This window comes from Rhodamnia argentea, chromosome 3 (assembly GCF_020921035.1).
Source record: "Rhodamnia argentea isolate NSW1041297 chromosome 3, ASM2092103v1, whole genome shotgun sequence".
Lineage (NCBI taxonomy): Eukaryota > Viridiplantae > Streptophyta > Magnoliopsida > Myrtales > Myrtaceae > Rhodamnia > Rhodamnia argentea.
The window spans coordinates 12,195,653-12,267,258 of NC_063152.1; the positions used below are offsets into that span (position 1 = coordinate 12,195,653).

At 39.2% G+C, this 71,606-nt stretch overlaps 5 protein-coding genes across 8 annotated transcripts; 3 read left to right on the forward strand and 2 right to left on the reverse strand.

The window, feature by feature from the left end:
- The first annotated feature begins 5,728 nt into the window (after nt 1-5,728).
- LOC115753798 (probable WRKY transcription factor 65) lies at nt 5,729-7,396 on the forward strand. 2 transcript variants are annotated; one of them, XM_030692609.2, is made up of 3 exons: nt 5,729-6,016; nt 6,135-6,284; nt 6,718-7,396. In XM_030692609.2, exons 1-3 carry the CDS (start codon nt 5,865-5,867, stop codon nt 7,271-7,273), a joined length of 858 nt encoding a protein of 285 aa, XP_030548469.1. In that variant the 5' UTR covers nt 5,729-5,864; the 3' UTR covers nt 7,274-7,396. The 2 variants fall into 2 exon arrangements, with proteins under 2 accessions (XP_030548469.1, XP_030548470.1); XM_030692610.2 differs by having other exon boundaries at nt 6,138-6,284.
- A 16,571-nt stretch (nt 7,397-23,967) lies between these two features.
- LOC115753780 lies at nt 23,968-26,177 on the forward strand. 2 transcript variants are annotated; one of them, XM_030692589.2, is made up of 3 exons: nt 23,968-24,513; nt 25,487-25,491; nt 25,895-26,177. In XM_030692589.2, exons 1-3 carry the CDS (start codon nt 24,202-24,204, stop codon nt 25,914-25,916), a joined length of 339 nt encoding a protein of 112 aa, XP_030548449.1. In that variant the 5' UTR covers nt 23,968-24,201; the 3' UTR covers nt 25,917-26,177. The 2 variants fall into 2 exon arrangements, with proteins under 2 accessions (XP_030548449.1, XP_030548450.1); XM_030692590.2 differs by lacking the exons at nt 25,487-25,491; nt 25,895-26,177 and adding an exon at nt 24,626-24,775 and having other exon boundaries at nt 23,971-24,513.
- Nucleotides 26,178-26,913: 736 nt separating this feature from the next.
- Nucleotides 26,914-36,786, reverse strand: LOC115753772 (protein HIGH CHLOROPHYLL FLUORESCENCE PHENOTYPE 173, chloroplastic). Of its 2 annotated transcripts, XR_004016904.2 has the most exons (18): nt 36,622-36,786; nt 34,915-35,169; nt 34,651-34,812; nt 34,423-34,473; nt 33,322-33,456; nt 33,139-33,162; nt 32,914-33,025; nt 32,138-32,263; nt 31,966-32,015; nt 30,554-30,712; nt 30,380-30,475; nt 30,150-30,265; nt 29,658-29,781; nt 28,492-28,605; nt 28,238-28,318; nt 27,716-27,864; nt 27,311-27,358; nt 26,914-27,275 (listed from the first exon to the last, which is right to left on the reverse strand). XR_004016904.2 is itself a non-coding variant. In XM_048276345.1 (17 exons), the coding sequence occupies exons 1-16, from the start codon at nt 36,640-36,642 to the stop codon at nt 27,718-27,720; spliced, it is 1,773 nt and encodes a 590-aa protein (XP_048132302.1). In that variant the 5' UTR covers nt 36,643-36,786; the 3' UTR covers nt 27,308-27,358; nt 27,683-27,717. The 2 variants fall into 2 exon arrangements, 1 of the variants encoding a protein (XP_048132302.1); XM_048276345.1 differs by lacking the exon at nt 26,914-27,275 and having other exon boundaries at nt 27,308-27,358; nt 27,683-27,864.
- Nucleotides 36,787-51,950: 15,164 nt separating this feature from the next.
- LOC115753779 (precursor of CEP14) lies at nt 51,951-52,640 on the forward strand. The gene has a single exon (XM_030692588.2). The coding sequence runs from the start codon at nt 52,011-52,013 to the stop codon at nt 52,314-52,316; it is 306 nt and encodes a 101-aa protein (XP_030548448.1). The 5' UTR covers nt 51,951-52,010; the 3' UTR covers nt 52,317-52,640.
- Nucleotides 52,641-66,012: 13,372 nt separating this feature from the next.
- LOC115753790 (protein GRAVITROPIC IN THE LIGHT 1) lies at nt 66,013-67,723 on the reverse strand. The gene has a single exon (XM_030692601.2). It carries the CDS (start codon nt 67,488-67,490, stop codon nt 66,078-66,080), a length of 1,413 nt encoding a protein of 470 aa, XP_030548461.1. The 5' UTR covers nt 67,491-67,723; the 3' UTR covers nt 66,013-66,077.
- Between the last annotated feature and the right edge of the window lie 3,883 nt (nt 67,724-71,606).

Here is a 71,606-nt window from a genome sequence, read left to right on the forward strand (position 1 = left end):
TGGCAAAGCGGCTGAGATTTTGTGTTCTTCAACAGTATGTAGTCTTGATTTTGATTTTACGTTCAGCCCACATCAACGGTTAGTTTCCGTATTATGAATCGCCAAATAAGTCGCATTTAAATTGTCGACCAAAATAAGATAGTACATTAAGGCATATAAATTATGGGAAAAAATTGGGATGCATTTCAATGCTAATAGTTATGTGCTTTTGAAAATTCAATATGTTAAGTGTCACATAAAAGTATGATTCAAAGCGAGTCCTGATTAAACCGTTACAGTTTCGGACTATTATGTTATGCGCAAGTGCTTTGATCAATATGAGCAAAATAATGGTTTCTTTAAATAATCTGGGGTGATCGCAAAAATTATGATTCATACAACTTTGACGAACCATAGCAAAGGAAATGAAAGCTAGGTTCTATTTAAGTCAAGATGCCATCACAACCTAGATGCCATCAAATGGAACTCTTAAACAAAGGGGAAAAAAATCGATAAAGTTGCTATCTGCCTGATGCCTTCATCATTGAAAAATTCATACAGCTACTTAAACACGGACGAAAAATGCCCCTAAGAGGATCAGATGCAAGACTTACCTCTGTGTCATTTTCATTCCATGAAAAGGAAAAGAAAAAAACGTAGAATTTTTGAAACGAAGGAACCTCCATCGAATTTGGGAAGGTGGCTTTATTTCTAGGGATAATTACACAACTAGTCCATCAACTTTGGTTAAATGCGCAAGATCGTCTTTTTAAAGTATTAATTTGTCCTTTGTACTTAGTGAACTTTATCTTAATGTGCAATATCGGGATAATTACCAAACTAGTCTCAAACCTATTGAAATTGTGCCAATTCAAACTTAAACCTTCTGCATTGGTGCCAACTCAGTTCATTTAGTTGTCCTGCGCTAACATGATCAATTTTTAATAGTATTTCAATTTTATATTATTTCTTAGAATTTCTCAATTAATTTTACTTTACTTTTATATTTTTTCTACTTCCTTCTTTGCTTCTGTGTGGGGTCGGTGAGGGTTGCCGAAGTTCGTTGGCTTGTGGACAAGGGCCACAAACGAGATTCCCTCCTCCAAATCTGGGTAAGGGTAGCCTTGCCATTGCCTTGCCAACCGTGGGCCAAGGCAGCCCCGCCCGCAGCTACACTTCGCAAGGGTTTCGTGAGGTGCAACCTCATGTGGATTGACAGCCTCACCTCGCCCAAATCAAGGTGAGGCCGGCCTAAACGGGGCCTTGACAGCCTTGGGAGAAGGCCGCATGGCCTCGTCGGCCATGGTGAGGACCAAGAAGCCCGATCGGGGGCCACGAAGCCCTTGCTACCCATAGTAGCAGTAGGAAAGAAAAAATTAAAAAAGAAATATAAATAAATAAAAATATTCACATCGGTGTTACCGAAGCCACATCTGCGTCACCTAGCAAAGTGGATTGAAATGGCATAATTGCAAAAGGTTTAGGACTCAACTAGCAAAAAAAAAAAAAAATTAGGACTAAATTGGCATAATTGCAATAGGTTTAGAACTTTTTTTGGTAATTTTCTCGTGCAATATCATCCATAAACTTCTAATTTACTCAATGTGGTCGGTGAGCCTTTGTAAATGTTTAATCTAGTCCATGAATTATATGAAAGTATTCAATATTGCTTCTGAATTTGAATTAGTGGAAACACAACATCAAATATTTTTATATAGTTCAGGACTAGATTGAATATGTACCAAAACTTCAAAAATTGAAAGAATTTCGTTTAGCCATGGTCGAGGGCGGAGGTGATGGTGCGGAGATAAATGAGAGAGTAGGAAGACAGAGATGGAGATGAAAATGCGGATTCATATCTTACACGAATAAGGTGGAAGAGAAGTACGAGGGCCATGGTGACGTGATGACAAGTGCGGCGATTGTAGCATGTGAGGGCTTGGTTCGGCAAGGTTTGTCTCTATTCGTTTAGACCTAGTGTGAGAGCGAGAGAGAAAGGAGTGAGGAGAAAGAAAAACTGAGGTTTCTCAAATGGAATGAGAAGACCGTGCGGAGCATGTCATGGGGAATATTACCAAAATAGTCTTAAACCCATTGCGGTTGTGTCAATTCAGTCATAAACTTTTTTTTTTGCCAATTAAGTCTTTAATCTTTCGTATTTGTGTCAATTCATTCAATTTGACTAGTTGACACCGACATAACCATTTTTTCATCATATTTTAGTACTTTGTTAGTTAAAATTTTTTTATTTTTATTTCTTTGTTTGCTTTCTAGTTGTGGCCAACAAGGGCCGCGGCCCTCGTCCTTATCTAGGTGAGGGTAGCCTCACCATGGCCTCGCCAGCCACATGCAAAGGCAACCTCGATTGCCTCCCCCAAATCTAAAAGAGGCCAGGCGAGGGCCACAATCCTCGCCAACCACAAACAGAAGGCAAAGGAAGGAAGGAAAATAAATAAAAAATTAATGAAATTTTTCAAAAAAATAAAATATTAATTAAAAAATTATCATGTCGATGCCGGCTGGCTAAATGGATTGAATTGACGTAAATGCAAAAAGTTTAGGATTCATTTAACAAAAAAAAAATTATGATTGAATTGGCACAATTACAATGAGTTTAGGACTGTTTTTGTAATTTTCCCGTGTGTCATCCTTTAGAGGGCTGAGACAACACACAATTACAACATAAGGGAGCAATAACACCAGGAAAAATTACCGAAAAATTACCAAAAAATGCTTGAACTTATTATACGAATATCAATTCAATGCTAAACTTTTAAATTTGATTAATTTAGTCACAAACCATTTAACATTTGCCAAAGTGGGCATTTTAGTTATGTTTTTTTCCGAAAATAGTTAATGTGGACGCCGGTTATCTTACGTAGCATGGGCAGTGCTAATGTTAATAATTTTTTTTAAAAGAAAATATAAAATTCAGGTTCTTCTTTAAAAAAATTGCAAACATTGTCCATCTCAAGACTGGTCATGCTACATAAAATCTACGTCAACCCTTTCCGGCAAAAACTAGCCACAATGACTACATTAACAACGTGTCAAAAGGTTTAGGATCAAATCAACCAAATTGAAAAATTTAGGATTGAATTGGCATCCTTACAAAAGATTTATAATTTTTTTATAATTATTACTTAATCCCACCCCTGCACCTACCACCCACCACATTGTTGACACCGTTGTCATTATTAGAGGTGTCAAAATGGGTTGAAAACTCATTCATTAACATACGATGAGTTTGGTCATATATGAATTAGCTAAATTTTGCTGAATGGTTTGAGTAATAAAATTCAATACAATATGGCTCTTTAATAGTCTAAAGTCCAACCCATCTGCAGTCCATCTTTACATGTCTCAAGTTCAAGGTGAGGGCGTTTCTAGGTGTGACAACTTATTTTATAGTTTTATCTTCTACTTATGATCTTCTTCTTTTTTTAAATTGACAATGTGTATTTTATGATCTTTCAAGTTTTAGACAATCGTGAAAATTGGTATTAGATTTTACATGTTGACATATATCGCTTATTGATTTTAAGATATCTTGAATATTTCATTGTGAAACTTGAAAAAAATTTCAATTAAAAAAAAGTTGCAATCAAGTCTGAAAATCTTATTTGAAACCTTTTTTAACTACTAAAAATTTATTGCTTATGCACTACATGTGTGGCATAAAAATTCTTGTTTTTAAATATCTTTGTGTTTTTGTAATGGGAGTTGGGTCGAATATGGGTCGGGTATGAGTTATTGTGTTTGAATTACATATAAATGGATCAAAACGGCTTAATGGTTCGTTTTGGGTTAGACCATATTCGAGCCAACACAAACTTGACCCAATTTATCCATTTGACGGCCCTCATTATTATGTAATTGTGTTTTTTGTTGAAGTTTGTTTGCAAAACAAATAATAAGGTTTCTTTACTTAATCCCACTTGGGATGGAAGGGAAAGTGTCAAACACTTTATAAGTGAGAAGGTTACTATAGCCTTCTAAATAAAGAAAATAGGCAAATGGGCTAGATCTCACCATACTCATATACGGGTGCACGATTATTAGGCGCACTTAGCACGCTTACGCCGTAGCGATTCGAAATTGGCACTATTTAGCAATTATTTTTATTTCTAAATTAATATTAAATTAATTGTTAAGCCCTAGTGAAAGAGTGTGACTATTTACGTAGCAGTTGAAGTTAATTTTTTATTGTTATTTTTAATTTTGAATTTAATATTAATTCTTACGAATTTGAAGAGTTGTCTTAGACAATGAACAGCTGCAACTTTTCAAACATGAAAATTTAGAGCATGAAGAGTTATGTTCGTCCAAATTAGCAGTTTTCGAACATGAAGAGTCGCATCAGAATTTAACAGCTTCGTATACAAAAAGTTGCATTTTTGTCAAATGTGAAAAGGTATGACATTTTCGAAATAACATGTATGTTTGCAAAAGTTTTTCACTAGTACGTCTATGCTCTGATTCTGCTCATTGTTCAGAATACCAACTTCCAATTTCGTGTTTCTCGGAGAAAAAATAGCATTTTTCTTCAATTGTTTCCTTTAAGAGATCCTGGAGTATTATCAAAACTGCCATCTGCTACCCTCACATGAGATTTTGTTGTATCCTTGAGAATATTTGTCAAAAAAACATCATCAACGTTGTGGGACAAATAAATCTTTCAAAGTACGACAATCTTTTTACAACATTTTTAGTAAGTATGTTCTTCTCCATGGTGTTTCGCCCGTTTTATCCATGTCAAAATCTTAATTCTTTTAGCATTCATCCAACCTCCCATGGGGGAGGATCATTTGAATTCATAATGCCCGCTCTCCCTGCTTCTCTCTCTCTCTCTCTCTCTCTCTCTCTCTCTCTCTCTCTCTCTCTCTCTCGGGGTGATTAATGCAGGTTCTCAGTTTGCCTTCATTTGATTTTTTTTTTTTTTTTTGTACTTTTATAGTTAAGTTTCCATTTAGGTTCCATTTATGTATATATCACACAAATAAAGACCGGTAGGAAGGAAAGAACATTGTTTTTGGAGGTGTGGAGAGGGAAAGAGGACAAAATACATAAAAGGACAAAATAGATAAAATCAATAATAGGAGAGGTATGTTTTTATGATTCCAGCATGAAGACCCAACTAATAGGAGGCTTATGCAATACTATACAAGTTTCATGAACCGGTTAAATCTAAAACCTTAGTTTATGTGGGTGATCTTGATTTAGAGCAACTTGCACGCGGTTAGTGAAATAAGAACGGATGTCTTCTAATTCCTATGCTGAAAATCCCTCGATGCATTGATCAACCGCGTTAATCCTAACAGGTTTAGACGAATAAAGAGCCAGTGAAGGTCCTATATGGTTCCGACCCCAAGCCGTATGGTTGGCAAAATGAAAAATAATGATACGTAAACGATAATTAATGGAAATATCTCACTTTCCATTCGCTGGAAGTTGTCACCTACTACTCAGGCCAAAAAAAAAAAAAAAACTTCCTATGAATTTGATTCTTTTTTTTTTTTTTTTTGGTCCAACTATGAATTTGATTCGGTGGGCAGACATAAAACAAATAAAAAAAACATGTCTGAGAAAAACCTCTTCCCTGCAATTTTTCTAACCATGTAGTTATCTAAGACTTTGTCACATTTGCTCGCACGTCCTTCAAAAAAAACAAATACGTAAAAACCAATCTGTCAACGTGAAGGAAGCCCAATATAATTAAAAAGGACCTCCCCCATCAATCTCCTCCTATTTGTCTCCTTCCTTCATATTCTCTCTCTCCCGTACAAACTCCCCATAGTCCGGCACAACCCCAAGTTTTCAGAACGACCGGCCACCGCGTGCGGCAATTCTCACGGCCAAATTAGGTGCTCCCCACCCCCAACATCATGTATGGAAGTTTCAACAGTGGCTCATTCATGACCGAGCATGACGATAATGGAAGCTCGCCAGAGAACAGCATCGGTGAGTCGCCACCGCCATCTAGCAGGTTCGGCGACACGATGAAGACCGGCCGCGCGGCGCCGTCTCCTAAGAGGAGGTCTGTTGTGGAATAATCTTATGTTCATATATGAGTTGTGTGGTGATTGGCTGCATGAAGAAGTTATTAGGCATTTAGAGTGAAGAGTCTGAGAAGTTGGGGTTTTTGTTTGTTCCAGTAGGAGAGGTGTGCAGAAGAGAGTGGTTTCGATCCCGATCAAGGATACGGAAGGGTCTCGGCTCAAGGGCGAGGGCGCGCCACCGCCGTCCGACTCGTGGGCATGGAGGAAGTACGGCCAAAAGCCCATCAAGGGCTCTCCATATCCGAGGTGAGTTTTTTCCCTTGTGTCATGTTATTGTGGTCCCTAGTTCCCTTCAAAACTTTTTCTGGTTCAATGGCTTCGGCACAAACAGTTCTTGCGTTCGCTTTCCTCTCTTTAAACGTCACGCCACCGATGCTTACGAGACATGATCGTTTTTATTCCTGATAAAACCAATGAAAACTTGATATAATTGAAGCTATTTTGGTTAAATTAGGGAGCGTTTTTCTGTATGCATCAACTGCTCACACTGAATTGAAGTTGAAAATGATCCCCCTTCTTAGTAATCGACGAAACGCAACAATGAACATGAGATTTGATGTAATTCTTGATTAAATCTAATCCGATCTGTTCGAAGAGGCGAACAATCTCCATTAGGTTTATGGATAAAGAATGAGGAGGATTAATTATTGATCTGAGGATCTTGATCTCAATTATGCAGGGCATATTATAGGTGTAGTAGTTCAAAGGGATGCCCGGCCCGGAAACAGGTAGAGCGAAGCCGGGACGACCCCACCATGCTTCTCATCACCTACTCTTGCGACCACAACCACCCTTGGCCTGCACCCAAGAACAGCCACCACCATCACAATCACCAGAACTCAGCCGCCGCCGTGGCCAGCGCCGTCGAGGACAAGCCCGAAATGGCCGCCAATCTACCCGACCCAGAAGCCGAGCCCGAGCCCGAGCCCGAAGAAAAGTTCCCAGATATGAGCGAGGAATCGGTGCTCATGTCCGCCGCGGACGAGTTCAGCTGGTTCATGGACATGCCGACCACGTCGTCCACGATCCTGGAGAGCCCCATTTTTGCCGAGAGCGGCAACAACGGCCCCACCACCGGCAAGGGCGCCGCGAGGGACGCTGACGTGGCCATGTTTTTCCCAATGAGAGAAGAGGATGAGTCGCTTTTCGCCGATCTGGGCGAGCTGCCGGAGTGCTCAGTGGTCTTTAGGCACCGCCGGAGCGGTGGATTGAGCACCCAAGTTCAGATCTGCTGACTCTTCTTTTTCCCTAAATTAATCTTAATCCCACTTGTATTTGTATTTTCCACACACTCTTTTTTTTTTCTAATTTTTTTTCTCCTTCTTGCTTAATTTATTGCTTATGGATAAATGAGAAAAGAAAAAGTTGCTCAATTCAACCGTGGAAATTTCTATTTTTTCTAGAAGTCCCCTTTTTCATTTTCATTTTTATTTTATTTTTTTTGGTCAATTTTTTTTTCTTTTTCTTTAATTACGACTTTTTTGGGGGTGGGGGGGCCTTGATTTCAGTGCAATTTAAAAAACGGAACGACGTCACATTCGGGTTATGTCACGATGTTCTTGTTGTAAATAGAGCATCGTCTGCCGTCCATCCGCTCAAGGTGGGTCGCAATCAAACATGTCATGATAGAGATATTTGATTGGGACCCGCCAACCAAACTCGCAATCTAATGTTTACCTCAGTCGTCTGAACAGTTAATTCGGTGATCGGATAAGCCCAAAAAAATCAGACCAATAAAAAAAAAAAAGTTTTTTGGTTTTGCATTACCATCGATTTGAGTTTATATAGACGAGGATGTTACTCAATTCGAGAGCACATCAAAACCCGAAGTCTCTCGAGTTCGATTTCTTATGTTGATTTTACGATCCTTGAATTTTGTACAATCCTTCTCTGGTAGACCACATATATCGAGTTTGCACAGCTCGACGTAGTCATTATATCAACTTACATGCAAGAGGAGTTCATCGCTATATTCTCTTTTGGACTTAGACTTCCATGTAGATTCGGGGCTCCTAAGGAAGCGCGTGACAACACTTATGCTTCAAAAATTAACTTCTAGTCAGAAGTTAACGGTACACATGACAACACTTTTGCTTCAAAAGCATAAATTAATTTTTCTACTTCTACTTCAGAAGTTGATTTTCGATTAAAGAAAAACGTTTGATAACATGACAAAATTTATACGAAAAATTATTGATCCTAACTTAAAATGTATTTTATTCAAGAAAAGTTAAATGCAAATACTAACGGGTTTTCATACAAGTTGGAAGACTAATCCTACAAATCACATTCAATAAAATAAATGCGCAATCAAGTACACAGATAAAGAACATCAATACAAATCAAGGCTTCTCTAATATAACCCCAAGGGCTTAGAGAATGTGTGATTAGACTTCATGAGTAATTTGGAAAAAATTGGAGACAATTTGTCAAAAAGGGCAAAATCGTCACTTTGGAAAGATCGGGGGTGAAAAAATCCAAAATAGGTCTTGACCAGTTGATTGTGCCCATTTCTTATTTTTTGGAATTTTTTTGGAATTTTCAATATTTTCAGATTTTTTAATGAATTTTTATGAAATTTTTTATTTTATTATGATTTTTTAAGAGCGCATGAATTTTTTCTGATTTTTTTAATTAATTTTTGAATTTTTCTGAATTTTTTATACTTTTTAATGATTTTTTTTCGAATTTTCATTTTTTATTTTTATTTAAAAAATATTAAATAATTGAATTATTAAACTATTTTCCGGACTGGGTCAACCCGGCCCACACCTCTCAAGAGTGAGTGCACAACGAGAGAGAGAGAGAGAGAGAGAGAGAGAGAGTGTCCGTAAACAAAACAAAATATGAAGAGGGAGATGTGAAAAGGAAAAAACATAGTTTCTAATGGTGAGTAGTAAGTTTTTTTCACTTCTCAAAAGTGCTACAAAAATCACTTCTGAAGTAAAAAGTTGTTTCAGAAGTAGAAATTTAAAGTTATAACCAAACGAATTTCTACTTTAGAAGTTGCGTTACCAAACAGATTTCGCCTTCAGAAGTGTTATCATGCGCGCCCTGATTTTTCTACTTACGCTTCAAAAAAAAAGTTGATTTTTCTACTTTTACTTGTGAAGTTGATTGCGTTTGATAACAGGACAAAATACCTACTTCCGGAACTGAAATTCGTTTGATAACAATTGAAAATTTCTACTTCTAGAACATTATTAACACAAAATATTCTACAAAAAATTATTGATCCTAATATAAAGCGTATGTTATTCAAGAAAAATTAAATGCAAATACTGGCGCATTTTCATATAATTCGTCATTTTATTATTTATGTAAATGCGGACCAAATTATGGGAAAGTTGTATCAATGGATATAATGACCGAGTGGCATATAGCTTTTTTACTACTAACCGCGACATATAGCTTGAGAACTATTGAACCGCTAGCTAAATCAAGTAGCCGACTCGGTCTCCAAGGCCCATAGGCAAAATGCTTTATCTAGTAACTGGGTTGCGGACCCGCCAAAAAATTGATGGGGCCTTCTTTGTTTAGTCTTTTCTTTGCTCGTTTCCCCCAAAAAGGATGTCAAGTAATCTCCATATAACTATGAAGCTCAAAGAAAGAGAACAATTGCAAATGCTGGTGCTTGAATAACGTTTTCTTCCTAATAGTTACAGATATTGGACAGATAGAGAGCTAGAGGTGCATACAACAATACAGAGAGGGTTCAATCAATTCATTAACATTAAGGAACAGAATATCAAGGCAGGAAAAGTTCAAATATTAGGAAAGGCCAAGCCACACCAAAAACCCTCTTCTGTTTTAGTTATGAGTGAATCAAGGTTTACTGAGTAAGATTTCTACTTGGTGACTATTTTTCGTTTCTCTGAAGAAGAAGTAAGCAGTTAAATAACCTGATAATGGAATCAACAAACTCATCGCGAGTTACATATAGTACAACAAAATTTCCAAATACTGCTCCCATTTTCATTCCTTGTAAGATTGATTCACATGTTCTTCAAGCATGTGTGTTTACAGATACAAACAGATGGAGAAACTCTTAAAAGGGGGAGCCTTGGGAAGATGGTAAACTCAACTGAACTTCCTGGATTACGACTATCATGAAGCTAAGAGAAAACGCCCCTCCAATGTTAGTTTTAGTCAAAATCTGATGAACCTTTAGACCCCTTGTTCTGAGAAGCCATAGCTAGACAATTGGATATATCCTACTATCAAGACCATATATGCATCTCCATAGAGGATGGCAACTATCTCAGGCTCACAACGTCAGGCCCCTTGATTTTGAACTACTGATCACGCCGATGCAAAAGCTGATTGCTCATTGCGAAGCACTCTGTGCAGATGAAAAGCTTCGCCTTGATCTCCATTCAACGACCTTCTTTCCAAGCAACAGGCAGTCAGCTGCCTCAGTCACCTCATCCAACCTGGATGATGATATATACATCACACGAAAAGTATGTCGGAAAAACCAAATAATATTATCAAAAAGGCCATGAAGAAAAAGACTTGCAAGTGGACATGAATCGATATCACACAAATGTAAGACCACCTGAAGAACCTCGTGTTAAAATCCAGACTCGACATGATATGACTAACTTTGGGATGCTAATTCATGTTCACAGCTTCAATTACATTGTGCCAAGACAATGTAGGTCCATATATAGCCAACTTAATCAATAGATATCTCTAGTTTTAAGCTAATCACAAGCACCTCTAAAAGTAGGCAACAAGACAATCTATTTCACCTGCTCAACAAGTGGAAAGATGGATCGCCATAACAAGACAATCTATTTGTTTTTGAAATGGATTAAAGTCAGCATGGCAATTCCATCCTTTTCAATCAATATTCTTGAAGGTTATTTTCCTGGAGAAGGGGTTTAAGGCAAGGAGATCCCCTATCTCTAGGGGTGAGCGTGGTTCCGGGGTAGAACCAAGAACCTGGAATCGGAACCCGTAGGATCCGGTCCGGTTCCAGGTTCCAAGATATGTAGGGTAGGTTATAGGTTCCAAAAATTGAGGAACCTGTTCCAACGGGTAGGTTCCGGGTTCCACTACCTAAAACCTGGAACTTGGAACCTAGACCCTAAATCCTAAAATAATTTTTTATATTTTTCTTGGTATATGTTTTTGCACGATCCTATAATGTTTTATGGCGTCCGATGATGAATGTATAATCTGGAGCAAACAAATTTTTAGATTTCGGGTTCCAAAAAATGATAAACGTGTTCCAATGTATTAGTTTCGGGTTCTAAATATAATCTGTACGGAACCTAAAACCACTCACATCTACTTTCGCTTAGATATTGTAGCGTTCACTCTTATTTTGCTTAACTAAAAATGAAAAATAAAAGAAAATAAAAGAAATTAATAGGTTCTCGGGTACCCTGGAATCGACCTTAAAACCCGTAACAGAGTAGGTTCCGGGTTCCAAGATATGACGGGTAGGTTTCGGGTTCCAAAAAATGAATAACCTATTTCGACGGGTAGGTTCCGGGTTCTAGGTGGAACCCGTAAGGAACCTGGAGCCGCTCACCCCTACCTATCTCCATATCTCTTTGTGCTTGTTATGGAGGTACTTTCTAGCCTATTAAATGTTGCTGCCAGAATTGGGTTTGTCAAGTATCATCCTTCGTGCTCAAGAGTCCATCTTAATCATTTATGTTTTGCTGATGATTTTATGGTATTCTTTGAGGGTGATGCTGATTCTCTAAGGGAGATTATCACCATTATAAACTACTACAGGGATATTTCTTGTCTCAAAAGTGACTCTGCCAAGGCTAAGGTCTTTGTAGCAGATAATACAAAGAAGCAGGTGGCTAAGATGTTTACATTTTTGTGGTTTCGAGAGAGGAAAACTTCCTGCTAAGTATCTTGGGGTGCCCTTATCCCTGGAAGACTATCTGATTGAAATTGAACCTCTTATCGACAAGGTTACGGTTAGATTAAATATCTGGACATCTGAAAAACTCTCTTATGCTGGCAGGCATTAGTTGATCAAAGCTGTTACATGTAGCCTTATCAACTATTGGTGCCAATTAAACAAAGGAACATAAAAGTAAAATGCCAGGCAAGGGACGAATTCAAACTTGAAGACAATCAATTCAACACCACTCAAGCTCCACAAAACTCAACGTAATCAACAACCTCAAACCCAACCAATCCTACCCACGAAACTCCCCCACAAAAGAACCAAAGGAAAGTGAAAATACAAGCAAATCTGATGAAGGTCAGCGTTCGGCAACAAAAGAAGGGATCGACTTATGGAACCAGGTGAAAGCAGAGCAGGTGACGATCACAATCAAGTTGGTGCAGCGAAGAAGAAAAGGCGAAGGCGAAGGCGAAGGCAAAGAAGAAGAAGCAGCCTTAGAAAAAGTGAACGGGGGAGAGAATCAGCATCAATGCAATGGCTTGGCTGGATTACGAGGGCAATTTATCAGTGCGTGGTTGTAGAGGATGACTCATGAAAACACTAAAATCGAATTTAAGATAAATTCAACACTAACGCAATGGAGAAATAACCTCCAGCAGATCTGAGTTAGGGATTAGCGTGTGCTGAAGATTGAGGTCGAGCTTCGCGATTAGGAGATTCAGCTCGGGCTTGGCAGATAGCTTTGTAGTTGGGAGTTCACATCGAGGGTCGTGCTTTGTAGAGAGCTTCACGGTGGGGACAAACACATCGAAGAGCACACAATCCACCGTCCATGGAGATTGAAAATGGAGAAGAAGATCACGCCAGCAAAACCAGAGATCTGTGAGTGGGAGCTCTGAAAAATGGCGAAAAGCAGAGGGAGGAGCTTCAGGTTCTACCAGAGAGACACTGCACCGTCGCTACGTAGATCACCGTCCTCCTCATCGCCCTCTCTTTCTTCACATTGATCAACTTATCGCGGAATGGCTTCGACAACCGCCGGGAGCACGTCTCATTCGAGGAACATTAGTACAGAGCGAGCAAAGAGAGAGATGCTCCTGTAAACAAGAGGAAAATGTGAAGAGGGAGGACTAAAAAGAAAAAAATGACTTCTGATGATGAGAAGTAATTTTTTTTTTACTTCTCAAAAGTTCCCCAAATACAGAATTTGAAGGAAAAAGTTGTTTGAAAAGAAGAAATAGAAAATTGCGAACCAAATGGATTTCTGCTTCAGAAATTGAGTTACCAAACGGATTTCTGCTGCCGAAATTGAGTTATCAAACAGATTTCTATTCCGGAAGCACTTCTGAAGTAGAAATTCTACTTCAGAAGTGTTACTATGCGCACCCTAAGAGATTGTTTTGATGGTGTTCCTTTAAAATTGTTCCAAAGAGTCAATTTGGACCACAATAGGCTTTCATGATTATTAACCGTTTTCTTGTATAATATTTCTAAATATAAAATCTTCTAAATTCCTTGCAAATTGATGAAGGTAAAAAAACCAATTGGGTTCAAGTTTACAATTTCGAGCATAATCTTGTTAAGATATGGGGCACAATCACAACTAAATAAAGCGTACAAGCGAGAAAGATAAATCAAGACATAAGGTTTTATCCATTAACTCAAATTATACTTTCGGATACCAACTATATTTTAGTACAATTCCCTAACAAGCATGATATGTTGGATTAGTACTCTTTATATTTGATGAATGTCTAAATAGGAACTTAGATTGTGATAAAGTTCTTAATTTTCATAGCCCGATTACTTTTCCAGATCCATTTATTTCGCGAAAAATGAATGATTTAGAAAATATTTTCCAAAAACCAATCGCTTGTATCGCTTAAAATAATTATTGGATCAAAAACAATTTCATTATCAACAATAATTTATGTTTTAAACATTTTCACGGACGATGAAAATATTTTCGAATCTTTCATTTTTGTAAGGGATACAAGCGCTTATTTTCAAGAAATTATTTTCTAAATTGTTCATTTTTCGCGAAACAAACGCACCCTTATTATGCTGTAACGATAGATGTCTTGAAATGACATTTTCGACATATGTATGCATGGCAAGCTCTGATATCACATGTAGGAAAATCAATGATCAACGTACCTTCAATCCAGATTTTTCTCCTTCTAGTAGTAGCCGCCACCTCCAGATTTTTCGTAAGAAAAATCAGCCCAACTTGCTAAAAATTAAGGAGACTCCATGGACTTGCGAACTTGTCTCCACGAAGGGATTCCATCGGCTTAGACTGTGTTTATTTCACGAAAAATAAATAATTCTAAAAACATTATTCTAAGAGCAATCACTTTTATCACTTATGAAATAAATGAGTGAAAAATATTTTTTTCGTCTAAGAAAATGTTCCAACGTAAATTCTTGCTAATAACGAAAATGTTTTTCATTGGCCAATTTTTTCAAGCAATACAAACAATCATTTTTAAGAAAATATTTTTTTAATCATTCTTTTTTTTTTTTCGCAAAACATGTGGAGCCTTAGGAATAGGTACCTTCTTCTTGCCAATCGTGCGTGTAGAGAAACGTAGAGAGAAGATAGTAAACTAGAGAAAACATCTGAGAGATAGCGTGTCGATAAACCGTAGGAATATAAAATGTGAAAAGGAGAAGGGACCGTAGCCTATCGACAAATATGCAATTGTGTCCTAAACTTTCTTAAATAAGGCAATATAGAGTCGCCAAGTTGGTAATTCTTGAGCTGATGCATGGACCTTCTTGATTGAACTTTTCAAAGCAATTCCGTGCACGAGTAACAAAAAGATTTAAGACTCCACTGCACTTTTTATAGTAGTGTTAATACTTCCGGTTGACCCTTCTCCCAATGAAGACATTGCAATCCACTTGTCTTAAAGTACACTTGTGTGTTGTTGGGGAAAAATGAGACATACATTGCCTGCCGAAGGGCTAACCTCAAAGACTTGCTTTTGAATAATCCTGACCATATTTCTCCTATCTAATTGAAAATAGGTTCTAATTTTTGGGAACCGGTTGGATCCAGTCCGGTTCTCGATTCTAAGTGAAGACCCACCCGGAACCGGACCGATTTTAAAATCAATTTTTATCTACTATTAAAAAACGAAAAACCCTAGTCTTGCTCACCTCACTTTCTCTATTTTTGATGGTTTGCAATTTCTATTGCTCATATTAGGGATTGTTGCTTTTGATGGATAATGAGTTTTTTTATTCATCTTTTACTTTGAATCATTTCACTGCTACTCATATTATTTTGTTGCAAAAATGAAATTAGAAAAAGAACCAAAAGAAAAACAGTTTCTCAAATAGACCTTGAAATCGGACTGAAAAAATAAGGTAAGTTCCAAAACAAGTTCCAGGACAAAATGGTAGATTCTAGGTTCCAAAAATTAGGAACTAATCATAACAAGGTAGATTTCATGTTTTGGGTTTGGAACCTACGCATTCAGACTATGCTCACCTCTCGTCTTAAACTTGTTAATTTGACCAATCTAGTCATATACCTCTTGACAATTTTTCAACATAGTCCTCTCAATCAATTTTGGCTTGCAATTGTTAACGTAATGGTCCAATCAATGCTGACCAAGCCCTCGCTATGGCCAACAAACTCCGTCGGCTATTGTCGAGGCCTCAACAACCGACGAAGGGAAATAGGAAAAATAATTTGAAAGAAAAGAAAAGGAAAAAAATTAATTTGAAAAAAAATTGCATAAGATCATTCATGTCAGCACCAACCGTCTATGCCACGTAAGACGACCATAATTTACCGGTCAAAATTAGCCAAGATGACTATATTGATAAATCGCTAAAAGGTATAGAACTAATTTGGTCAAATTTTAAAAATTTAATATTGAATTGACAATTATCCTTTGCGGCGCAGTTCAGTGATGAACCCTAACTAACTTTGACCGCCTCTCAGGTTGAGACAACATCTCCTTAATCACTTGATCTGACTGGTGGTGTACAATAATGACAATACGAGTGTGAAACACCTAAGTCATCAGAAAACCCTTCCAAATTAGTGTTAGCCCTGCACTCTATTCAATCTAAGTAAAAAAGAGTTAGGTTTAGATCTTAATCGTACCGTCACGCATTAAAATTTCGAAACTGTTTTCCTCGTCACCTCTGTACTAGGAATTCACCAAAAAAGAGAAAACCTCTGTACTAGGATGACTATAAAATTGAAATTGGGAAATTGCATCTTACTTTAACTCTCTCGTGTTTAAGATTGTAGATTTTCGAAAGATGACTGCACATTAATTTCGATTCTGAAAATACTTGGCGATATTTATTTTCCCTCTCAATTTGTTCATCGCATCTTTTTTAGCTTTTCTAGATGGTATTATATAGTTAGGAGTTAATGAAATACAAACAGAATACTAGATATTCTAGTAAATCATTTAGAAATTTTCCACCAAAACTAAAATCTTTCTAGGAAAATTCTTCCGCACAAAAAATCTACATATAATTTACGGTGGCGGTGTACCTTGCATAAACCCATGAAATCTCAGGATCTAGCTACGTTCCTAGGACGAGGTCTATTCCATCACTACCTGTCCTCAAGCTTTTGAACATTTTCTCTTCGCTTTTGGTTGTCGTTCCTTCCTTTGCTTAAGCAGAAAACAAAAGACAGTAATTAAATTAGCTTTAATTACTTTATAGAAAGCAGATTTCGTGGCTATTAGGAAGCGAGAGATAGCAAGAAAAAGTACCAAAAAAGTCTCAAATCTATCATACGAATATCAATTCAATCCTAAACCTTTTTACTGACAAGACTATTTTGGCATATTGTCAAAAAGGTTTAAAATCAAGTTGAACAAATTAAAAAATTTATGACTGTATTAGCATTCGTACAATAAATTTAGGACTTATTTGTAATTTCTCGAGAGAGTCAGTGGGAGGGGGTTGGGGAACACGCTGGGAACAATATAAAAGGTAAGGATAATAAGAGTAAAAAGGTAAGTCCCACATTTCTTCCTCTATTCGACTCTTTCTTTAGGAGACCCTTTCTCAAAATTCTCTATTTTCCTTTACTATTTCTCATTTGCTAACTTAAAGCATCGAAGGGCTCTCCTGAACTTACCAATTTAACTAATATAGTTCTAAAGTTCCAACAATTTTGCTATGTAGTCCATCCTACCAATCTAGACCAGCAATAGCTAACGTGGACGGCGGCTATCCTACATAGCACGGTCGGGGATCCGACATCTCTAACACCTTAAAACGATGCTCTTTTGAGAGATTTTTATTTTTTTATTTTTTATTCTCTCCTTTTCTTTTTCTTTTTTTCCTTCATCTTCCTCAATTTGTGACAAGCAAGGTAGCCGACGCCTCGACAATGGCAGGCCACCCTTGTTGTTGGGATCCCTTTTGACCAAGAAAAGGGATATGTATACTAGCCAATATAGATGAAAGAACCTTAGTCAGTCCATCGGCCCGTCTAAAAAATAACACCTCCCCACTTGAATGCCCCATTTAGAGCCTGCATGACAACGATTCTGATTCTCTGATTTTGTTCCCCAAAACAAAAAAAGATGAAAATCCTATTTAATAACGTAAACGATTCTGATTCTAATTCTATTTTCGGGAATAGTTTTGGAGCAAAAACAAGGACAAAAAAAAATTGGTTCTGGAAAAATGTATCATTTTTAGAATCATAAAAAAGAATAAAGTCTCACTTCTCTCACTTTTTTTTAGTTCTTTAGATCACTTTTCTCTCGACCTAAAACAGAACGATGTCTCATTTTCAAAGAAAAATATATAAGATAATAAAAAATAATTTGAAAAAAATTGTAAAAAAATCCTTAAAAATATAAAATAAAAATTAGAAAATCCCTAAAAATAGAAGAAGCTTAGATTAGGCTAGTTTGACCTCATTTTCATAAATTCGGATCTAGATTCCCTATATTTCATATATTTTGTTCTTTGTTAGGAAACTCATAAATACCTTTGAAATTAAACTTGAACCACATTTCACTAAGCCCTTACAACTTCATTAGGATTTTATGATGAGATTTATGAATGCCATGATTCCTTTATTGCACACTTGATTCCATTGGTTAGGTACTTTGGACTTAGTCTAGCTATAGAAAATTTGAAAAAAGACAAAAATAACTTGCGTTAATACTTAGCATTAGCTTGCCTCATAAATTTAAAAATGAATTGAAAATTTACATGAAACAAATTTTGAAATTACTCAACTTTGGTGCTAAAAGGGTGTCGGTGGAAACACCAACGTAACCAAATTCCCGGACCCTAAATTTCTTTGATTGCGTAGAGTCGAACTTTTTCTCGTGATCGCTCAATAACGTTTTTGATCCACCTTTCCTCAAAGACTAGTGGCGACTTTATTTACATGTACGCATACACATACCACCAATCACACTAATATTGAATTCGATATTCTCTTGTTGCGATTTGGCATAGGCCGGGCGGGGCTCGAGTTAATTTGAAATCACACACTAACCCAACATGGTCTCTCCTTTTTTAAGCCTAAAATGACTCATTATGACACGGCAATTTGATGGAATAGCACGAAAAAATTTTACCTATAATATGTTATATAAGAGAATCAATATAAATTAATCTTTGACTATTTCGAAATATATGATGAAATTTCACAAAGTAACTATGTAATTATTTGACTCAAATGACAAATTGGGAAGATAAATTATTCACGTGAACAAAAATTTTATGCAATTACCAAGCGCGTTTCTATTTTAGTAATAGAAATTTTATATAGTTACCAGACACTTTATGATTCTCTAAAACTCATCTAGGGAACAAAATAAAAAAAATCAATTCTAATTAGAATCAATTTTTTGGATCAAAATCGTTGCCATGCATACCCCTAGTTACACATAGACATGTTACTAATGCATATGTCTACAGCAAATCCTAAGAAAGGATATTTGATTGCAAGTGTATGTACATAGGTGTATGTACATAACGTGATGTTTAATTTTGAGAACGAGTAAGTTAGGATAACTTCAGCCATCTCAAACTCACCTTGAAATACTTATGTGGTCATATAATTTGTAAAGTTTCTACTTGAATCCGGTATTATGATAGTGACAAGCTCGCTTATGCCAGCAGTTCCCATGATTAAAACTGAAAATTTTCCAATGCATCTGTATAGAACTATCCTAAAAATGATAACTTGTATCTTTCGAAACAATTAGTTAATAAAATATTTTCTCATCAGCCATTACAATTTATTTCCGTTTATTTTTTCCAAGCGATATAACCGATTATTTTTACGAAAATATTTTTCAAATTATTATCGCGGAACAAACGCAACCTAAATTAGGAAAACAAAAAATCATCCCGACAAAAGGAAAAAGAGGGACAAAATCATGGTTTTGGTGGGCCAATGGGCCAAGATGTCTCCCGTCATCTGAACGGGCATGGAAAAAGAAGGTTTCGCAAATCAAGCCCGATAAGATTCTGCCTGCCCAAGCCCACTTAGTGTCGAACCCGACCCATTACATGTATATTTCGAAGATTCCTCGCTTAATGGATGGGCCCAATCTTTTGTGCTTAAAATTTTCATGCAGTTCGGCCCAAATACCACCGAGCCCACTTATCACCATAGGCCCGGCCCAATCTAGGATATTGCAAAGAAGAAATCGTTTTTCCAAACTCTTTTTCCACGCTCACTCTTACATAGAAGAAACAATTTGTCCAAACTCTATTTTTTTGGACTCTTTTTCCTCCATCAAGAAGTTTTTAGTGAAACAAAAGATTGGCGCGTTAAACAATAAGGATTTAAGCTAATGGGGCCATTCGAGTACCCAATATAATCTACTTCATCATTAATAAATCCTTTCTTTAGCATCATCCAAATTAAAAGTATGATCCAAAAATTTTCTCCTCGGCAAATCCCACTCACTTCCAACTCATGTTTACTGAGAAAATTGTTAAAAAAAAAACCTTAAATTTATTACATTTTTGTTAATTCGGTCATAATCCTTTTAAGTTTGCCAATTGAGTCCTAAACATTTTCACATTTTACTAATTCATTCCCATTGGCTGAAAATAGCTAATGTGGATGCTAGAAATCCTACGTGACAGTGACGGCATTGATGTGGACAATATATAACAATGTCTTAATACTTCTCGAATACTTTTATTTATTTTTCATGTTTTTTATTTTTTTATGTTTTCCTTTTCCTTTTTTTTCCTTTTGTCCTCTTCTTTTTTCCCTCCGTCGGCCTAACACCAATGGAGGTCGAGGCCGATTGATGGTCGAAGGGAAAAAGGAAAAGGAGAAAAGGTAAAAGATAAAATAAAAACAGAAAAAATTAAAAAATTAAAAAAATTAAAACAAATAAAAATATTTGAAAATATTAAGATATTAGTGAAAATTGTCCATGTTAGTATTAACCGTGCCACGTAGGACTACATGCGTCCATGTCAGCAATTTCCGATCAATGAGACTGAATTGATAAAATATGAAAAGATTTAAGATCGAATCGACAATCTTAAAAGGTCTATGATCGAATTCGTAAAAATGCAAAAAAATTAGGATTTTTTTTTTTTTTTACAATTTTTCCACGTTTGCTAGGTACAAGAATCTTTGCATCAATTATTTTTATTCGAAACGTGCGCGCACATCGAAGAGTCAAATAGCCAGTCGAAAGTAACATGACCGCGAGCTAGTCGGAGTTGCAGAGTGTTGGCTCGTCTCCATCGTCCAATCTCTCACCTACGATGTCTCTAGGGTTTGGCCAGTAGACCAAACCCATGTGCACCAGCTCAGAAGAGCTCAGTATTGCCAGAATCTTCCTCCACCATTTCCGCTTACAAGTCAACGAAATACACATAAATAGAAGTGAAGCTTCGAAGTCCCAATCATGGAGGAGGAAAATTGAAGTCATCGTGATGACTATGGAATTTGACAGGTATCGACATGTGACATAGGCTTCCCACGGAATCATATTGCACGGTCTCGTAGGTATAGAGATTGGTATTTTCTTTGTCGTTACATATGTGTATAGATTGAATCTGTCTATCATATAATTCGAGATTGATTGCGATAATTAATAGGTTGTCGGTAGTCAATGGCGGACAAGGCGGTTCTTGGCATTTCCTGCCTTGTCTGACCCTTTCTGCAGCTTCAAAATCTTTAGCTCATCGAGAGAAGATAGTACTTGATGCTTAAGTACTTGTTGCCTGCTGTGGGAAGGAAGGAGAGTAGGGTTTCCTTCTAGGACCAAAGAAGGACAAACTCTAGGCTGTGTTTGCCAACCTCTCTAACTAAATACAATACAATTTGTCGAAAATTCGAAATCTTTCTTGTCAGCTTGCCAGCCAGTAGCGTATCTTCAATCTTTTCATTTAGTATGCCCAAGACTGGAAGCAAGCCACTAAGCCGTATGACTTGAAACTATAGTCTCGCAAGCTCACTCTTTGATAGAGATGCTGCCTCAGAAGCGGAAAAAGCATCAAGTTGCTTGTTGTAGTTCTCTTTCACCCACTTGGCTAGCCTGGTGTTCTTGGCTCGCGAAGCATTGCACAGGCGAGATCTGAAACTAGTAGACCCATAAGATGTTAGAGATAGGGGGAGCACTACACAAGCTCGTAATCATAAGATAAAAAAATCTTTTTTTAAAGGGAAATCCCATGCCGGGCTCTGGGTCCATGCACCTGCTAGGTCTTTACATTCTCTCTTTCACTCATAGTATAGAGCCGTTCACGTGAAAGAAGAGAATCAAGGATCGATTCTTTGGTCCTCCATCCCGATCATGATTTTTGAGTGATGCCTAGGCGGGTCAGCTTAGTAATGAGTATTTTAGGGTGCAAGAGCAAGAAGTCCCGAGTTCAATAACGTAAAATAACAAACAAATATGCACGGCTGATTATATGCGAGTCATTGCAAGGATCTTTCCTATAGGATTTATATTTTGCACCCAATCAATGTAGAGTTTAATTCTCATACATTATATTATAGTTATGCTATAAGATCTAAAAGTTAATTTTGGAAGAACAATCGATTATTTCCTACTATGCTATACTTGAGGGAAAAGTGTCAAAAAAGTCCTAAACCTATTGCATAAGTGCCAATTTAGTCTTAAACCTTTTGCATTAGCGCCAATACAGTCATAAACCTTTTATTGGTGCCAATTCAATTCTAAACTTTTGCATTAGTGCTAATTTAGTCCTAAATTATTTATATTTATGCCGATTGAGTTAATTCGATCAATTTTTGCCGAAAATCAATGACGTGAACATCAATTGTCTTACATGATATGGTTAGCGCCGACGTGGATATTTTTTTAATATTTTTATACTTTTAAATAAATTTTAAAAATTATTTCAAAAAATTATTTTAAAAACTAGAATAATATTAAAAAATATCCAACTCAATGCCGGTTGTGCCACGTAGGACAATTAACATCTATGCCATTGATTTCGGGCAAAAATTTTCCGAAATAACTCAATCTGCATAAATATAAATAATTTAGGACTAAATTAGCATTAATGCAAAAGGTTTAGAACCGAATTGACACTAATAAAAGGTTTAAGACTAAATTGGCACCAATGCAACAGGTTTAGAACTGAATTGGCACCAAAAAAAGGTTTAAGACCGAATTGGCACTAAAAAAAGGTTTATGACTAAATTGACACTAATGCAATAAGTTTAGGACTTTTTTGGCACTTCTCCCCTATACTTGACATTGGCATCACCGCTACACCTCCGACCACCACTACCATTATCCACCCAAGCCTCCAAACAATCACAGAGCCTCTACTCAATCCACATGGCTGAAAAGGAATGATTTGAAAAATGTTTTTCTAAAAATAATCGCTTTTATCACCTGAAATAATTAATGAATAAGATTTCCACTATCAACATCAACTTTATGCGTAGTAGTGTTGTGGACGATGAAAATATTTCAAATGTCCAATTTTCAACTGAGTATAGCGCAGATCATAATTTCAAGTGTCCAGTTTTCGGTGGGTCCATGCAAAGTTGGGAAGTAAGCCATCCAATTGACATTGGCGTTGCGCAAACTCGAGCGGTTAAAGGACATATATGAAAGGGCAATTTGGAGGAAATTTTCTCGAACCATACTTCGGATCGGTGGGTTACAAACACGGACATTGTTCAATTTCTTACTTTACTTAAGTTTGTATATCGGATCCGATAAAAAAAAAAAAAAAAAAGAAGTTTGTATATGAGTGATTGTGTATAACTTATAACCCACCAATTGAGAGGCATGATTTTCAACGATGCATGTGAATTGGACTCCCATGTACCGGAATCATCCTATAATATTGCCAATAGAGCTTAGTGCCCTCAAAGCCATCATAACTTTCTGAGAGTAATAACGCATTTGGTAGAAAGCACTGCCGTAACCATCACATTTCAGTCTAATAGTGAAGGATTCTGAGGGGGCACCGTGTCCTTAGGGGACTTATGGGTTGACCCCGCATGGATGAGATCTGATGAACTGTTAAAAAATCTATTACATATCTCTATCAAACTGTAAACGATTCTGATGGTATAGGGCTCCATGCGACTATAGCCTTACCCCCCACCTTTTTGTTAGGATTCATTGCACAACTACGACGAAATAGAACGTAAAAGTGTGAAAGAAAAATCAAAATACTATGTTTATTCTTATTCATCCTTAAACTAGGGGTACATCCGACAGAGAGTTCCACTATAATTAGCACTTCGCACCTCTCTATTACACCACTCAATTATAAACAAAAAAGAATATATATAACAGTAACTATCCATTGACTCAAGCTCAAACTACTAATAAAATACGGGCTTAAACTATACAAGTTTTCTGATGTCCAGGGGATATTATACCTTTGAGACCCCTACCGAGGAGGCTCTTTCGGACCCCGTTCTGCTGACCATAAAGCGAGTTCTCGTGCTTTTTTGTGATAAAGAGTATGAACCATACCCAACACTTTCAAACACATGCGAGGGGGAAGTTTTGGCTTGTCAAAGTAGGGCCAACGAGGAAGAGCAAGAGACGAATTGAAGCCAAGAATGGTTTGGCTCCTTCATAACTCCTGCTGAGAAGATGCCCAGAACCTGGTCAATCATTGCGTGCACGTCCAGCCATACACGTCCTTGTCATTCTCTCTTCAGATTCTCCACATTAAGAAAAAGTTCACTCAAATGAGTTTTTATCTCTCGCCCCTTTTCTTTCATCCTCACAAGAAGGGTCATTCAACTTATCTTCTCTTTTGCCAACCCTTTCTTTTTTTTTCATTCCCCATCAGATGTCTGATGGTGTTTCTCGGAAACCTCGCTCGCCTCCGCCGCCCCCCGAGAGCTCGTCGTCGCCCTTGCGTGTCGAGATGGTGCCGAGGTTGGTCTCCGACAGGCTCCTCCAGAAATTTTTCGACGCGTCCGAGTTCGACTTCGATTACGAGCAGAGCGGGCTGTGGTCTCCCCCCGTGAGGAGGACTGTGTTCTTGAGCTCCCCCGGGGACATATTCACGGAGCGCGAGATCAGCGAGATGAGCACGAAGCTTGGGAGCTTAACGGATGTCAAGCACCGACGCCGGCGACAGCGCAAACTTTGGTTTAAGGTACGGCATTGCGATTACCTGATTCACATTTTGTTCGTTGGTCTAATCTTCTCTACAATGAAACCGCCAACAGATAATGCGTAAGGTTCGTAATCTCTATTTCCATTTGCAGGCATCATGGTGTTTAAGAGTATAATGTCAAATCCTCCTCCTCTCCTCCTATGATATTTGCTTTAGGGGATAGGCGATTTGGAAAAGTAGTAAATCCCCTTCTTCCTGATCTCTATGTACTAATGCAATCTCAAGAGAACATTAACATTAATTGAATGATTATGTGAATAGGTACCAATTTCATACAAAATGTACTTAGCTTCACTGAAAAATTCATCCATTGTAATTGTCGATGAACTGGCTCAACTAATTTGAGGACCGAAAAACAAAAAATAGAGGGCAAAATCTATGATTTCCTGCTAGTGATTAAATCGATATTTTCTTTGCCAATCAACTTTTTTTCCGGATACAATTGTATTTTTCGTGAAAGTTTACGATAAATTCCTATAGCGTAGCTAGTTTGAAATATCACGTGATCGGAAAGAAAAAAATAAATATAGAGAGAGAAAAAGTACACAAAGAAAAGAAAATTTATTTCAGTGATGTCAAGAAAATGCATTGATGATGCACGGAAACTGATGTTGACAAAAATTGGGAACAAGGAACTGTAATAGCTGCCTCAAGAAATGCCAGACACAGAACAATACCTCTCAAAAGAGAATTTAGTCTCTTCATTTTCAATTCTGAAAGCACTGACGAATCCGTACGCTCCGCCAAAACCACACAGCTTCTTTCAAATTTTCAATTCTGATAGTACGATGGGCCATGCGCTCGCGCAAGAAAAAACCCAATTCGAGTTCGGGACGACGCAACACAACTGAAATGATAACAGGCACAAGTAGCGACACTGCATAATTAATATCAAAATCTAGCGGAATCAACGAGACAGGTCGAAATGAAACTGTAAAAGTCGAGTGGCCAGTGCCTGTGGTCCGCCGGTCCGTGCCCATCAAAATGAGAAGACATCATTCCTTTGAAACTCATCACTGATGGGATGGGCCTCATGATCTGGAAGATGTGAATGCTTAATGCAAAGAGAACAAATGACTGCATTGCATTTGTCCACCGGACTGGAGAAGAGCCTGAGGCTCTCTTGAGTTTTTGCTTGTGTCAATTTTGTATGCATTAATAACTCATCGTTCCCAGATGCTGCTGTGCACTGCTCCATGACTTTTCTCTTGGCCCACATTCAGCCAAACAAATGATTTGAGAATCGAGAAAATTTGTCCAGAAAATCCTAAACTTATTACACTTTTGTCAATTTAGTCCAAAACTTTTTAGTTTTGCCACGTCAATTTTAAACCTTTTCAACTTTGTCCGTGCTTTGGAGCATGCATTCAACTTCACCATGATCCTGTAAGCAAACTTTTCCCCTTTCATGACCGCATAGCCTACTGAATAAGCAACCTCCATGCACCATCGACCGGAGTCGAAGCCTGAGCATCTCCCTAACACCATCGATCAAGTAAGACTGAAGTCGAAGTCTGAATAAGCGGTTCAAACATGAGATTGTCTTCATTTGCTTGTGCGAGGAATCCAACAACGTGGCACGGGCTTAATCCATTTACTATATCGATCAGGAAAGACTGAAGTCAAGTCTGAAAGAGGTGTTTGCTAGTCCGACAGTCCCATAATGTTCTTTCACAATCACTTACCGGGTAATTTCATGCCTAGACTCAGTACACTGTAGACCAAGTGGTTTCAGACATCAGATGGGTTGGTCCGGTTGGGGATCTATAGTTGCTCAGATAACCAGTCGGTCTCCAGGTGGACCGAATCACTAAACAAAGAGTTTCGCCGCTTCCTTCACTGCTTAATACACTGCATTGAAACAACATGCTCGGATCTACAATCCATTTATGTACAACTAAAACGAGTGACTCGATCTCTAGAATGCAAAGTGACAATACTATAGATTCACATAGATCAGCTCGACTGGATAAGATTCGAGATCAGTGTACCAACAGCTCTGGAGGTTTCAAATTACATACGCAGGACAAAATTATCAGGTACCACTTGAAGCAAAATCAAACAAAAGTACTGTGTGTTTCATGGCTACAGTCAACAGAAAATTCTGGGACCACCTCAAGCAAGAGACAAGAAGTCACCTCGGGTGCTTTTGCAGCCTGTTAGACTAAGAACTTAACGACGAAACTTTCACCCAAGACTTGCATTTTCTCCTTCATACGTATGGACACTTGCTACAGGTACAGCTGTACCATTTTCTTTTCAACAGGGACCTCTCCATCACTGTCAATTTTTCTTTTCTGGCATCTCCTTGCTTTTCTTGATGGAAAAATAACCAAAAGGTAAATAGCTTTTAGCAATATCTCTAGCGACACCGTCCTCAACAGCAGAAATAAAGTATAATTTACAGTCAAATTTTCATCCGAGACACTGTTAAGAATCCCTTGCAACAAGCCTGTTTTTCATTGCAATAATCTGTGCTGGAACTAAACGAAGGAATAAAGTAATCCATGATGGGTTGTTGAAGGAGGATCATATAATCAATCATTCAACAGAATAGTTTAAATGCCAAAATTCGAAGTAAGTGCTGCTAAAACAGGATAGAATAACTTTTCGTATAAACAGAGGGTTCAGTATTCAACAGAAGGATGTTGATCCTTGTACTTATAAACAAAATGTACCGGCATCCTTTTGATTGTCACTACACCAAGTTTGAGGAAGTGATGCTTCAAATCTACACACTGACATGAGAATTCAGCACTGACGTATGTTTTTCCCAGTAAGTCTTCTCATTACATAATGTCTGCTATCTTCAGAGTAAGATTCCCTACACGAAATGAAGAAAAAAAGTAAGTGGCAGTCTCACACTTGATGTAAATTAAAGAAGCTAAAGTCAAATTGCATTTTAATTAGGAAAGAGGGCTGTAAATCGACCATTTATCCAGCCAATATCCATGCATGTTGGTCTTAGAAGTTTTACCCCTGTGAAACAGGATCATCTCAACAATTTCTATTTGTCTGTTTCATCTGAAACTAGTTTTTGAAAGAGCTACAATACAAGAAGGATGACATTTAAACCATGCACGTGCAATGGGCAGCTCACAGAAACTCCAAGAAATTAATTCAAAACTAGTTGCAAGGTGTACTTAACAAATATGAAGTGCAAGTTATAAGATGAACTGACCATTAGACAGCAACGGGACTTTTCTGAAGGAGCTCCTTCCCTGTGATGCCATCTTTCAAATTTTTGAAGTATTCATTGTAGTCCTTCTCAGGAGGCGGATTTTCAGGGTCCACTGTAAAAGACTCGCTGAATGGGACTACACTTTTAACCTGCGGAGAAAATAAAAATAAGATCCTTGTCAGGATGAGAAAACACATCATTCTCAGTTTTGAACCCCCAAATTATGCTTTGACTGATCACACAAAATCCTCTCATAACGCTTGTTAGTGTATCTAGTCAAGGTGGATAATCTCCCGAATCTAGAAGCAAATATCAGTTCATCGAGTGACTGTCAGAAACACTTATATGTCTCACCAAATTAAGAAAATGCCCAAACTCCTTAACCTGTCTGTTTCGTTCTTTTGGCATCAAGGACAGACCCCTTATTGCCAAAGGAAACTTGTAATCTCCCTAATCTCATTAATAGTTCCTGATAGAAGAGGACCTTCCTTATGCGACATGAATACAGCACGATTTACTTACCTCAAATGTCTTGTCACAAGCATACGGACTTTCCAGAGCAGCCACACAAATGCGAGCAATCTCTTCCCTCGAAACTTTCCCCTGAATAGTAGGACCATTCCACAAAAAGGCAAATTAAGAACACATTACTTTGCCGTAGAAACTGGAATAAGAAACTTCAACAAATATTTGATAATGGTCCTGGATATACATCAGAAACAAGATGCAAATGAAAGAATCCAGATATGCAAGGGAACCAAAAATAGTTCTATTACCGTGATGTTGTCTCCTTGATCGAAAATAAGATCTGCTCCAGCTGGCTCCTCAGTCAATGCGCAAGGCCTCACAATAGCATATGGAATTCCACTCTCTCGTATCAAATCCTCCCCCTGCTCCAGATAAGGCCAGAAAAATGATAAGGCGAAAACAGGGAATGAAAATTGATTCAGACTTTACACTTTTCATGGAAACAAGAGGTGGAATGAGTAGGACCGAGAAAAGTCGTAACAAAGGCAAGATGATGTGCAGTTTCGCATTATATATGAGTCAACAAAAACAAAAAATACAAAACCTTCGGAGTTGCAGAAGTAACATCAATACATAGTTTTTTTTTTTGGGTAAGGTTAACATCAATACATAGTTTTTTTGGGTAAGGACCATCGAAAGGAGTATTTGATCATTCACCTGGCGACTGATTGCATAAGAATTCCATCAAATGAGCTCTACCTAATGCTAGCATGGTAGGACCTTAGAAATCCAGAACTCCTCCCTCAAGAGAGAATTACTGGTCCAACCACACATTGTCAAAGTTTGGCAAAATTATATTTTGCTCCCTGAGATTATACTCATCCCCCCTCAAAATTAATTTGTTTCGCTTTGACCCCTAAACTTGCACAATCTATATCAGTTTCGCCCAAGTCCTTGGTGTCAGCAAAGTTTCACTAGAACTGAGTTTCTTTTGAGGCACATGACCCATAACTAATGATATGGATTGTCCAAAGAGATTGTTTCGTGCCAATCCTGGTCATTCATCAGTGAACTCTATCTCTGCCAAAATAAGAAAGTACAAAACCTTTGTTTCATAATGGCATAAATTGGAATCAAAGGATTTCCTTAAACAAAAAACTTTATCAGTTCCAACAGATCATATCATGTATGCTTTAAGGGCGAGTCAATTTCGACTTAAAATTTGCCAGCAATAAAGAGGGAAAACTCATGCAAGTTGTGCAAGTGTAAGGGGCAATCTGAGATGAAATCAACTTTAGGTGGCAAAGTGCTAAGCCTTTTTTATTGTGTCAACCAAATAATATGTAACTAGCTTTTTTTAATGTCCGCAGCAAATAATACGACGACTTTCGTGCAGAGTCAAATCAGCATTTTTGCTGAGGAAATCTATAATCTAAGCACCCAGAAAATAGGATAGAATTGTATAAGATCTCACCTTCAACTTAAAGGTCAGAACGAATCCTAATTCCTTGTTCAAGCGGACAGCAGGGGGTTGCTTACTGAGATCAATTCCAGGCCGATCAGGTCGTGTTACTCCTGCAGAGCTCACGTGTACAAACCTAACATTCAACCAATTTACATTGTTACTGATGATGACTGCCATCAAATCAAAAGCATCAGAAAAGTAACCAGCCAGATAGTTTTGAATTATCTCAGAAAATATTCAAATTTCTGGAGTTTCGAATTAAGCATTTATATCTTGAGTCTACCCTGTTTGCAGAATAGAGTTTTGCTCAATAATTTGATATCTTTGTGGGTATATCGTCAACTTTACTTCTCATGTAGTCAAGCAGCAATTAGTTCAACAACTTTTGCTGTCTTCTCATTAATATTGCCGGCTTTCTCTAGTCATAGTTTAGACGGAGGAAATGAGTGTCCAAAATGTGTCGGAAGTTATTTACGCAATCTTCAGATAAAGAAAACAAACCTTGGAGTAACAGGATCCTTTATGTAGGCTCTCATATTTGATATCGGTAGTTGAAATGCACCCTCCACAAAACTTGGGTTCAATTTCCCATCATACTCAAATTTGCTGAACATTAGCTGAAATGTATTACCATTAAATCAACATGAAGGCTTAAAAGTTATAGCCATAAAAAGGAAAGGTTTTAAGAAATATAATAAAAAATCTACCAATCTATACATGAAGAATCAAACCTGCAACGACATAATACTGCTTGGGTCAAATGGAGGAGCATCTGTCACAGTTCGTGCTCGAAATATAGGCCTCAAAGAAGAGAATGGCAAACGAACCTGAAAATACAATTGAAGATTAAATTTGCGGAATATTAGCACAAAAAAAGCTCAAACTTTAACTCCACCAAGGCATACCGACTGCCACTGCCCTCCAACAGTGTCAAAGCTAGCTGTATAACCAACAGTGTCCCAATCACGCCTTGTTCGAACAATGAATTTGTAACGGTGGCCATCACCTTTTAGACAAAGCTCTAAACCATCATATGCAGAAAGATCCTCCGCTACTGTAAAATTCTGAAAATCAGAAAGCAAGGTTACCTCAGAAAAATGTCCAACGGTTTTACAAGGATAGAAAAATAGCACCTGACACACGCAAACAAACAAAAGGAAAAAAAAAAACATTGGCTTTCGCGTAAAGCTAGTGCGCTGCACACACGTCAGACTATTGTTGAAAACGACAGCAAAAAATGTGGATATAGTTATGAACAAAAATGGGTATACAGTGATAAATTGTCGCTGCACCAAGTAAATGAAGCCGAAAAACTACCAAGACAGGTCGCTCATTTGCATCAAACAAGAAATAGTACTGCAACTATAGACAACTGAACCTCTTGGACACAAAATGATATAGATAATTCTTGGGGCTTTTAGTTGTCAACTGAGAAACCGGTTTACTAATACTTCACCAATCAACATAACGAAACAGTAATTCATTAATTGCCTTGTAAGAGAGAGAATTCTAATCGGTAGTAAGGGCATCCCTCATCAATAGAACCAATCCACCAGTTAGAAACCAAGTTGATGTTTACTACCTCAATGTATGTGGAGAGAGGAACCAAAATCCAGTCTCAGTAGAAAATTAGACATTGGGGCAAAATTGATTAGCCCAGTCCAAGAATAAAGGTATCTTAAAGCGCAGGCAAAGGAAACAGGATGAGTTAAGCTCTAGAGACTGCTTTAATACTTTGAGCAAATTAGGTTCAAGGAAATCCACATAGCTTTCAAGTACACCTGTTGATATGTCAACTGTAGTCAGATAGATTTCTTGCACTATCACATTACAATTTAGATAGATTTCTTGCAGTAACACGTTACAATTTGCATGATTAATTTCTTTCTCAACCTATGCCCTTAAGTACTCCTCCCACAAAGTTTTCACCTTAGAATTTCTTTCCGTGCATCCTCATTATGGTTGTAGTTCTATATTCAGGTTATACAATGTTTCAAGCTAAACCAAGAAAAGTAGCGGCTCATGTTAGATAATAGCTGAAGCCTTTTGGATATGAAAACACAAGTTTCTTTCTTTTTTCTGTTTTTATGAAAGCACAAGTTTCTGAAGGAACCAATTTGATAAATTTGAAGAGGAAGTACCAATCATCTGTTTCAAAAGGAACTCTCTACATCTACCTTAGATGTCCTTAATCAAACAAGCAATGATTGATGAAATTAACCCCAAAAAGTTTCTTTGAAGCAAGCATCTTTTCGCGGGTAAGCACCACATATGCTACAAACCAAATTATGAACTCTGGATAAACATCAGATCAGACCTTTGTTCTGATACTGGTAAAGCCACCATTGTTCGCAGTGGAAACAACACCTTCAATCAGATAAACAAACATCTATGTTAATAATGAGAAAGTAAAGCAAACCATAACCACATCATTCCATCAAGAGAGAACTACATGTCACATGCAAGCAACAAATTCGGTAAGTACAAACCTCTAAAAATTCCAGTAGGCCCACCATTCTCACCACCCTTGGAGTCCATCATGAACGTGCTTTCACTAACTCCTCCCATCACAACATCATCCAAAGCACCCCAAGGCAGCTCTTTAAATTTATCATCTGCAAAATATAGCACAAAAAAGAAACCAGAATAAGAAACCGAATCGGCCATCTTATTTTCTCCATGTAAAGAACCGACAAAGTGCTTATGTTCCCCTAAATTGTAGAGTAGTAAATTCACAAGCTGAAATCGAGTGGCTTCTTTTTAATCAATGTGGGAAGCCCTAGGCAGGGTCTCATTCTCATGCAAACCCAACAATGAGCCCCCACTCTCTTCAGGCACCACCTAAAAAATCATTCGATTCCCCAGTTGGCCACAGCCAAAAAGAATGTCAATGACATGGCCTTAAGTACCAGAGTAAACCATTATTAAATTTGCTATTCAATCTTGTTAATCAGGTGAACAGACCAGTCATCTCTAATAAAGCAGGCTAAAAATTCTTACATACAGTCAACTGAGTGTATGGAGTCATGACTTTGATTCTATCGACCACAGATAAAGGCTCACATTTTTCTTCAAACTAACTCAATTGCCTTAACATCTTACAACCCAGGCCAACATAAAAGGACAGTAACTCTTCCCTGCGAACAACTTCAAAGTTTTCTACCCAGGAATAGGGAAACTTACTCACAAGGGACAAAAGGGAAGTACAAAAAGAATAGACAACATAGTCAGAGTATCAAAGTCCAAAATGATGGAAGTCACACACCTTCCAGACCAAATAATACTTTTCCATTCCGCAGTCCAACACCCTTTTTGACAGCATTGATTAAATTTCTCATCCCCATGTACTCAACCAATTCAGGTGAATCGCCTTTGATCTGCATGTTATAAGTAGGAAATCACCATCATGCTGTTCAGTTACCCTTTTCAAATTGAGCATTTTAGTTAAGAACAGATCTGACTTCTCGAGGATATAGGGTAATTTCTCAACCTCTGGTTCAAAAAACTTGATTCCCTGCACATCAGCAATTTTCAGGTCAAAACTCAGACAATACAGGAGAAAAGCAACTTACACAGGAAACTGATTGGAGGCACACAGTTAACAAATATTTTAATCAATACTTCCGTAAATCTCCAGCCTGACATTTTTCCTTAGGAAGCTCAAAAAACATACTTGGCTGTATTTGGCCCTGTCAGGAGTGTCCCCTTCCTTTGGGCCAATGATGACAGAAACGACATTGATGACTTTTCTCACTCCTTTGAAGTTCTCAGGGGCCAGAGTGCTTTCCCTGGTGATGTCTCCAACTACCTGAGAGAAGCAGAGAAGGATAAAGTTGGGGAAATGGCAGTTTGACAGTGTGAAAAGAAAAGGAAGAACAATAAGGATATATTGAACATATGACTGTCACATTTTAGACAAAGGGACTGAATGGGCCATTGATTCATCAGATATTCAACCAAAATAAAATGCTTAATGTGCTCTACCAAATTAAAACTAGCGAGTTTTCTGATGCACCAGCTGTCCTACGAGTAAAATGCAGTGAGTGTAGAAATATAAAAAATTTTACTTTTGAACAGAGAAAATCATTTGTAGTGCATTATCAAAGCCTGCAAATCATGAACACTAGTTGCTCACAGCTTGCATGACGATAGACTACATACACATAAGATAGGCTCCATATAGGTCTACAGCCAGTAGTTCTCAGCAACTGACTGGTTTATCTCAACTGTCAATGTTATGCAGTACATCTCACAATATCAGAGCCCATCTACGGTGGCCCTGGGCACCTGCCTTGGTTTTACGCCATCATCCATTTGTTCATTTTGTCAGAGTCCAACACAAAGAGCCATAAATTGTTATGACCCACTTCACCACAAAAATGTTCATTTTATCACAAATAGACGCGAAATGTCAAAAATCACAAATTCTTATGATCTAATAGTTATCCGTTGCACTTTTATCAAAGTATGACAAAATGAACTGAACTCATATGAAACTCCAATAAGGTAAGGTCTGGCACTCTAGTATATGACCTCATATGGAGAAACATATCTAAGCAATGACAGAAAAACAACAGTGAACAGTTAATATCTTTATTATGCACCATACATGCTCATGTTCAGTTCCACAATATGGCCAGCCTGATGGATGGGATTCGGTTTATGAAGTCATTTTCCAAATCAAGTAAATCCAGTTTAAAGAATAGGACACCACGCTTCGTTAAGCTGCAAAGTATAAAGAGCAGGAAGAAAGAAACTTCCATAGGAAGCTTACCAAGTCAACATCTGGGCCTAACATCCTTCTTGCCTTCTCTTCATTTCTGACCTAGCAAGTTTTCCACAATGAAACAAATGAAATGTGGAATCGCAGAAGGAGTGCAACGATAAAAAATTGCATTAGCTACCTTATCTAAAACATTGAAGTAGTCAAATCTCTTTTTAAGCTTAACAACATATAAGGACAAGTAAGAGCAACCAACGAGGCAAGGCAAGAGATAAGTACCAATGCACGGACAGGCAATCCTTTTTTGCGCAAGACGTCAACCACTCTCCTCCCTACACCCCCAGTGGCTCCAGCAACTAGGAAAATACCAGAAGATTCCATTCTTTTTGGTGGTTCGCTAGGTGCAGGACCCGATAGTTTCTCAATTATGAATTCAATGAACTTCACAAAAATGACAAAAGGCACAAAACCAGATTGGTTAATCCATAAGGAGAACTGCATTTATCGACATTGGGAAATCAGTAGGATGCTAGTAAGTGCTACCTTAGAAGGAGATGGGGGTCCTTGGAAGAAGTATATGGTCTTCAAGAATCTTCCAAAATCCCAACATTGCTTTCCAACTTCTGCTGATATTGAACCCCTATAGGAAATCAACAGGCGACTATCTAATGAAGACTTTCCCAGTAAAGCCTTGGACGTCGCAGGGGGTTGTAGAAACAGTTTAGGAAGTAGAGAAGGTGGGCCCCGAGGATGTACATATTTCTTACAATATTCACTGCCAATAATAGATGAGGCACCCTGCAGTATCAGTTGATTAAGAAAAAAGCTTAAATGAACCTTGAATTCAGTATGTTGAGCTACACCAGTACAGTAAATAAAATAAATAGAAGATAAGACAGATTAGAGATGCTCAGTAAATTAGGATTGAAGGTTGTCAAATCAAGATTGTGAAGCTTCAGCATACTCTTGACCAGATAATTCAACTACGGCTTTTATCTAACCATGACAGAATTGCTTCAACTACAGGGCCAATTTGCAGTTTCACTGGATTGTGGGAATATAAACAAAGTAGTATGTAGGATGCTTTAGTAATTCATCTGCTCAAAACACTAGGATCATTAAGCAATGAAGAATGAAAACATAAAACTATGTGCTATGTTTTACTTTAAACTTCTAGATTCACCAGCTCACTACTCAATAACCAACCCTTCGAGAAATGACCAGAATTTCAATGATAAGGATGCCCACCTTAGGCAGGTAAAATGGTTAAATTAATACGCAATAATTTAAGCAAACATTTCAACAATTTGTCATCTGCTTCTTTTATCAATAAACACACCGTCTCTTTTAAAGGGCAATGTCAAAAGTAGTCGCCATGCTCTTCTTCAATACTCAATTTGGTCCTTGTGCTCTTTCAATAGAACCAATCTAGTATTTGAAGCCAATCTAGTCTGGTAGGCATCTGACATGGCGATCCAACTCAGACATGGGAATCACATTTGCTGATGTGGCTGTGTAAATCACTGCCACTCAGCAGAATTTGTAAAAATGTTAAAGAAACGTGGGTCCCATGGCTGAGTTGGATCACGCCACACGCAGCAACGTGCACGTGACGTGCCAGCAACATGAACAGCCATGCGGTTCTTCATTTTTATTTTTTTTTGACAAATTTGGCTGATTTGGTAGGAACGTGCACGACACATCAGCAATCGTGAATCCCACAGCTGAATCAGATCGCCACGTCATACGCCAATTGGACAAATTTGGCTTCAATGACTAAACTGGTTCAATTGAAAGAGTGCAACCAAATTGACCAAAACCAAAGTTGAAGGACCAAATTGAACTTTGAAGAAGAGTGCATAGACTACTAATGACATTGTCCCCGGTTTTAATTCTCACTGTCCCATAGACATCATGGCATAGAGAAATACACCACTCTAAACCACCATCACTTCATGCTTCTACACAATTGAGGACGCAAAAAAACTTATCCCAACTAGAGATCACAGTTAGATATTGCCCTTCAATTTGTCTGCTACGAACCCATATAAACTTTCTAACTTTGCACGTAAGCAGAACAGGAAAAGTTGCAATTTCTATGCCAAATGAGTATCACTCTACACTAACATAAAGGAAAGTGGACATTCAAAGCACAAAAACCCATCCAGAATCCAAATTTAAGCAAAGCCATTTGGCAACTGGGAACCACTGTACAGATTAACCGAAGAAAGAAAGCAAGCCCTCCATTACCTGAAGATGAAGCATCTCCATGAAACAAGCCCTCTCTCTGTTTACCTGGAAACTTCGAGGGACTCTTGACAGTCCACTTGAAGTGGAAAAGATGATCGTTACGTCTTTCTTGAAGTAACAGACAGAGTTTATGGGATTGTTCCTGATATTTGAGTGGAGAGGAGTAAATGTAGGCCACACAAGTAAGCAACGTATACCAATTGGCCAAGTATTGGAAAATGGGCTGGGCTCCGCAAAATAGAACTACTGGTATAGAAACTTGAACTACAGGAGGTTTTTTTTTTTTTTTTGCTTTATTTCTTCGCTCCTTTTTGGGTTTTGGTTTGGCAAGGATCACTTGTAACTTGGCAGATACCGGCCCATGGAACACCCATCGTTCCCTGTGGGTTAGGTAAAATCCTAGTCAAAGCTCCGGCGAGTCGCCCAATCATAAAACTATTTGCAATTCGTAATGTTGAGCAATCGAACCCGTGTCATCCGATAGGATGGCTACAGTTTATATGTCGATCACTTCTTTCTATTTAAGGAAGCTATTAATGCAGATGAGTAAAAATGACGTCGATTAAATGATGTAAAAATGAAGTGAGCAATCTAAAAACTGTAGCCATTCCGGTGGTAACTTAGGTTCTTTTATAAGTCATGCGCATGAAAACTCGCTCAATGACTATATTGGATTATAATGAGAAGGATGACAATTCCGCTCGCAATCTACTAAGAAGGAAAATAGCTTGATTAGGGATAAACAGTTTCAAGTTCCATATAGGTTTAACTTGGAACCTACCTATCGAAACAGATTCATCATTTTTTAGAATTTAAAACTTACTCTGCATACCTTGGAACTTGAAATCTATCATGTTAAACGATTGTAGTGAATTATTTCCTTTAATAACCACTATTTGCTATTATACTTCATCGACCACAACTCATATTTAGATATATGAATAAACATGAAATATTAGTAAAGTAAAAGTCTCAATCATAAATAATGCCGAAAATGGAAGCTCGGATTAGTAGTTTCAGATTACACACTCATAATCGGATGCCATAGAATATCGGAGAATCGCACAAAGACATACACCAAGAAAAATACAAAAACTTATTATGAGTTTCAAGCTACCCCTACCCTTGAAACCTACATGTCGGAACAGGTTCTCAACCTACCTTGCATATCTTGAAAACTGAAACTAATCTGATTCTCCATTGATCCGATTTTAGGTTCTACCATAGAACCATGCTCACCTCTAAGCTGGATTTGGTTCGAATCCAATTTGTGGACTAGATATAGTTCCTTTTGTTACTCTCTTTGTGCCATGTAGCAAAGACTTTGTTACAAGTTTTACATTGACGTGAATACTCTTATCCAAAAGATGTTTTCAGACACCTAATTTTGATCTCAGGTTTGATTAAAGTTTAAAGTTCGATCGAAGAGCACCACTGGGTCGTGCTCATCAAGAGCTTTTTACTATACCTAGTTTACCCATATCGGACGACCGGATTTTAAGATATCGCTTTTTATAAACACGGCTTTTTACCCATATCGGATTTTCGATGCCGCAAGAATTATAGTGATTGGTTTTTTCAACAAAGAAAATATCATAATCTCTAGCCATTTTATCAGCCCAAATTTTCAAAATTTGCGGTTCCTACCCTTTTCAAAAAATCAAATGGCATTTTTGGAAAATTCAGGTCGCGAGGTTGCCGTGTACACAAAAATCGGGTCAATTAGATGTCCAAAAAAAAAATATAATGCCCGTCCAAAATTTTGTCAAATTTGAAACCTTTGTAAATATTATTTCACGTTGTTTTTTTAGGGTAAAACAGAAACGCTGGTTGCCATTTTGCACCATTACTTAGACTTGTGCCAGACCAGGTTTGGCCTGTGCAAATGCAAGATTCCCCCGATTCAAAATTTGTCCCCATAGATAGGGGGTTCACTTGCCCAATTTTAGGAAAAATTTTAGGAAGATAATTAATTTTCAAACTCTTCTTTTTACGTGCCCTAGAATTAGCATTATAATAGAATAATTGCCGCTCTACTTACTTTAAATAAGGCACTTTATGAATAAATAGGCTATCCTAATGCTGAAATTAACATTTGAAATCACAAAAGTATGCTTTCGTAACTGTTACTGTGCCCCAAAAATTGTTTTCAAAACCTGTAGCTATAATATTTTATATTACAAACGCAATTGTATATCCCCCTGGGCTGGTGCAGTTGATTTGGGGAATTGTGGAAATTCTAGTGCATGAACCGGAGATCGCATGCCCAATCCCGTTCACCGTGTGCAAACTAACATAAGTCAGAGCCATTTGCACAAATTAAAGGCCTAAACTTAATCGATTCATGGTGCTTACGAAGGGTTTAATGAGCCTCCAGATAGTTGGATCTCTATGCTTGTGCCCTTGAATTATAAAAGAAAATACAGTTATAGATAAAAGCAACATTAAAATACTGGTGCCAATGAAAAACACTATCAATTCTTAAGCAACAACGATAATTCGGTGGCTTTCAATGCATAATGGCCATAATAAAATAAAGGCATATGAATTATGAATCGATAAAGTCTTAACTTCACCTATAAATCGCTAGATTCGTTTGATTTGAGGAGATTGCGGATTCGTCTTAAAAGTATGAATTGCTCGAACCTGGAATACAATCGATTCGCAGGACATGAATCCATATTACGATTGATTCCTAGAACTAGGACATCTCCTTACTCCTTAGAAATCACCTATTTGTTTTTTCATAGATTAATACAGCATTTAGCAAAACATTGGCATTATATGATATACTCAATTTCTTCTGAAGAGACAAAAGAACTGCTGCTTTCGGCTAACGCTATTAATGCGGGAGACTTTTTGTAGGAGGGAAGACAGCCAAAGGGAGGACAAGGCCGGAGGACATTTTTTTTTTTTTTTTTTTGGTCCAATGGCCGGAGAACATTGACTGGGAGGATTTGCATGCATTATTTCTGTCCTTCTGGTTCATTGTCTCCGACGTTGGGTGCCGACACTCCAACAGCGATGTTATTGTGGACCATGACCTACTGTTTCTTTAGGTTTTGCTCTTCAGGACCATGCAGGGCACAAATGTTCTCAATTTTTAATGTGTTTGCTCCAACTCCCATGCACAAGGCAGGATTCGTTTTTCCACTGCCGAAATGGTTAACCTAGCGATGTAGGACTTACTCTTGAGACATCCCTGGTCACAAGTTCGAACTCTCCGGTCGCTTCTCGATCTTGGAAAGCCTTCATTCCTTGGCAGTGTAGGTTCGATCGTGCCATGGCGTAAAATGACCCTTGTTACATTCTGACTAGCATTGTAGTAGGGTGGTGGTGATGAGCCCACTCAAAATGAACCCTCATAATGGCTCAAACTCAACAATCCGTTGTGTGTATGGAAGTTGAAGCTGAGCACCCATTCACATCCCTTTACTTAGAGAAAAGAGGTGTCATTTCTGATAATAAAATGGACAGGCCAGATTTCAGGAATTTCTCTAATGCTTAGAAATAGTTAGGAATAATGATATTAATAGTTGTGAAAGAGTACATAGTCAATGAGTACAGTAAAAGTAGAACCATTAGAAAAGACTATGACTCTCCACAATAATTACAAAGAAAAATTGAACTGTAAAAAGAATGATGAAAAATTCTCCGAAAAGTCCTATATCTATTGTACTTTTACCATTTCAGTCTTAAATTTTTTAATTTTATCAATTGATTCCTAAACATTTTCAAGCTTTGCTCATTGAGTCCATCTTACCAATTTTAGCCTAAAATCGCTAATGTGACAATCCAATCATCGCCAACTATCGTAATCGGCACGCCCAGTGTTGACGTGGACAACTTTTAATATTTTTTCTTGACGTTTTATTTTTTTTTCCTTTTTTCTTTTTTGGTGGGGCGTCAAAGGCCAACAGCATTGGATGAGGGTGGAGGTCAAGCCGGGAATCCCTCGCCGGGCGGGGGCGAGGGTAGCTACCCTTGTCGAATCTAGTAAGGGCTTGCGGTGCCCTCGCCAACCAAACCGAGGGCTTGCACTGTCCTCACCAGATATAGCTACGTGGAGGGCATGGCAGCCCTCGCTAGCCACAATGAGGGCCACCACGCCTTCGTGTGGCCCATAAAGGCTCACGATGCCCTCGCACTCGCCTAGGGGCCAATGGGGGTCGCTAACTCTTGGTCAATGGTTGGCGGAGGTCGTCGGCCCTTAACTAGTGGCCGCCAATCACCAACCCTTTGAAGCGAAAAAGAAAAAAAAAAAGGAAGAAAAAACATACACGAACTTGATTTAAAAAAAAACTCAAAAAATATTAAATACTATTAAAAATTGTCCAAATCAAGACTGGTCGTGCCACGTAGGATTATTCGTGTCCACGTTAGTGACTCCTGGTCAAAATTGGCCATATATATTCAAATGGAAAACTTGAAAAGGTTTAGAACTCGATCAGCAAAATTAAAAGTTTTAAGACTAAATTGGTAAAAGTACAATAGGTTTAGGACTTTTTGGACAATATTCTCAAAAGAATGGCATGATCTGATGACAAGTATGCCTCTTTTCTTGGGCCAATGACAAGTGTTATCTAATACAAGACTGTTCAAAGAGTTATTCTGAAGCAAAATTACTATTTGCACATTAGGTCAAATAGTGTCTTAATCGTTAGGCTTGAACAGGCATCCTTCGAAGGCCATCCTAGATAGATAAGACTCCAAAACACGACTAATCTCTTGGGCCGGGCTCATGTCATGAACGTGCATACTATTAAATCACTATTTGTCATTAGTTTGTAACTTCTAATCGTTAGGCTTGAATATTTTTGCCCAACTGGGCTTGGATTGGGCTGTCAAAATTTATAGTAAAACGCCTCGCATCAAGTGCACCAACTTGTTTGGTTGCTTTTCATGGCCTAGCGTAAATGTTAAAAGAGTGTCTTAATCTACCAAATCTCATGTAAATTCCAAAGAACCCTAATTTCCTCCGTTTAATTCATCATTAGATTTGCGTTACATGTTCACTAGACATGCAATGCAATCTCAAAAAACCCTAGTCGCACCTGCCCAACATCTCTTCTTAGGACCTCAGTCCCTACATAGGAGTTGTGCCATTGCGCCCACATACTGTCGTTGCACGCACATAGCGTGTGCCGTCTCTCCGGGATGGTGCAGCGGCAACCGCTTCCCCCCTCCCTCTCTCTCTCTCTCCATTTGCACCTAGGATCTCTCTCTTCTTCATCGTTGTCACTGTAAGGTGAAGGAGACGACGACGACGACAAGCCCAAAGCGAGATTGAGAGCGAGCCTTGGATCTCGGGCTCGGCCGCGCTTGACCGAGCAGTAGATGCTCAACCTCACAGATATGGCTCGATTGTGTTAGCCAAGCCAGAGCCGAATTGAAAGGGATTTTGCTTATTGTACACTGGATCGTCACGGGACACAATGATAACTCGAGTGGTGATAGAGTCCGTCGAAAGCACGTGGAAAGAGGGCCCTCCACTCCGTTTGAGTTGTGCCTACAATAGTCGAGAGTAACATGTTCGTGCGTTTGATTTGACAAGACCACAAATCAGAAAGATGAAAAAGAGAACGAGTTTTCCACGCAAAAGAAATCAAGTCATTCCAAGTTCGCTTAAAGGCGGCAAGTTCGCTCATCATCCTCCTCCTGGACGGCAAGTTTGCTTAAGAAATGAAAGCGAAACCCTCACTAAACGGCACAAATTTAGGTAAAAGAGGGTCCTATCATATACTTCCAAACGTTTACTTAAAACTTAAACATGCTTAATAAGACACAAAAATACATTTACTAAACTATAAGTGGGATATCAATTGGTTCTCTTGTCCAACCAAATAACATTATTTTTAAAGATCATGTGGGACAAGCATGGTTCCCTACGCCAACGGGAATCGTTACCCGACAAATGTTGGCTGACTTTTTAGGTGCAAGACAAAACTCCCGTTTGAAACTATGTCAAATTGAAATCAGTAAAGACAACTTGAGAGCCCATACATGCTCAGCATGGGGTGGATTGATTTGATTTTGAAAAGGTACAATATCAAAAGGTGCAAATTGAAGGAAAATTGTCCAATAAGTTTTAAACAGAGACTCGTCAAAGGTCGGCGAAGATCGCTGGCCTCCGGTCGGGGCCACCCTTGCACCTAGATAAGGGCCGCCCTAGTCGATCTATAAAGGGCTACCCTCGCCGATCTACGAAAGGCGGCCCTCGCCAGCCTAGACGAGGGCAACCCTTGCCGCCCTAGGCCCGGGAGTCCCTTGCCCGAGGCCGGTTAGGGCGGCCCTCGCCGGAGCCTAGCTACCTCTGCCAGCCATCGACGAGGCTTGATGGTGGTCGACATAGGGAAAAAAGGAAAAGGAAAAAGAAAAATTAGAAAGAAAAAGGAGAGAAAATAAAAATTTTAATTTTTTCAAATATTATTAAAAATTGTCCATGTCGGCGCCGATTGTCCACGAAAAACAATTGCAATCCAAGTTAGCAATTTCCGGTCAAAATTGACCAAATGAACGCAATTGGCAAAACGTGAAAAGGATTAGGATTCTATCGACAAAATTAAAATAGTTACAACTGAATTGACAAAAGTACATAGTTTAGGACATTTTGGACAATTTTACTGCAAATCCAATGACAAGCACCATTTCCTTTCTTCTAGGAGGAAAAAAAAGTAAAGAATGTGCACTGTCCTTTTCTTTCTCAATTTTTTATCTCAAAAAGGAATCCGATCACGGAGTTTTGTACTGTGATTTTAGAGTGTTCACTTGATTACACAAGTTTGATGGACTTATTTATGTGCAAATTCGACCATGTTGGTAAGTTACACATTCATAAGATCGTTTGGCTTGGATGATGTTCCCTTGAAATGAGCTTTGGTTTTTATGGATTCAGATCCTCTCTATTCAACATCTTCAGTTCACCCCATTTGAATGGATGACACAACAGGAGTTTAACTTTTTCAATGTCATTTATTTTTCATTTCCTTTTCCCTTCCTTCTTGCTTCTCCACTCCACAAAGATGAAACCTAGAATAGCCAACGGCATTTCCAAGCAACCCAAGAGTGCCACCACTGTCACAAGAGAGTGGTTGCAGTCATGGTCGTCGTTGTCGCCGTCGCATTAACAATTTATAGTGGTTTTGTGAAGGCGACGCATGGCAAGTGACTTCCGGTCGAGGGTGATGGTAACGAGTAGTGCACGGTGGAGGTGACGAGCATTTGAGCCTAACAGAGGTAGCCAGAAGAAGGAAGAGGAAGGAGAGTGAGGTTAGGGTTTGAGTTATTGTGCATTCTTTCAAATGTGAGGTGTACATTGGTAAAATGAAGATACTTTGAGGACGTGACTATTTCCGCAACATTGATCTTTTACTTACCGACCTGCCCTCCAACTAAAATGGATAAACTCAAAATGTCAATTTCGCCCCTAAATGAAGGAAGCCAATTAATGTGTACACACTCTAGTGTCTTATTTTGATGATGTAGTGATATGATAACAAAGCGTTTTATAACGGAAAAATGTAGGTTAGGCCATATTTTTCCGAAATTTGCTCCTACCAACACATGATTGGTGGGTTTACCATGAACACGCACACCTAGGAAAATCAACTCACAAAACCAAAACCTCTCTCTACGGACCCTCCCTTCAAAACTCTATAAGGAAAAATTATCCAAAAAATCCTAAATTTATTGCACTTTTGCAATTCGGGCATGTCAGTGATTTCATGCCAAAATTGACTGGATAGACTCAATTGTCAAAACTTGTCAAAGTTGAAGAATCAATTGGCAAAATTAAAATGTTTAGAACTGAATTGACAAAAGTGCAATAGATTTATGACTTTTTAGACAATTTTCCCACTCTACATTGACGTGAATAGAGAGGTCGTGTTGGCAGAAGAGCTGCCGCCGGAGCATCCCTCGACCAATTCTCCCATAGCAAAATGCCCTACTATCATCACGGCCGCTATCTCATCCATCGGTTAGCATCTATCCTTGCACTTTCGCACTCCTAGCCTCTTTTTCTCTCCTTTCTGATCTACCTTGGTGCCAATGTCCCCAACCGTCGATCTAGGCGGAATTGAGGGTTGAGCTAAAAGTTTTTGGGGTTTTTATGTTTTTCAAAAAGTACGGATACGAGTGATTTCTGTTCATGAGAACATATTTAGAATAGAAATTCGTTTGGTAACACAGTTTAATTTTTTTATTTTCGACATAAATTTTTAGCCCAAAAAATATATTTGGAATAGAAATAAGAAGTAGAAATTTTTTACTTTTCTATTTTTGAAATATAAACAAATATAAAAACTTTTCTCGTCGTCGGTACTTGAGCACTGTCTGCGAGTCACCGGTCTCCGGCTAGCGTATGCCATCCACCGGTCCCCGTCGCCAGCCGCCATCCGTCTTGTCGCAGGCTTAAAATTTGTCACGAAAGTTCAATTAAGCCTTAAAACTTTCAGTACAATCAAGTCCTACAGCTTGACATAAAAGTGTAATCGAGTCCTAAAACTTGTCATAAAAGTACAATCGAGTCCTAAAATTTGTCAAAAAGTGCAATTAAATCAATCGAGTCCTAAAACTTTCACATGGTGCAATTAATGGAAGGGCTTAATTGCACTTTCTGATAAGTTTTAGGACTTAATTACACCTTTTTGAAAGGTTTTAGAACTTAATTGCACTTTTTAACAAGTTTTAGGATTTAATTGTATACTTTGAAAGTTTTAAAACTCAATTGCACTTTCATAATAAGTTTTAGAACTTTCAATTTACTTATCCTAATCATTGATGATATGGCACGATGGAGCAAGTCCAAGCAATCTTGAGCTGAAGTGTCTCCCGTGATCGCCAAGTCCAAGTCTAGACGCATCTCGTCTATCCAAATTGTAATCATGATAGCGATTGTCGTGAACGATTTGGAATCACCATGTGCAGAGGTCGCATTCAGAGTCAAATTTTTTTTCTGAAAAAAAAAAAGCACCTTTGCTTTAGGAATCCTTTTCCTCAGGTACCTTGTCTTACTGACTCGATTTCGTGGACACTCAAAAATCACTTACTATTCGTCGCGAGGGTTGACGAAGGACGCAAATGATTTGCGCCTGCGTTTGCTAATATTCTGTGGTCCAATCGAACAGTTCTATATCGTCAGCCTTGTTGACCCGCCTTAACTCTGTGTCGCAGGACTATTATTTATCACTGTGCCCTTCAATTCGAATCAGCCAAAATAATGTCTCTGGATTCCAAACAAGTGCTTCGAATCATGGCTATTTGACTCGGATCTATTATAGGAAGGAAGGATTCGCAAATCCTCTAGATGTAGAGCGCGCAGTTAGTTAAACTTGTTTTCTTTCAAAATCTTGGATGATATTACATATTCGTGTAATTTCGAGGATCGATAGAAATTTCAACCCGAAAATTTAGACTTATAGATGGATGGACTTTCTATCATAGTTCCGGAATCAAGTTGATTCCAGTTGTGCAGTCTCCCCTCCGTCGAATTACACGTGCTGTTCCTAATCCGGCTTGCACGTAATGGTGTGTTAAAGCGCTATACTATGAGATTTATGTTATCTTTATATACATATGTTCTCTTACCTGTGGGTTTAAAATTTTAAGTTCAACATTCTAACTGTTAAGATTAGGCGCACAAGCCCAACGAAATAGAGAGTAGAGGTAAAAAAGATAAATTGATACATAAGGTTTATCTTGGTTCACAATTAAATTAGGGCTATATTCAACAAAGAATTCTACTATAATTAGTACCACGCACCTCTCTATTACAATTTTGAATTACAAGAGAAAAAAATTATATACAGACGGCATAAGAAAACCCTAGGGTCGAGAAACCCTTAGGCCACTCAGTAACTATTCATAAATCCAAGCTGAAACTACTAATAAAATACAGACTCAAACTATAAGAGCCATCTAGCGACCCGGGACGTTGCCCTCTGAGACTCCTGCTCACTCATTAGGAAGCGGGACCCCTATGGCTTCCTATCGATGAAGAGTATGAACCATATTCCAACGCTAAGAGGGACAAACAACACTCTAGCCACTTTAAACAAACAACAGGAATTACAAGACGAGTTCTTTTTCTTTTCGGATGTTTTGTCATCCCAGAACGGGTCGTCCACAATCCATGTATCCTACTTCTTGACAAAAATAATGTTTGACTTAATCAAATTTGAAGACTCACATGCATTATTAAATCAAACCCATTTCCCTATGATGCGGACACACACATGAATGTCATATTCTTAGAGCTGTTGAGAACTCTGAAAGTTCCTCCTAAGTAAAGTCAACTAAACTTTTGTTAAAAACCCTTTATCAGTTCGTCGTAAACAGCACCCAACTTTCACTGTATACTCATATCCTTAGCCCCTAAATTTCAAATCCTGCTTTGGAGATGTCGAAATGGACAAGAACAAGAATTTGCCATAGGCGTCAATGGAGTGTTCAATGTGGTACCAAACGCATAAAGAAAGAGCTTATCAAATCGCTAGGAAAACCCTAAATTATTTCTTGGTCCTTTGATCGATATCTGTATAAGAAATAGAGCACTTATTTCTTTTCTAAAGATAGGTCAATGACATTATTTAACTAATGTTCAAAATAATTTGAGATGATGAACTCATTAAGACCCTCTTGTAGGGTTAGCTTGTCGGGTGAGTGGCCGGAGTGACGGAAGCTTTTGGACGAGCGCGTGCCGCCGACCAACATCAAGAGAAGGGCTAAATGCTATTCATTTTAGTTGAGTGAACAAATTGTTTATTTGGGTTGTCTACTGAGATAAGATTTCGCCTAACCGAGATAAAATTAAAGTGAGAAAAAAAAATTCATGGGTTTGGCGTTTCTTGTTTGGTTCTTGGGAAAATGATTCGGATAGAAAGTTTGGCGGATGAAAGAAGCTAACTGTTTTGACATGGACAGTTCAGACACCTAACTCATTGAATTTGAAATGATTGAAAATATAGTCCTATCTTCCTTACTTTTTTTATAAAAAAAAAAACTGCATAATGAATATAATGAATTCCAAAAAATGCTAAATATATTCTAATCTCAAAGTGCACATGGGAAAGCATAATCTTTTGGCGTTTATGACCCTTGTTCAACATGGGTATGCCACAGACATTTGAGCTGCTTTATGAAACCCTAGTTTCATGATAGGCTATGTAAGTACTTGAACCTCTCTCATTCATCTTTGCGTTCCTTCATAATTTAACATGGAGGAAAAAAAAAGGGACTATTATTTGCAATACAACCTGCTTAAAAAAAGTTATACTAATCATGTTGAATGTCATATTAAAAGCTTCTAATCCACAATGACCCGTATCGTAAGTTAAAAATCTACTAAATGATTGCATCTCTCACTCACATTGTTTTTGGAGGTCGCGTTCGTCGTTTTGTGGAAAGATCCTTGCTCTTTTGCTATACACATATGCATATGATTGTTCAAGTCCAATTATAAGAAATGGTGGAGTCGAAATGTTTGAAAATGATGAATTGAAAAGGAAATAGAAGAACCTAAAAGGTTGCCACGAGGTTGAGCAATGAGAAAATATGAGGGTTTTGTTAGTATAATAATCTTTGGGTGATGTGAGAGTAACAGCATGTTGTGACCCTCTGCCTCTTAAAGGATTGAATCTCCTAACAACTTTCAATTATTAGTCATTTTGTGTGATCGAGAATAAGCTGTAAATTTCACAATGGATTAAGAACAGTTTCATATCATTTCTCAAAATGTTATTAGGGATCGGCGCTGAAAACCTTGCCACGTGATTGAGAGACCATTTATTAGCATATCCTCTTTTTCTACTTTGGAAATTATGTCTTTCCCGTCAGAAAACAGTCCAAAAATTCCAATTCTTTATGCATGTGGGACACCTTAGTACTTTTTCTTGAGCTCCACGAGTTTGACTTCGTTGTCTCTTGGACAGCTCCGTCTCCACTTGAACTTTGTAGCTCGGCTAACTTTCTTTCGTGGGAAACGAGGATTTTCATCACATGCTTGTGGTACAAACTTTTCGTGTCCAAAGTCAAAAGTGCATGAAAAGCTTGAAGCAACTTCTTGGAAACGAAATACAGGCTCTTAGACTAAAAAATTAAAGACACGAATAGTCAAGTCATCAAGCTTTATTTTATTTGTGGATCTTTTAGCTTTGAACTTTTTTTTCCTAAGTCATGTGACTATCTCGATTTGATTTTTTACGTGAAATATCTAAAATTCTTCGACAATGTAAGTGTTGACCTATGAAATTGTACTTATAGTTTTTTATTTATTATTATTATTTATTTTTTTGTAGTTGTGTTTTTGCCACTTTGTTTTTTGTAAATTTTCAAGGACAGATAACCTGTAGAAATCCTTAGTGGAATATAATCGCGCCAAACAGACCAATGTGTATACCCGTTGGTGGAATGAATTGTTCTTGCACACTTTTGGAGAAAAGAGTTTTTGCATGGTAGGAGTGTTGTCCAATGCGTAGACACCTCAATTTTGATCTAAGACTTTTTAAGTTTGACCAATTTTCACCAGAGGTCAAATATGGTCGAAAACCCAGTCAGATGATGTAATTGCATTTGTTAAAAGTTTTCCGACAATACCCCATTCGTCCTTAAAAGGAGGTTTTTTAAGACAAACTTCTGCATATATATATATATATATATATATATATATATATATATATGCTTTAAAAGAGAAATAATTTTTTTAAACCTTTCAAAAGAAAGAAAAAAAATGGGTCACCACACAACTCATTCTTGTCTATTCATGATAAAAACTTGGGGACAATTACCAAAAAAATTCTAAACATATTGCATTTGTTACAATTCAGCCCTAAATATTTTAATTGTCTTAATTTAATCCTAAAACTTTTAATGTTTTGCTAATTGAGTCCATCCTATCAATTGTGGCTGGAAATCATCGATGTGGACGCCAGCAATCTTATGTGGCACAACCAATACCGACGTGGATAATTTTTAATAATATTTTAATATTTTTTTGGTTTTCTCTTTCTTTTTTCTTTTCTTCTCTTGATTGTTATTTGGGCGAAGGATCGCCGGCAACCCTTGCCAGCACCGAGCAAGGGTATCATGGCCCTCTCCAACTTTGGGTGACGGCCTCCATGCCCTCACTGCGGCTACTAGGCAAGGGTTCGCGGGGGCCTCGCTGTGGCCGGCGAAGGCATCACGGCGCTCACCCGATGTCCTCGACGTGGTCAGTGAGGATCATGACACCCTTATTAGCAAAGGCTAGGCCACGCGGCCCCTTGCCCAAATTTGGCAAAGGCCTTGACGCCCTGGCCAAATTTGAAATGCCCAACATCCTCGTCAATAATCTCTGGTCAAAATTGATCGGACGGACTAAACTAACAAAATATGAAAAAGCTTTAGGAGTAGATTAATTACAATTAAAAGATTCAAGACTATTGGCATAAGTGCAATAGGATTTAAGGTTTTTTGGTATTTCCACTAAAAACTTGTCCTTTGATTTAAGACACCTTCGAATAAACTTTTCTTTACCATAATTATATCTAATTGTACATATAATACTTGTAACTAGTGGGGGACCTAGAGAGCCAACAGTGGCCCCAACCCTTTTAGGTTAAGAAGTTTCCCGTAGTATATGGCAAAAGAATTTCAGGAAATACAAAAGGAGTTTCCGATCAGCTTGTAATGGTCATGAAGTGGAAACTTTATCCATTCTCCATGCTAGGATCGAAGATCCTATGTAACGTGGGAGCAAATCTTGGAGATCAGAGAATTTCCCCTAAGGCTTGGGGGATTCCTTTCTAATTCTTGATCCTCATAGCATAGCATTTGCACCTCTTAATTTAGAACAAACCATGGCATGGACCTATGTATAAACACACTATCATTCTTCCATCCATATGTGAATGATAGTTGCTAATAGAATTCCATCCTCAAAGAGGATAATGCAAGGTATAAACTCATTGTGGAGGGTCTTAATCACTAAACCCACTTGAGGTAACCAATTGTGAGATCTTATCCATGTGCATGCAACTTATAAGCATTCCATCGATCGGTCACAATTAAGATTTTTCAAGTCCGGACGACGTTCATGGAGTCATATGGTTCTATTGTCGTGTCGAAGATTAACAATCATTTTTGCAGGGAGGGAGGAGCTAGGGGCAAATTGAGTGGGTTTTCCTCGAGTCGAGATTCATATCCTTATAAGAAGAATTGCGCCTTCCTAGCTAAAGCTAATTTACGAAATGCGTGATCTAGTTCGAAACTTTTCAATTGGTGTGACGAAGTCCTAAACTTTTTTATTGAGAAATGCAATCGAGTTAACATCTCGCATGGTGTAGTTAAATCTTGAGCCTCTTCGAGAAATGCAGTCTCAGTCCTATTGAAAATTGCAATTTTAAGACCGTTGCGGATGCAAATATTTCTCTGTGTGCGAAAGCAACTTTTCTTCTTTGCCCTCAAATTCCACCGTTCCTCGCTCTACAAACATAATGTCCGTGGACAAATACGTCATTATAGCAGTTTTACTATGTCTCCTCAATCAAGTTGCGATTTGAAAATTTTCAATTGCTTCAATATAGTGACGACATTCCCATTAAAGTTCTCTTTTATGGCTTGGTTTCTGATATGTTTTCAAGTATTTCATAGGCTGCAACAAAGTGGAGCCGCAGAAAGCAGCCGAGCCGAGCCGAGCCGAGCCGAGCCGAGCCGAGCCCGGCTGGGGAGGAGAAAACGAGGTGGTCCAAAGCGGGGGAAGGAATGTTTGACGGTGCATGCCTGGGGTGAAACCGAAACGGCCAAGAAGCCGGTGTCCGGCCGGCTGATCTCATCCGCAACTACCAAGCCTTCCACCTCCTTAATCTTTATTATATCTCACTTCCAATCCCGATAATAATAATAATAATAATAATAATAATAATAATAATAATAAATAATGTCAATCGCTTTAAGTTCAATGCATCGTTTCCGTAAACAACATGCACTAAATTTCACTTATAATACCAACAATAATCAATGCATCACGCATTAATTCTGACGACGTCTCACTTATAATCCCAACAATAATCCAAAAGTCAAGCTCCAATGTATTCACGTTTGGTACGTAAATGCATAATTTGCATCCAATAAGCAAAGCCAAATACAACAGCCCCCATATGACTCAGATGACCCCTACGCATCCTACTCCCTTACTTTTTCAAACCCCCTTGATGTTGACTCTCCCTCTCTCTCTCTCTCTCTCTCTCTCCCAAGATTGGCCGTCCTTGCTGTGGAAACAAAAGTGCGTCACCACCACCTCTTCTTCTTCGAACCCTCCAACCACATATATAAACACGCTCAACCGCACCCTCTTGAGATCAGAACACACTCCACAACTCTCTTTCTCTCTGTCTCGAGAAAAGCAGTAGCAGATGGGTCGTTCGAGCACGATCGCGTTGGTCTTCATCGCCGTGGTCCTCGCCTCCTCCATGCCGTGCTTCGAAGGGCGGATGTTATGGGAGAGGACCAGCAACCTTCATCACGACGGCAACAAGAGACCGCCATTGCCGAGCCCGGGCCTGTACCTGACCGCCCTCCCCAAGGGCACCATCCCCGCCTCGACACCGAGCAAGAAGGGCCACGCCGAAGTGGTCGACGAGAAGCTCATCGCGAGGCACCTCGGCAGCCTCGACCGGGTCTTGATCTGGTCCGTGCCGAGCCCTGGAGTCGGGCATTAGTGTCTTCGACATGCATGTTCTTGTCATGGTCATTTTGCGGTTGATGGTATGGATTGATTGCTCCAGGAATAGGAAGTTTTGGAGGAGGTTGTTTTTACATGTTCATACTTTCAATTCTTTCCAAAGAGAAATTTGGTCAGAGGGACTAGAATTACATAGTTACTTAGTGAGACATTTAACTGTATAGAGATAGTACATAAGCCTATGCCTTCTTTTTCTCTTCCTTTTTCAGTGGTGGGATTGATTTTGCTATGTATGCTTCCCCTATACAGTTCCCCAGAGCTTTTTAACAGTATATTCAGAACATATATGTTCCCCCTCTCTCTATTTTGTTTATTTATTTATTCATTCATCCGGGGTTATTCATTGCTCGAATTACAAGAAATATAGGAAGATGTCTATATCATGGGGGGCACGTCCTCCATAAGATCTGTAAATCTGTTCTCCACCTCCTTCGTTTCCTTAATTTTTTATTTTTTGCATGGTACACCGTTTCCTTGTTTTAAGGATTTTGGGATGTCGTAACGGTTTATTCATTGACAAGTCTGTATAACTTAAAGGAGACTCGAAACCCACGATATGTCGATAATTAATGATGTACCGAGTTGTTGTAGCTGTGACGTATGATTGGTCCGACTGATGCTTCGTTTTGAGAATAGTTATAAGATACGGATTATTCGTGCGAGCCTCATGCATCACAATCGTACGATTTAGCGAGTCCTGAACGAGATCTGAGGGTTTCTTATGGTTGCGGCACATGAGGCTCGTGCTAACTTGACGCGCTTGATCAAGTGAGATCTGTAGGAATAGTAAAAGATAAGGAAATTACATTACTGTTGTCACGACATCGGAACAGGGGCACAGAAACGAGAAGTGATGGAACCTCTGGATGCCTTTTTTCTTGTTAGGTCATGTGCTGCCCATCAACGTTGACCAAAGGGGTTCGACGAGGAAAAGGAAACGAAATTTGGTAGGGGCTTCTTCCTCGACCTGCTCGGGCCTTAATCATTATGCTTTACACGTGTGTTCAGTTCAGGACATCAATGACAACTCAATCATGCCTTTTGATTGATGGGCTTTCTCAAATTATCTCCAAGAGAATTTTGTGAAAATGGCGACGCATGAATTTGAAGCAAAATACCTATAAACCCCTTCTTAGATTATTAACGATGCACCCATTTAAATCGTCTAATTTAGGAATATCACTTTTGTATCTTGGGACTAGTAAATCCAATAGAGTGAAATGACCATACACCCTCAATAGACACGCTCCCGCCAACCACTCTATCTCTGTGACGAGTTTGCTAAGGTGGTCTACAATCTCACATGGCAACCTCGATATAAGGTCTGTCATGGCTTCAACAACCTTGATTCGAGGTTACTCAAGCCTGGAAAGTCAGACCAAGGTCATGGATACTGCAGCGATCTTGATTTGAGGTCGGCGTGTCCTTTCAATGTAGCGGTCACTCTCTAGAGAGAGAGAGATGGAACGGGCTGATGATAATGAGCCGGGCGGTGGGCATGAGCCGCAGCCGTGACGGGCAACAAGGGGTGTAGGGGCGGTTGCTGTCGGGTAAAGGTTTGGGGAGTGCATCTGGGATTTTCTAAATGGATGAATAGGTTTCGGATTGAAGGGGTATTTTGGGAATGACAATAACAGCTCGGTAAATAAAATATTAACCGCGAGATGGGGTGTGGTATCTCTAAATAAAAGCAGCAAGGAGGCAGAGATGTAATTTCAAAAACAAAGAACGGAAAGTAACATTAAGGTAATAACTCACGATGGGTTTTGGTAGTGCACGTCGTCCACAAACTATACACGTAAACAATGACTTTTCTAGTATAACAATTTTAAGAGCAAATTTTTGAAGGAGTTATTATTTGTAATTCTTTTTTTTTTTTACTCAAAATATGCTGTTAATATACCAAAACAGGCGAATACATCACTAGAGGATGTGCCTCATGCAACCACGTGCAGTATTAGGTCTTCATCAATAAATTTCATGCATTGTAGAACCAACCATGGCGAGGAAGGCGAAAACATCAACGCAAGACGATGAAATCGACGGCCATGATTATACGCCAGAGGAGGTGATACATCGTTTCGGACTCTTATGGCGATGCTTTATGGCTAGGAGGATTTACTTCTTGAACCGAAAATAGTTCTAGCATACGAACAAAGGTGAGAAGGGTATTGATAAGCGGATTCATGAGATTGCTCTCAAAACGGTAATGCGCAACAAAAGAAAAAGGCCGCCCCGAAAAAATGCCTGAGCAATGAGATATGTACTCTCGAAGTTTTGTCCTCTCGAACTTCTTGTGAGATGACAAAATAATAGGTTGTGTGCTCTAATAGCTAATTGATTTCCTCCTTTTGATTCCAAAATTTCAAAATCCCAGCATCTCTTGCCACTACAACCAATTGCCCCGGCCTGCTCTCTCTCTCTCTCTTCGTGATTTTTTTTTTTTTAATCTTGTTACACACCTAGACCCAATCAAGTCCATCCATTTGCGACCTTTAAAATGTAGTAATTCATGTATAATCGCATCATGTTAAGTATTTCATAGGAGTGGCAAACATCGACACGGGCCGTGGATTCGCATTCAATTACTTTATAATTCTCTCAAATATGTAAAATATTTCAAATTCCAGCATTAAATTACTCTTATAATTCGGATCGTACCGGAAATTTCTCCTAATATTATTGTCGGAAATGGCGGCCTTCCATAATGGTGGGGGAGGCTTGATTACTGTGGGTTCATGTGGTCACGTCTCCAAAGTCGGAGCGTCAAAAGGTCAAATCACATCACATGGCCGGCCGCACAGCACCACACCACACCACAATCTTTGACTCCCAGTCCTTGTCTTCTTCATACCTGAAAATACCCTGAAATTTCTGGAACCAAACTCTGCTCGAGCGACCCTTTCGTGCTCTTATTTTGATTTTTCATATGGATTATGAAATTTTTTTCGTCCTTTGCACTAGGGAAACGCGCCTTGGTAGATCGATTCAAGGTCTATTGTGATTTTTCGAACCCAAGAAAATATTATGAAGCTCAAGAGAGTGTGCTTTGTCTGCACCAAAAAAAGTGTCCGAGTGTTTGGTTGACAGCATGATCAACCAAAGCCAGTTAAGATGGTGATAGGAGCAAAAGTGTTAGGAATAAGCGCACAAACATAAGAAATAGAGAATAAATGCGAGAAAGAGAAATCGAGACATAAGGTTTATCTCGATTCATCCTTATACTAAGATTACATCCAGCAGAGGATTCTACGATAATTAGCACATTCCATCTCTTTATTACAACTTTCAGTTACAACATAAAGAAATTATATATATAGACAGCATGATGACTATTTATGGATCCAAGCCCAAACTACCAATAAAAAAGAATATGGCTCCAGACTATAAAAACCCTCTGGCGGTCCGAGAGCAATGTCCCCTGCACGCCTTGCCCGCTCACCGGGGAGAGGGACCCCTGGAGAGTATGAATCACAACCTAGAAAAAAGATCACTAAGTGCTGGAAGCAATTAATCAACAAAGTATGATTGATTGACACAAAGGCCTAGTTTTAGTCAACAAGGATGTCAACGGAAAATGGCTTAGTGTTGGGGGCGGAGAGTCAATGAGTGAGGTAGACCACCTCGGTCAATAAGGAAAAGCGCGGCATGTAACCATCAAGTAATGGAGTCGATAATCTCAAATTTTGTAACCGTTCGAAAATAAGACTCGTTGATTTATAGAAGCCCGGTAGGGCATCTTTACATTCTGAGTAATCATTTAAGTAACCGTTGACAACGGGGATAAATACCAAGGTTGTATTCCCTGTAAAAGACCGTCAATCTATCCAAGAATACATGTTGTTCATCTTTATTTTCAATGTATTTTACATCTCCACTACAACTTATATTGTTGGCGACAAGTGTTTCTGATATTTGTACCTTTAAATTTCTTGCCGTTTACATTTGTTGTCCAAGAATCAACAAAAGATCCTTTAGAACCTTTGTTAATTCATATCGAGTCATCCATACTTTGAAAGGTATTTCGCCCTTTTCGATGAAACAGTGTTTCTGAACATTTCCTTTTCAATTATACCCTTCACGTTGTAACCCTTGCAATTGGTATATCAATCAAACTTGCCATTAAAACAACTTGTATCATCAAAGAGAATCTCAATTGTAGAATCTCTCTCTCTCTCTCTCTCTCTCTCTCTCTCTCTCTCTCTCTCTCTCTCTCTATGTTCCCAAAAAGTAAGCACATGTTTCACAATCATGTTTTTCTTCAATAAGTGTTTTTCGATTGAGCGTCGAATAATAATCTCTTTTATGATTTTAGATGTTTGATGTCATCCTTACAGTGTCCTGTTGATATTGTTAAGTGAAATAGTAGTCGTCTAAATGTCTAATTTACAGTAAGAATTCGAGGGAATTAGGTCTACATAACTTTATCAAGAACAATGAAAATAAATTACGAGGAGAAATCAAGTTTTAGAAATTGTTATGATCCTACATTAGACATGGATCTCACGTCTCGATGTGGGTCATTCTTAAGGATTTCTACCATCATCAAAGCCGATTTATCACCTTTCCCAATTGCAATCGAGGGCCATCCGGCCCATATTTGTTTATGTCAAAGCCCACCATTCTCGTTTACATTATTACGAACTCTCAAGCCCAAAAAAAAATTTAAAAAAAATATGTAAGCTTAATGTCCTTTCTTCTTCTTCTGTGAAGGATGAATTGAAGTAGTAGTTTACTGTGAGTAATTCATTTCCCACACCACATAAAAATTATACTCCTTAATGTTTGGAGGTAGACCTGTTAAAATGAATCACAAATCAATTTCTTAACCTCTATTGGATGGCTGAGTTGTTATATGTGCTAGTTATTGTTTAGTGAGTGGGTCATAAATGAGTTTAGAATGATAAAGCCCAAATAATATGAATGTTAAATGGGTTCACAATTTACTTAGACCCAGCCCGCCTCTATGACTATCTCTCAACATCACTCGATCTCGTTGTCGCTCACTCTACTCTCACCTCTATTTGGGTATGAATTTTCATAGATTGAGTTAAATATGAAAGTATTTTAGCAATAAGGGTTGGATTAAATATTAATTGGATATGTGTCGGATCCGGTATGAGTTATCAGATTTGCATTGTAATTAAATAAGTCTATTAGAATCGGACTATTTTCGAGCCAATCCATCCATTTTGATCTGTCATCCGCGTCTCTTTTCGGAGAACAATCGACGAGCCGATGCTCGAGCATATGGACGGACTCTTATTTTGAAGAAGACTCACGTCTTGATATACCTCTGTTCAGTTGTTTTTTTTCTGGTCGTTCTTTGCGTTAGCGGACTTGACTTATTTCGAGCATTGTGCTCCTACACAATATCAAGATCGCCGCCGAAGTTTTCTTTGTGGATGTCGAGAATCGATTTAACGAGGATAACTTGCTTGTAAAAATGTGGTGAATTACAGGTTGTATAGCGATGAATAGTGTTGTGCAAAGAAATTGAAAACCACTCCAACAACTCAAAATTGGACCGGATCATCTCGGAACTGGTGGTTCCTAGGGGAATTGATCCGGTTCCCCGTTCCAAGTGTAGAGCCGCCCACTCAAACCGGACCGATAATATATAATTTATATTATCATAATATTTAAAAAATATATTAAATCCTTAATTTGAAACTCGTTCATCTCGTCTCAAACTCTCGCTCTCACCTCGGTCTCTCTATCTTCGTCTCTTGACTCACATCCTCCATTGAATCACAACATCGACTCTCAACTCCCATTGACTCACAGTCGCTCCTCCGGCCGTTCATCGCCCCCCTCTCTCACTCTCGGTCACCTCCATTTGCTTGGTGCGATCGGTTACGTGGACCCACTTGAGAACCGAGTCGAATCGACCGGGCAATCCGGCTCTTCAATGGATCCATGGAACCAACGGATGGTTACCGGTTTCAATTTTTTAGAACCAGCCCCTAGTGAGTGGTTCCCAATTCTAGGATGGGAACCGGCCATGCAAACCATGCTCACCCCTAGCGACAAAGATGGCCTAACCCAAATTGATCAATTCGATATGTTTTGAATCATTTTCATGCAACACAAATTTATTGACTACTCAACTCGTACCCGATCCGACTCATATTGCTAAAACACTTCTATATTGAACTCAATTTGGGTATGAAACTAAGGTGAAAGCACGAAATGAGCGAGCCCGAGATCAAGTGAGGGCAAGAGAAAGTTATAAAGATGGGATTGGTCTAAGTAAGTCATGAACCCACTTAACACTCATATTAAATCCATATATGACCTACAGAGTTGGGTCTAAACCCATTTATGATTCATTTGTTGAACATAACTAACTCATATAACACAATCCATCGTGTATGAATTAAGAAATGAATTTACGATTGATTTTGATACGTCCTATTGCAATATATGTGGCGACCATGTTTGGCACGTTCCAGATCCAACCCTCAGTTGCATGAAATAATATCACGAAGCAAGGCATCGCAAAAGGTAGCATTCGCATTCAGACAAGAGGTTGACAGAACCGCATGGAGTTAAACTCGGCTGAGTAGGAAATGTTCTGTTGTGCGCAGAGCCATGAACTAGCTGCTAAAAAGGTAACTCAGATGCTTTCTTTGGCCCGTGACCCCTTTGCATTTTTTCACTCAGACACAGTGTTTAAAAGATTGTCAGAGTCATTTTTCTTGAAGCATCTTTGATCTAGTGGCTCTGCTTGGCTTTAGCCATCTGAAATCCAGCCGGACAGTACGTAGACCAATCAAGAAGAGAATGTGGTATTGAATTGCCCGAATGGTGTTTCTACTAGAATAACGCAAACTGCGGAAAACACAATCGTGAATGTGTAATCTAACATCGTGCCATAACCGAGTGAAATTGCCCCCCACTTAGGTAGTTCATTCGCCTGCATATGTTCATCTTATTTTTTGCTTTTCGACTGTACATATAGCCGAGTGAAATTGCCCCCACTTAGGACTCCCGTGCCTAGGTCCCCTGCACTCACACTGCGATCCATCGATGTCGGGCACAGGCTCAGGAGCCGGGAATCGGGGCTAGGCCTTGATGGGTTCGGGCATGGACGCCAAGGTCCCGAGCTTGACCTGGACGGCCTCGAGTTCGGGTGTAGGGACTGGGTCCCGAGCGCTGGGTTCCGAGGCCCAACGTTGATGGATCCGGGCGCCGGCACTACTACCAAAATCTCGGCCTTGATCTCAATTGTCCCAGGCTCAAGCACTAGGGTCCCAGTCCTAGGCATTGGGGTCTAGGGCTTAGCCTCAATAGACCCAGACCCGAGTGACCGAGACCCGGGCCTTGCCTCTGTAGACCCGAGCCGAGATGCTAGGGAGTCAAGCATGGGCACCGAGTTTTCGCACTCAATTTTCCAAAAGCAGTGCCTGTGCTCGTGCCCGGAAGTCGGGAATCAAGACTTGAAACCTCAGTATCCGTGCCGAGTTTCTTGGCTACCCATAAGCAAGTCACTAGAGTTCGAATAGTGAATGTCTATTTAGACATCAAATGAAATTCTCCTTACCAAACGCCGCCAAGAAATAGTTGCTAGTTCATTTTCGGGTCTTGGCCAAACATTCGTAAATATTTTCATTTTCGTGATAAATGACTTTCGGAATAATTTTTTTTTTTTGGGAATGTCACATTTTTCGCGAAACGAACGGAGCATAAGATGCAAAATGCTTCTCGTTAAAGTTTTGAAATACACATTTGGTTGTATAATGCAAATGAGACAAGTTTTAAACTAAACGAGTGCGCAGACTCGTCTACTTAGCTGATCATATGTCCCTTTTGACTTGTGAAGAGGATGACTTTTTGATCTTTTCCTTGTCCATCAATTTTTAATTGAACGATGAACTACAATGTGCGCTCTTTAGTGATTCAAATATCGTTGACATTTTACTGGACAGTCGCTATCTGAGAACACGGTGAGGAACGGGTAGCATATAGAATTCTTTTGAGTTTTACTATAAGAGTCGCGCGCGCAACCATTTCAAAGTACTAGAATTAAAATAATTGTAATGATAACTAGGGTTTTCCTCAAAAAATTAAATAAAAAGGCTTCAACTTTCACCCGTGAAGCAAGTCTGTCCCTAACTTTCAAGTGTTACACAAAAATGCCCAAAACTTCCATACCCATGGGACAAATTTGTTTCCAACTTTCAAGCATCTCATGAGAAGGCTCCATTTTTACCAATTTTATGCTATTTTACAGGCCACCGTGTGTGCTATGTGTGTCCAAACTGCCTGCCTAACGAAGGATAACGTGGCCAAGGGCAATTGCCACGTCACTGATGTAGCCAAGACCAAATTTAATCTAAATGATGTCAAGCTCCTTCTTTTAATCAAATTGGAGAGAGAGAGAGAGAGAGAGAGAGAGAGAGAGAGAGAGAGAGAGAGAGAGAGGTCTCAAATGCAATTTCAATCTCATGAAAAACCCATGAATTGCAGAAAAATACCTAGTACAAGTACGGAGTTGAAGCCTACTTTAGTCTTGTATTACTTTTAACATCTAAAGCCAGTATTAACGCACAAGTAATCAAGTTCTTGAAAAAATGAATATGATAATGATGGTGAACTTCGGAAATACTTTTGGAGCAAAAATTTATTTGGTTGCGCGACTTCTAAAGCAAAAATATGTTTAATTACGCAACTTCATTTTTCTACTTCTAGTGCATCTTTGCTTCAGAAGTAGTTTCGGAGCCACTTGAAGGAATAAAAACTTTGCTTCACTCCATAAGTTGATTTCTAGAGTAGAAATATTGACACGTACGCCTTTACCTTCTATGCAAGCAGTCTCATAGAGAGTCCATGGTTTTTCCTTATTTCGGTCTTCAAATTTGTTAATATTTTGATCGCTGCTTCACTTTAGGAGTTCAAAACTTTGGACCAATCCGACATAAAAAGAATCTCAATCCGTTCCTTCTTCAAAATGAGATATACACGACGCCATAATACTCTTCTCAATGTGCCAAACACAAAACAAAATTCACAATACTAAGAAATATGAATCGAAACGCATTCAGCAGCATCAACTCCCCTATTGGTGACAATAATAGCTGAAGATTGACGATAAATACCCAATTTATTACTAAACATTATCAAGGATAATTTTGCTAAACTTTTATTAGAGTTTCAAATTTGTTCATGATTCATAAAAACATGCTTTGGACCAGGAAATTTTTTTATCTAGAATCAATAACAAGCAGATTTCACGAAAGTGGTGAATATTTTATAGATTCGAGACTTATCTGCCGATTGACAGGACAGGCGTGCCATGCCATAAAAGAAGAACCAGAAAGATGGCGAAGGAAATAATGCCGAAAGGATGTTGCATGGCTCCCTTCGGCAGCAGCAGAGAGACCAGACAAACATGTCCATCAAACCGTTTTAACAGCAGTTGCAGAGATGGTCTCTCACTTGTCTAGGCAAATGCTTGAACAGGGCCAAGGGAAAACCCCGACAACATGCCTAGCCTAGGTATTAAATTCAGAAAAAAATTTAAATAAAGATTTGAAACAGATATTATTTTAAATAAAAGTCTTAGGTGTGACCAAGTGTATTTTTGTCATTTACATTTTCTGATCTTTCTTTTCTTTTTTTTCCCCTTCCCCGATCGCTTGTGGCGGGTCTTGGGCGATGGCCAGCCACGGGGGAGCCTGTCCTCGACGGTCGCTTGGGTGAGGCGAGCCCTCGCCCTATATGGCAAGGGCTGCCCTTACCTACTGATGGTTGTTCCCTTTCTTGAAGGCAAAAAAGGAAAAAGAAAGACAAAAAAAAAAGATTAAAAATAAGGAAAAGGAAAGGAAAAAAGGAGAAAAATTCAGAAAATATAAATGATAAGAATATCCTTGGTCAGAACTTTTTTTTGAAAAATGAGAGACTTCATGCCCTTATTTGAAATAAGATTCACTTCAAGTCGTTATTTGAAAAAATAATAGCACGTCAAGCCCTTATTTGAAATTTTACCGTAGATTTGGTCTCATGAAGATTTTCTTTTCCTTATTACAATTGAGGGACACCATTGCAGAGTAATAGGATTCAGCATATAATAACAACGAAATAGAGAGTAAAAAAAAAGGAAAAAAAGATAGATACACAAGATTTATCCCGATTCGTCTTTAAATTAGTTATATCTAATAGATGATTTCATTATAATTAGTACATTTTACCTCTCTATTACATCACTTATTATAAGCTAAAAATAGTATATAGCAGTAGCTAAAATGCCAATGAATTATGAATTTTCGTGCTTTTCTATCGATTTGGGATATAAAATAGAAACCGACACAGAAGTCAATGAATCAGATAAATTAGACTTCCGACATTTACACATGGCCTGGATTCAGGGCCATTCACAGGTGATCGGCGAGTTGTTTTCTTTTGCGAATGACATCCTATTCCCGAACTAGAAATCCTTCCCGGGGGGTCCTTCTCCTTAATACGAGGAAGAGACAAAGAAGGATGACGGTTCGTTCCTTTCTAATGGCTATGAAGACCTGACTTACTTGCTGTCTCTTTCCTTCTGTCCCCACCCCCTGTCATTTTCACGTGCGGACCAGATGCCTCTGCTGTAATCGCTTCGCTTGGTCCTTGGTCCTTCCCCGGAGTCAGAGATACAGCAGGAAGTCGTTGCTCTTGTTTAGTATTTCTGAGAAAGCCCCCCGGTTGCTGCTGCTGATCACGAATCCTAGAAAACCATTTCGTGTGGTGAGACGAGTTACTGCGATCCGATTTGGTTTGCTACCCTTCTGCGAAAAAGGGATCGATTTGCTTTGGCGATTCTTATAATTAGAAAGCACGAACACTCAGCTTTCGTGTTACCCACCCATCGGTGGTCGCGATGGTTTGAGCCCGGTTCTTTTCACGAGAGGTTCCGGGTTCGAAACTCGTAGGCGTCGGTGATTTAAGTGGGGGTCGTGACGGTGGGATGCTGCGCTAGCCACTCCCGAGGACTAATCGTGCTTCACCGCTAGTTTGAGCCATAGCTCGCCGGCCGCGCGGACACCTTGGTTATCAAAAAAAAAAAAAAAACACTCGGCTTTCGTGTTGATGTCAAACACACCTCCGATACGCTCCGATATCGACATGATACGACACGCCAGCACGTGTTTTCTTAAAAAATAGAGAATTTTGACACGTTGTATATTAAATGAATATTTTTTATATATGCATAATAAATTATCATTTTTATGATTCGATAAATCAAAATGATTATTTTTTACATAGAGGTCGGTCCTAAGATGTTATCCACAATGATTATTTTGATTTTTTTTTTGTAGGATTATTTTGATCTTAAAGTTGCATGTTTAATAAGAAAAAATCTCCGATAATTATCCCCTTCTTACCAAAATAAAAATTTAAGTTTTTCCCTTTTTTTTTTCCTCCCACTTTCTATTTTAACCCACGCCTCTCTCACTTTCTATTTTAACCTACACCTTTCTCTATCTCTCTCTTTCTCTCACCCTGTGCGTGCAGTTTCCATTCCCATGATCGAACAACGAAAGGCAACGCCTTTCCCCCGCGACGAATGCCTCGCATGAACTCTAAGAAGGCCTCCGTCAAAGACCCACCTCCGTTTTCCCTCACTTTCCCGCCGGTTTCCGGGGAGAATCCGCGAGGCATCCAAGAGAGGGAGGCGAGTCTCCACAGAGCCGAGAGCAACAATGTCAGAGAGAGAGAGAGAGAGAGAGGAGAGTCGCGACAGAGCCGAGAGAGCAAGAGGTAGAGAACGCGAGAGATGGAGATTAGGTCAAAAAAATTTGGGTTTTTTTCAACTTTGACTCTCCTTACCCAGGACTTACGCGTCCATTCGGTTGACCAAGTGTCGGAGCTCAAACACGCATTGACTGCTTATCCGAGCTTGTCCGGCCAGGTCCGGACGTGTACGGCGCGTGTCCGACACCGACACGTGTCCGACATGTGAAAATTTCACAAGAAAGTGTGTCCGTGCTACATAGGTGGTCAACGCATGTCAAAATTTTGACATGTGATCAATTCTTCTAACACATCAGCAACACGAGACATCCTGACACGCAAAGTCCGACATGCGTGGGTGAATCTTAGAAATTTTTAATTTTTTAGGAGTAAAAATGTAAATTTATAAAATGGAAAATTCATAATTCTTCCTCTTTATTTCTTTAATTAGCCATAATTTGAAAATAAATAGGGATCATTCTCTCTCTCCCTCAAAGCATGAAAAGCCCTCAACCGTCTTCTCCTTCATCACCGGCTTCATCTTCGTGAGAAAGCATTGAAACTCGTGCGAGCACATTTTTATCTCTGGTAATTTTTGTAGCCTTCAATTTTCTTTCGAGTTTCCTTGACGAATTCGTTCAAATCACTAGATTAGAATGTTCAACGGCTTCAATTGGAAGTGGTTTGAAGAGAAGTGCGACCCGCCAAAAAAGAAAAATCAAATGTGAGAAGATTACCGGAGATAAATGTGTTCTCGAACGAGTTCCGATGCCCAATCACAAAAACGAAGGCGATGATGAATGAGTGTGCTCAATAAGAGAAAACCTAGGGTTTTTTGTGCTCTGAGAGAGAGAGAGAGAGAGAGTTACGGATATTCATGTGCACTTACCACATTAGTTGAGTTGTTCTCATGGTTCATTCAGCGAGAAAGAGTTATGGATATTCATGTGCACTTACCACATTAGTTGAGTTGTTCTCATGGGTCATTCAGCTCATCAATTTCACGATAAAATTTGACGAAAGTTGACATAGGGTAAATGCGTCATCCATTTATGAGTTTGTGATTTTTAGTAACCCAAAAGCTAGTTTAAGACAAGTTTGTCATATGTGTGCCTTTTTGGGGTACGTATGTCATGCGTACACCAGTTTGAGATTTTCAATCACCCAAAAATTAATTTACAGTAAATTTGTCACAAGTTTACAAGTTTGAAATTATTCGCGATAATAATCCCTTTTTTTAAAATCTGGTTCTGGAGATTAGCAATGCGTGGAGGGGTTAGGAGGAGAAGCAGCGACGGGGGCCATCAGCCCTATCATTCGCTGGTAAGGGCTAAAAAAAGCTCACAAGGGTTTCAGTACCGAGTGGTCATTCCTAATTTTGCCACTAATGAAGGGAAGGAAGCACCGACGCTCAACGGGAATCGCGAGGGCTCCTCGACACTCACTCATTTGGGTGGTGGCGGCGGCGAGAAACGACATTAGCTTCGAGTATGTATTAGAAGTACTGTCGAGTATGTATTAGAAGTACTGTTGGGCTACCAAGTCGGATGCCAACGGAACAAATTGACTAGAAAAACTTGATTTGACGGAAACAAACATAAATATCGAATTAAGTCGAATTAAAGTTGAAGAACTAAATTGAACGTTGCAAAAGAGCGTGGAGATTATCAGAAATAATATTGTCGCTAAAATTTACCAAGTTATATAAATGTGTCGATGGACGTTGAGACATGCAAAAGACTACACCGCAAGAATTCATTGATAGAGTGATGTCGGATGGGGGCACTTTGTTTCGCGCCGTCTTTTCATGATCTAATTTCGTAAATTCGTCTTTAAAATTCCTAACATAGTAACGTTACCCGCGCGTGTCTCCGGAGCGTGCAACAGGGCGCGTGAGGCAACAGATCTCCTCTATTTTTTTCTTCTTCTTTTTTGGGTCGATAGATCTCCTCTGCTTTACACGTCGGAAAAACAGCAAATGTACACTTTTCGCCGGGACCCCCTACAAGCTACACTAGAATCAACTCCTCGCCGGAGCGCTCGCCGGCGGCGACAAGTACACTTGACACTGTATCACCGTCTTCCCGATCTTGAACCCGGGCACGACCGTGAACCCGACCTTCAGGTCCGGATCCGGATCCGTCGACGGCGGCGGTGGCGGCTGCAACAGGGCCTCCTCCGCCACGCACTCCATGAACACTTCCGAGAACCTGCACCCCCTCGCCACCTGGAAGACCCTGACCTCCTCGTCGAAGGCGAACGCGAGGCAGTGCAGGACCCAGACGCGCTTCGCCACCTCGGCCAACGCCACGAGGAACGGCGAGTCCGGCCACCCGCCGGAGCTCACGACCTTCCGGTGGTTCAGGTTCCTGAAGAAGGAGCACTCCATCTTCGCGTGCACGAGCTGGAGGTACTTGGCCTTCGCGAACCTCGCGAACGACGAGCTCGGGTTTCGCGCGATGAAGCTCGTGGGGCTTACGGACTTGAGCTTCTTGAACTGGTCGAAGAAGATTTGGCGACTTTGCTCCTCGATGGACGACGACTCATTCGCGAGCGCGAAGTTGGGGAAGTTGAAGCCCTCAAAGATCGATTTGGCCACGAACGATTCGATGGCGAAGTGCCGGTGGCCCGCCTTGGCGAACATCGCTCGCGGCTCGATGAATCGGATCGCCTCGTCGAGGTTCCAATTCGCCGTCTCCATCTCGCGAACCATGGACTTGGCGAAGTGCTTCACAGAGCGTAGAGCGTAGTGAAGGACTTGGGCGAAGTGGGTCGGGCTCAAAGACGAGAGCTTGAAGCCGTCGAACAGCGGCAAGACGCCGCTCGCGTTGAGCTTCTTCTCCGACGACCTGTTCTCGGAGACGAGCTCGTCGAGCTTCCTTCTCCACGCGTAGATCTCCGACTCCTTGCGCTCCGCCTCGGCCTCCATCTTCTTCACCGTGATCTCGTACGTCCTCATGAGGCTCTGCTGCTCCTGAACCTCCGCCAGCATGAGCGTCACCTGCGGGGAGAGGTCGAGCTCCTTCTTGAGGAACTTGCGCTTCAGCTCCGAAATCTGCTTCAGCTCGTCGACGATGGCCTGGTCCGCCTGCTGAATCGCCTCGCTGTTGTACGGGCTCTGGGCCAGCTGGAGCTCCGCGTAGGCAGCCTTGATGGCGGTCCCCGACGCGAAGAGCTTCGCCGCCACGGCCTCAAGGACCGCCCTCTGCTTCGTCCGGGCGTCGTCGCTCTTGCGGTCCGCGAGCGGGTCGTCGTGCTTGACCTTGTCCTGCGACGCTAGCACGCAGATTCCGATCCCATTGCTCGACCCGATCCTCGCGGTCGCGGACGTCCTGAGGTTGATGACCCTGTGCAGAGTGCGGGCGAGTCTGCTCTTGCCGTGGCTGCTCTGCGCCGGTCTGTGCCTCACCGCTTCTTCTTCTTCTTCTTCCATCTAAACGGGGAAGAAGAAGACGGGACTCAGAGGGTGAAAAGGACTCTGCAGTCGATCTGGGTCATGCACAAGAATGGTGGGGTTTTCTGGGGAGGATGGAAAATGCAAGAAAACCAGAGACGATTTTTCCCGGGAAACAGGGGATTGGCAAGAAAGCGTCAAGAAAGCGAGGATTGTAATGGGGGAAAAAGGAAAGCAGAAAACTTTGACTAAACGTGTTATCAGATAAATAGCAGGTGCATTAAAGCGCGGGAAGGGAAAAAGATGAACAGTCTCGTCCCCGACTTACAACAGAGGATCAGAAGTCAAGGCATGGACTGGCACAGTGCCACTGCTGCTACAGACAGAGCAAGAATTCTATCCGGTGGAGAAGAAGTTTGGTCCACGATTTCCACTTTTCTGAGACAGAGCAAAAACCGGATCGATTTCAATTTTTTTTTTCTTGTGAAAAATAAATAAATTAAAAATATTTTTAAAAAAATAATTATAAAAAAATTAACAAAATTAATTAAATATTTTGAGCGATACAAAAAAATTATTTTTAGACATAAATTCGTGTCCTGCTCATAAGAGTGGCCATGTTAAACAGAGTGTAACATGGAAGCTTTCTTTTGCAAACATGCCCATAGGGGCCATAGCCAAAAGAGGGACTTCGATATTTGAAATCTAAGCTTTTATTGGGCAACTGCGGTGCAGAATGCACCACCTGGGGTCGGAATGGGGCCCACTGCACCATTTTGATTGATGGGTGTTTTCCAAGAAATGGGGCCCCTCCATGGGGAGGGGGCGGGGGGACCCACCTGATGCAAACATTATTTTAATTTTAATTGACTTGTTTGGCTGCTTGACTGCATGATAATTAAGGATACCACCATGCCTCATCAAGTGGAATTATACTGTAAAAGTATGGAATAATTTAATGGCTGTAGTGCAATGCAAACAAAGATGACTCTCATTGCAATTAGTGCAAAGACAGATACTAGCAAAAAAAAAAAAACAAGCATGAATAAGTTTGACATGCTTGATTGGTAATGATGCAGCTGTATTGTATATTCACACACACGCCACATTTTAGAGGGCGGCCGGTTTCGGGTTCCGTGCAAGCTTCACTCGAAACCTAAAACTTACCCCGAAACTTAGAACCCATCCTGTCACGGATTCTAAAGTCTACCTAGGTTCAACCCGTATTCTTGATTGAACCGTTGCAATGAATCATCGACTTTAATGACCACCATTTGCTACTTTAATGCATTGACCACAACTCATATTTAGTCACGCGAATAAATATGAAGCATTAAGATTAGCCATAAATACCGCTGAAAATAGAAGCTCGGTCTAGTGGTTTTATATACGCAACGCAGGATCTTGCGAAGACGTATACCAAGAAAAATATAAAAACTTATTGTGGGTTTCACCTATCCGAAATCTGGAACCTACCCGTCGAAACATGTTCTCCAATTTTTAGAACATGGAACCTCGTCTGCGTACATTAGAACATGGAATTGGAACTGTTCTCAATGGGTCCGATTCCAGGTTTCAAGTTCTACCTTGGGATATGCTCACCCCTACTACATTCCAAACTTGAAAAAGTTGTCCAAAAATCCTAAATTTATTGTACCTTTTCCAATTCGGTTCTATTTTTTTTTTTAATTTTAGTAATTCAATCCTAAATATTCTCATATTTTACCAATTGAGTCAATCGTCCAAAGTTCGATATCGAAAATCGGCGATATTGACGCCGACCATCTTATGTGGCACGACTAGAGCCGACGTTGATGATTTTTAATAATATTTTAGTAATTTCTCGAACTTTTTATTTATTTATTTATTTATTTATTTATTTGCTTTTTGGTTTGAGTATGAGGGAATACTTATGTTTTTGTTGTTCTATGATGAATGGTACGTGGGACTTTACTTATTGCGTCTTCATTTTTCAACAGTGGAACTTGTTTCTTTTGAATGATAGTTGCTTCTTGGGATGGATCAAAAGGGGTCAGTGCTATGATCATATGTAATGTCGCTCATTGGATGACCCCGACCTCAGAGGATCAGGGCCATCCATGTCCCCAATCAGGCCTCCAGACTGAGATTCTATTGCTGTCCTTGTCGAGTTCTTTTAAATAGTGAATTACAGACATAATTAATCAGCTAATCCAACACAATTTTGAGGCAGGGGAACCCACTAAGCTAAGTAATTTTCTAATGAAGGAATTTTCTGTATGTTTCCCAATGTCTAAGCTTTTCATTCCGTACGTGGCCTATATATGAAGAATGAAAATGCTTCCCGATATTACTTGTTATATACGGTACAATTTCAACTGTAGATCCACACATCATCACTATGTGTTTTACATAAATCACTCATTGATCGGGAGATCATGTAGTCAGAAATAACTGACTGTCTTATCGGGATGTCGGGCTAGCAACTTCCAATGATTACGTGGATCATGACGATGCTATGATATGTGATATGTGCACAGTGCATGTGAGATTTTACCATAATCACAATGTGTGCACAATCTCAAAAGGACATAGGTGGTCTCCATATGGGATATGGATATTTTATCAACCCTTCTCACGGACAAGCTGCATGCGCAAAAATAAACTAGGGGCGAAACCAACTCTCATTCCATGTTAGAATGTCCAAATCAAGAGAGACTGCATGTAGAAGTGAATATATATCTCGCAAGCAAGCGATGCGGGATATTGTGATAGATGTAACAAATTATGGTAAAATACGATGGAAGGAGAAAACATGAAAGCCGGCGTCCCGCTTGTCTCTCCTTATATGCTTTCTAAATGAAATGTGATGTGAAGTGATGTGAAGTTTCCCCAAGGACCTATTTTGCAGACAAAGAACAATAACCGGAAAGAGGATGCCTTGTTTTCTTCCTCGTCTTGGAGAGACAAGCAAAGCAAGAATGCTCAGCTAAAGATCACTGCTCACTTTATTCACTGAAACTCTATAGAGTCACCACATAAAAATGAACAAAATACTGCAAAATAGAAGGGGCGGACAAAAACCGAAGCGATCGAAATCTATGTGCTTTCTCTTCTTTTCTTTTCTCGCCGCTCAAAACTTCACGAGAGCTCAAGCCTCCAGGCAAAGTTCCAAAGTCTTTCCAGATGAACTGTAAAGTTTTTGAATGGCTTGCCGGTTGGCTCTTGCGTTTTATAATGCCAAAAAATCACCAGCTCAACGCGTGCATGAGTAACGAGGGAATCAAGACCGTAAGAAAATTATTATTGGTTGTTCAAAGCATCTGCACAGCCCATGCCATGCATTGAAGTCCCGAGACAAAGAAAAAGATTTGACAAAATTGAGGTACGGATTTTCTAAAGAACACACTAAAATCAAGAAGAGAGAAGATTATCTATTGCGTTTAAAACGCGTATGTTATGTCAGTTTGAGATCGTGCGAGACTTATCTACTATTATATCGACGCAAGCAAGTACGATGTGAGACTCAAGACGCATCCAAAATGCATATATCCTTTTTTTTTAATCTTATTTTGGGGTGTCATAGAGATCAAGACTAGTGAGTTCGGTCGAGTCAAGTCGAAAATAATTCCATTTAAATTGACCCATTTAACCTGCTTTGATCCATATGCATTCAATATAAATTTAGTGATCCATACTTGGCCCAACCTGTACTCAACTCATATTACTAAAACACTTCTATATTTAAGTAAATCTAGAAAAAATTCATACGCAAAACGAGGTGAGAGCAAAGAGTGAATGAGCGAGAGAGAGTTATGAGTTGTGTGTAAGTAACAGTTGTGAACCAATTTAACACACATATTATTCTCGACTTTACCATTCTAAATGTATTTATGACCCGTTTAGTAAATACAATCAACTCATATAAAAATTTAGCCCATTAAATATGAGTTAAGAATGAGTTTACGACCCGTTATGACAGGTTTAATCAAGACATACAGAGAGATACTTCATTTATGGAAGAACGGGGTAAATTTAGGGTGGGACGTGTTTGCCCTGAATTATTTATGAACATCACTACCCTAAAAGGATATAGATTGGCCTTCAACTTTTAAGTATCACAAGCATCTCTCGAACTTCCTGTAATAAAATATGGTTCTTCAATATTTATGCAGA

Excerpts from the sequence above, each read along its gene's own strand:
- LOC115753780 (XM_030692589.2), top strand. The coding sequence starts at position 24,202 with ATGTCTGATGGTGTTTCTCGGAAACCTCGCTCGCCTCCGCCGCCCCCC.
- LOC115753798 (XM_030692609.2), top strand. The coding sequence starts at position 5,865 with ATGTATGGAAGTTTCAACAGTGGCTCATTCATGACCGAGCATGACGAT. Across the intron at positions 6,017-6,134 it reads GCGCCGTCTCCTAAGAGGAG|TAGGAGAGGTGTGCAGAAGA; the intron begins GTCTGTTGTGGA and ends TGTTTGTTCCAG. Across the intron at positions 6,285-6,717 it reads AAGGGCTCTCCATATCCGAG|GGCATATTATAGGTGTAGTA; the intron begins GTGAGTTTTTTC and ends TCAATTATGCAG.
- LOC115753779 (XM_030692588.2), top strand. The coding sequence starts at position 52,011 with ATGGGTCGTTCGAGCACGATCGCGTTGGTCTTCATCGCCGTGGTCCTC.
- LOC115753772 (XM_048276345.1), bottom strand. The coding sequence starts at position 36,642 with ATGGAGATGCTTCATCTTCAG. Across the intron at positions 32,264-32,913 it reads AGTATTATTTGGTCTGGAAG|ATGATAAATTTAAAGAGCTG; the intron begins GTGTGTGACTTC and ends TATATTTTGCAG. Across the intron at positions 30,713-31,965 it reads TTACCAGTATCAGAACAAAG|AATTTTACAGTAGCGGAGGA; the intron begins GTCTGATCTGAT and ends TCTGATTTTCAG.
- LOC115753790 (XM_030692601.2), bottom strand. The coding sequence starts at position 67,490 with ATGGAAGAAGAAGAAGAAGAAGCGGTGAGGCACAGACCGGCGCAGAGC.